Source organism: Canis lupus, chromosome 12 (genome assembly GCF_048164855.1).
Source record: "Canis lupus baileyi chromosome 12, mCanLup2.hap1, whole genome shotgun sequence".
NCBI classification, from domain to species: Eukaryota; Metazoa; Chordata; class Mammalia; order Carnivora; family Canidae; genus Canis; species Canis lupus.
Genome location: NC_132849.1, coordinates 48,203,459 through 48,275,547, shown reverse-complemented (window position 1 = coordinate 48,275,547; position 72,089 = coordinate 48,203,459). Strand labels below are relative to the sequence as shown.

Here is a 72,089-nt window from a genome sequence, read left to right as displayed (position 1 = left end):
AATCATTATTAATAAAGTTTACTTGTATGAATTATTCACAGCCTTAATGAAACATTAGAAACATAGATAGACATAATATTGTGGATTATACAACTGGCCTTGAAGCCAATTGAGTCAGCTTCATAGTAAACGCAAGCCCATAGGCTAGCGGAATAACCTCTACATGAACCTTCTTTTCTTCATTTGCAGAATGGGAATAATAATTCCTATTAAACTCTGTTTCAGTGTTGCTGTGGGAATCAAATGAAAACACATTAAAATGTGAATTGCAATGTAAAAAGCATAACCAAATGGCAATACAATACAATTAGATCCTGAAATTTGTCATGTTAAAAGGGGACTATGTAGTACCAGAAAAAAGCAGTTTTCCTTTAGGAAAATTAATTACTCTTCAATCAGATAAAAAACTTGCATGTTGTGGATGAACAATAAAGATACATCAAGTTGAAATCCTTGTCCGTGGAAAATAAATTCGGAAACTCATTTAATAGTTGTGTGACCATAAGAAAGTTGTTTAGCTAGTCTCTCCTATTTTTCATCCATAAAATTAAGATAATATAAAGTGTACATTTTATAAGATTGCTGTAAGAAATTAAGTGAACTAACACAAGCTTGATACAGTTTCTGGCACAATGGTGCTCAAATAATGATTTTATATATATATGCCAATTTGGCCACAGGGAAAAGACCATATAACTGAATGAATATGTATATAACCATGTAACATAAAACATAAAATATTACACATGAAAGAAAAACATATTAATCTTTGAAACATGGTTACATTGCTTTTTGGTTTAAGACACGGTCAAAACTATTAGGTCTATAACTGTTGAAATTAAATCTACTTTGTTCATATTTCTGGCCAGTGCAGTCACTCACCTAATCATTATTGCCTAAATACAAGTGTTTTTTTGTTTCCTTAAGGCACTGAGAATATGAAATTTAATGGACACTGTTTCCTCATCTTGGGTAATTAAGGAAGGTTTTGATAAGAATGTAAGACCTGAACTAGGCATTTGATATTTAAATGTTGTAGTCCTTACTATGTATTTTTTTAAATTGAGATATAATTTATATACTCTAGTGGTTGAATTGTATCCACCTAAATTCATGTCCACTCGAACCTCACTTTCCTTCTTTGGAAATATGGCAGATTTGAACTAGTATCTCAGAATAAAATAACTCTAGACTGAGGGTGGACCCTAAATCCAGTAACTGATACCTTTATAATAGGGAGAAGGAGAGAGTGGTCACACACACAAACACACAGGGGTTGGAACAATGCTGCCATAGACTATGAGGAAGAACCATGCCCACAGGAAGCTGCAAAAGGCTAAGAAAGATTCTTCCCCTGATACTTCAGAGAAAGTATGGCCCTGCCAGCACTTTGATTTTAGACTTCCAGCCTCCAGAACTAGGAAAAAAAAAAAAATCATCTCTGCTGTTTCAAGTTGTGGTAATTTGTTATGACGTCCCTAGAAAACAAATACACATAAACCCAAAATCCACCCTTTTAAAGTGTACAATTCAGAAGGTTTTGGTAAAGTTGCAAGCTTGTGTGCACATTCCAAAATATTTTCAAGACCCAAAAGAAACATTAGTAGCATCCATTAGTAGTCACTCCCATTCTCCCTTTCCCCCAGCCCCTGGCAACCACTAAACTACTTCCTATCTCTATGGATTGGTCTAGTCTGGACATTTCATGTAAATGGAATCATGTCTATATGGATATCCCATATTTTGTTTATCCATTCATCAACCTGATGAACATTTGGATTGTTTTCATATTTGGACTATTAGAATAATGCTGCTTATGAACATCTCTGTACAAAATTTATGTGGATATAGGTTTTCAATTTTGGAGGGAATTGCTGGGTCATACATTGACTCCATGTTTAAAATTTGGAAGAACGGGATCCCTGGGTGGCGCAGCGGTTTGGCGCCTGTCTTTGGCCCGGGGCGTGATCCTGGAGACCCGGGATCGAATCCCACGTCGGGCTCCCGGTGCATGGAGCCTGCTTCTCCCTCTGCCTGTGTCTCTGCGCCTCTCTCTCTCTCTGTGACTATCATAAAAAAAAAAAAAAAAAAAATTAAAATTTGGAAGAACTGCCAAACTTTCCAATGTGGCTGGACCATTTTAGGTTGCCACTAACATTACATAAGGCTTCCAATTTCACTATATCCTCACCAACACTTGATGTTATTCATCTATTGATTACAGCCATCCTATGGGTATGAAGTAGTGACTTACTGTGGTTTTGATTTGAGTTTTCCTGATGATTAATGTTGTTCTTTCCCTGTGCTTGCTTATTGGTTGTCTGTCTCCTTTGAAGAAAAATCTTTTCAAATCCTTTGCTCATTTTTTTTCCTTTGCTCATTTTTAAAATTGGATCATTTGTCTTTTATTGTTGAGCTATAAGAGTTCTTTTTATATTCTGAATACTGGACCTAAATCAGAAATGTGATTTGCAAATACCATATCTTATTTTTGTGGGTTGTCTTTTCCCTTCCTTGATAGTGTCTTCTAATATTAAAAAAATTTAATGTTGATGAAATCTAATTTCCCTAACATTTTTCTTTGGTGACTTACATTTTTGGTGTCAGATTTGAGAAACTATTCAATAATTCAATGTCACAGGCTTATGTTTACTTTTAAGACTTTAATAGTTATTTCTCTCACATTTAGGTTTGACCCATTTTGAGTTAATCTTTCAATGTAGCATGACATCTAGATTAAATATGGATTAAAGTTGCCTATATGCTTTATTGAAAAACTATTCTTTCTCCAATGAAGTGTCTTGTTGAGAATCAATTGATCATAGATGTATAGGTTTATTTTTGGACTCTCATTCTATTCCATTGATTTATTCACCATCTGCAGGGAAGTGAATTGATTTTTAAATTGCAAATTTGATCACTCTACCCACACACTTTAAATAATCCAGTAACTTCTAATATCCAAAATAACCTAATAACTTCTAATTTTCCATAGAATAAGTCCTGCATGCTGTGGTCTCTCTTTTGCTCTCCAAACTTGACTTGCAAAATTTTCTTCCTTCCAAATGACATGGTCCTTTGATTAATCTTATAATATACTTGTCTGATCCTGTACCAGGCTTTTCCATCTGCTATTTCATCTTTCTGAAATGTTCACATGACCACACTCTATTATCAGAGTCCCTTATCTTCTCCTCCTCCTAATTTTATTGTTTAAATATCACTTCTTTAAAAGATAATATTTGATTACTAATATTTCCTTTTAGAATCTTATAATTTTCCATCATATATTACATCTATAACTTACTGGTTATATATCTGTTTTATATCATCTTCATCTACCATGTAAAGAAACTCACTGTGTTTTGTTTACCACTGTAAAACCAGATTGCAGTGGCATGCTTGGTATATAGTAGAAATGGAGTAAACAATAGTTAAATAAATAAGTGATTAGACTTGGTGCTGTACTCTCAGATCTAGATAAATGTGTCTTTTCACATAATGTTCGTATCAGTGGGATTAGATACCCAAACATATTGATAAAATTTTTTGAACATGAAGCACACTAAAATAATATTGACTATGAAGTATAATTTCCTATTTTTATCTGATATTTTATGAGTTATAGCTACTCCAAACTAAAAATAATATTGACAGACGTGGATTTTGTATCTAAATGAGAGTTCTTTTTCCTCGAAAGGAATTTTTGTATATTGTACTATTGTACTTACAGTGATGATGTAATTGTCTAGTTGGAAATTCCTACATTTGTTAATACTAAAGAAAATCTGTAGGACAAAAAAGAAAAGTGTATTTTCATATTGGATTTCAGTTCAAAAACAGAAACCCTTCCAGTTTATGCAGAAGATGGACACCCACCATCATTGCATTTTTTCTTTGTAATCTCTGTCTAGCATAACTCTTTGTTCACAGATATTCAAAGATCTAGAAATTAATAAGCACCTGAGAAAAAAAGGAATAAATTTGAAAGAGAATGCCAACAAGAATAATAAGGACCCTTGTCTGAGGAAAATAGATAAGCCAGTAAACAGACATAGCAGTAAAACAGGACCAGACTGTTTTAAACAGATTAATTTGACACTAAAAATATATATGTTCTTTTACATCATTCTATATAAAATAATTATATGATGTGTTATATACTAATTGTAAAATACATACTTGATAAATTGCTTAAATTTTTAGAGTAGATTGTCTGACTTACAAAATGGACATGAATAAAAAAGCAAATGGCTATCTGCAAGTATAGTTGAAATGTTTAAAATATAGAGAAACAAGCAAAGCAATGGAAGAAGAATGCACAGTAAATATACTGAGAAATTAGTTATAAATTTTCAACTTATTCCAAATAAAAGTTCCAGAATGAAAAAGCAGAAATAATGGAAGGGAGGAAATAAAGAAACAATGGATCTAGGGGAAAACATTGTCAGATATTAAATGTCTGTGTTTTCTGAAATAGAATTAGTGTCAGAGACAGAGAGGGAGACAGAGACAGAGAGAAAGAAGGGGTGGGGGAGCAAACCAGAAAACAGACTCTTATCTGTAGAGAATAAACTGAAGGTTGCTGCAGGAAGTGGGTGGGGATGGGATAAATGGATGATGAGATTAAGGAGGGCACTTGTGATAAGCACTGGGTGTTGTATATAGGTGAGGAATCACTAAATTCTACACCTGAAACTAATATTACATTGTATATTAACTGGAATTGAAAAACTAAAAAAAAAAAAAAAAAGACAAAATATACCATTAGACCTGGACATTCATTCATGATTTTTCCAAAATTCCAAGGAAAAAGAGAACATTATAAAGTGTCTCAAAAGTAAAACAAGTTACTTATTCCAGACTATCAGACTTCATATCAGGAATATTGGAACTACAGAAAAATTGTATCTTCAAAATTTTGATGAAAAGTACTTTTCATAGATGTATAGATATAGTCAAATATTAATAGCTGTGAAATATTGAGGACAAATGCAAAATAAGTCTGTTTACATGATTAAAAGAAAGATTGGCAACTGAATCTGATCCAGAAATGAGAGTTCATCAATTATTGACAGTGGATAGATTCTTCTTTAAACAATAACTTTTAAAGACATTAGATTACATTTTCTTCTCTAAAGATACACTCATTCTATTTAGTTCTCTAGTGAATTGTGCTTGAAGTTTTATATTGATATCATGTTCTAAAAACAAACTACAGATGCAATAAAAAATTCAATTAGAGATACAAGAGATAATGTGATATTATAATCCTTGATGTAAAATAACAAAATGACCAAAAAGAAATAATAATAATGGAAAAGAATCAATGGGAATGTTAGTAAGGTACAGTAAGTGCCCTAATTCTACATCTTTCATTAAGTGAAGAGCAACAGATTCTTTCTAAAATTGATACATCAGGAAATAATAATTTAAAATTATTTCAACTGGTGACATCAGTCAAAAGAAATGAAATACTTTCTCATTCCATATATGTTCTAACAATTAGGCTATAAAGTTGGGCAGGGTAGTTTAATGGTATAAATGTTATGCATCTTCAATTTTCATGGTCATTTCAAAAATTCTATGTATTGACAATATGTCACTAAACAGATTTATAAGTTCACTGTTTAAAGACAAAAGATCGTAGGGCAGGTCTATTTTTAACTCTTTGAGGAATCTCCACACAGTTTTCCAGAGTGGCTGCACCAGTTCACATTCCCACCAACAGTGCAGGAGGGTTCCCTTTTCTCCACATCCTCTCCAACATTTGTGGTTTCCTGCCTTGTGAATTTTCCCCATTCTCACTGGTGTGAGGTGGTATCTCATTGTGGTTTTGATTTGTATTTCCCTGATGGCAAGTGATGGGGAGCATTTTCTCATGTGCATGTTGGCCATGTCTATGTCTTCCTCTGTGAGATTTCTCTTTATGTCTTTTGCCCATTTCATGATTGGATTGTTTGTTTCTTTGGTGTTGAGTTTAATAAGTTCTTTATAGATCTTGGAAACTAGTCTTTTATCTGATACGTCATTGGCAAATATCTTCTCCCATTCTGTAGGTTGTCTTTTAGTTTTGTTGACTGTATCCTTTGCTGTGCAAAAGCTTCTTATCTTGATGAAGTCCCAATAGTTCATTTTTGCTTTTGTTTCTTTTGCCTTCATGGATGTATCTTGCAAGAAGTTACTGTGGCCGAGTTCAAAAAGGGTGTTGCCTATGTTCTCCTCTAGGATTTTGATGGAATCTTGTCTCACATTTAGATCTTTCATCCATTTTGAGCTTATCTTTGTGTATGGTGAAAGAGAGTGGTCTAGTTTCATTCTTCTGCATGTGGATGTCCAATTTTCCCAGCACCATTTATTGAAGAGACTGTCTTTCTTCCAATGGATAGTCGTTCCTCCTTTATTGAATATTAGTTGACCATAAAGTTCAGGGTCCACTTCTGGGTTCTCTATTCTGTTCCATTGATCTATGTGTCTGTTTTTGTGCCAGTACCACACTGTCTTGATGACCACAGCTTTATAGTACAACCTGAAATCTGGCATTGTGATGCCCCCAGATATGGTTTTCTTTTTTAAAATTTCCCTGGGTATTTGGGGTCTTTTCTGATTCCATTGCACTGTTGGGGATTTACCCCAAAGATACAGATGCAATGAAACACCGGGACACCTGCACCCCGATGTTTATAGCAGCAATGGCCACAATAGCCAAACTGTGGAAGGAGCCTCGGTGTCCATCAAAAGATGAATGGATAAAGAAGATGTGGTTTATGTATACAATGGAATATTACTCAGCCATGAGAAATGACAAATACCCACCATTTGCTTCAATGTGGATGGAACTGGAGGGTATTATGCTGAGTGAAGTAAGTCAATCAGAGAAGGACAAACATTATATGTTCTCATTCATTTGGGGAATATAAATAATAGTGAAAGAATATAAGGGAAGGGAGAAGAAATGTGTGAGAAATATCAGAAAGGGAGACAGAACATAAAGACTCCTAACTCTGGGAAGCGAACTAGGGGTGGTAGAAGGGGAGGAGGATGGGGGGTAGGAGTGAATGGGTGATGGGCACTGGGGGTTATTCTGTATGTTGGTAAATTGAACACCAACAAAAAATAAATTTAAAAAATTAAAAATTAAAAAATAAAAAATTTAAAAAAAGAAAAAAAGAAAAAAACATAAAGAAAAAAGATCACCACATCAAAAGAAAAACAAAAAGCCGTTAATACCACTTGTTTCTCAGGCGTGAGACTTTTTTTGAGTGGGGGAAGGAAACTTTTAATTTATTTTTCTTTTTCTTTGATGAGTGGATTATTTTTTACCTAAAGGCATATATTAATTCTATAATTAATAAACTACTAGGTTAATGAAATACATTAAAATTTTATGTATGCTGACCTCATCGCCTCATTTATTTGCCACAATGAAACCTAAATGAGTCAGGGCTGGTCCTAATAAACCCTCAAAGGATAAAGATTCAGCAGTAGAGAATATTAAAACTTTGTCAATACCAGAACCTTTCCCAGTAGTGGCCTCTTCCAGTCCTGAGGGCAATGTACGGTTAGTTTACAAAATCTTAAACTATACTAATATCCCAGTGCTTGTGGCACCTAAATGAAGCACACATTTTTTAACTGACTAAAGAGACTTTAATGAAGACTGTTGGTTTCCATATTGCAATGTCTCCTTCCATTTCTGGTCTTCTCACAAATATGCCTTCTATAATCTTCAAGAAAACTCAAGTAACCATGGATTATAAAGGGTTTTGATGGTTATCTTTCTCAAAGCCTCCCTCACTTCCTCTTACATTTCATAAAATCATTGCATTCTGTACTCCTCTTTGCTACATTATTTTATGTACCAAATAGAAAGCTAGGATAGGTAAACCAACCAGAACACAAGCACAATCTGTGCCAAAGCTGAGTAGCATTTAGCCTTAGAGAAGAAATGATCCACCTCTGGCACCCACATAGAGAGAAGAATGGGTAGTACAATGTAAATGAAGACATAATTCTATTCCTCTGGGTTCCAAAATCTTCTACTTGAAAAAAATATACTTTAGTATGACTAATATTATGTCACTGGAGCATTTATATAGAATACAACTCCTTTAATACTCACAAAAAGGATCCATATGTTTCTTTAGAATATAGGTTTAGTATCCTCAGCACCTAAAAACAATGTGTGGTGTCTTTTTTACTCCAAAGAGAGTTCTCAGACTAAACCTGTTACAAGGCACCAGCTTCCCTAAGGATTAAGGACTACTTTTTTAGGTCACATCATGCATTAGATGGGTAAGCATTGGATTATTAACTATCAGACATACTGATGAACATGCAGAGGGATTTGTGTCATTTGAAGGATTAACCCATTTCGTTAATGTTACATGAACAACCAGTACTAAAAGTGCATCTCATTATGTATGTCACCAAATTAATTTTTCATTCTGTTTGTTAAGAACATCTGCATTCTGGCACCAGAGATGGAGAGGTTATAACCCTTGGGTATATCTTGCTTAATTGAAAATTTGTAATAACAGTTGAATGTGTCATATTTTGGATTTTAAGATGTGACACCTGCAAAAATGATAGTTTTATAGACTTCAGGAATGGATGCAGTATTCAAGTATTCAACATCAGGACCAAGTTTACTCAACTTTACCTGCTTATGCTGTGTGAGTGGCTTAAATCCAGTGTTGGTATATTACTAAGCTTAGTATATGGTACTGTGAATCTAATTATTCTCTTTCCAAATCAAGACCCAAGTCCTTCCCACCTTTCCTTCCTCAATTTTTCCTACATCATCAGATGCCCAGGACTTAAAATAGCCTAGAGCACTTCCTATTAGGAAATCAAATCAAGCTACCTAGCTGATACATACTAACAGCCTGTTAATTCTATTCACTATAGAATCCCAAATACCATACAGATTAGATTCCAAATATTTTGAAATTGAGAAGATGAGACATGAGACACAAAGACATGTGGTAAGGACCGCATAGAACACAAAACTTCAGCTGAGAGATCTGAGTTTTCAAGATCAGCCCAGGTTAAAGGGTGATCTTGGGTTAAAAAAAGATAACTTATAGTCCAGTGATCCACAGAGTGTGCTAAGCTGCCCTCCTATCCACGACTCCTAGTTTGGATGGCCTCCGCCTCCAAATTTGGCTTGCAATCTAGTAACATTGGGGTTTAGATGATTACATTGGGATTTAAAATATCTGGTCTCAAGGCATGTTCCATAATTATCATAAACATCTCCTTCTAAAAGGAGATGACCCTACCACGGCGTGGGGTCATGACCAACGTTTCCCTTCTCCTAGCCCTGATATTGTGTGATCCCCTTTTCAGTGTCTTTTAAATGCTAGCTATGTTGTAATCAAACTCTTTTTCTGGTTTTACTTGAGAATACTATTCTAGGAGAGAATATGAATGGTGAAGGCAGTCTGCTTTGGGAACAATGCCAAACATCATAAGCTTAAGGATACAGTGAATACCTTTCATTCTAAGTAGAAGCTTCAACTTATTACTCAATATCAACAGCACCCTACTTTTCATACTGCTACCAAAACTCCATTCCTTAATGCCTCATAACTAATTGGGCTGATCCTCAAATAAACCCCTGTTATTTGATCTTAGTACTTGCTTCTGAAGTTGTCAGAATTGGATCTGTAGACATTCTTGAAACTCCATATGAAAGGAAACCACAACAAAATGCAATAATCATGCATGTTTAAGACACTTAGTTTCCTTCTGTTTTCTCTAAAATGACCCACACTGAGAAAATTGCTTAACATGAGCAAGGTAAGCCCCATTTTATAAGCCACTAATGGAGAAGCTGCAGCAACTAATTAGCTCCAACCAGTACAAGTCAAACTGTTATTAACAAAATCTGAAAGTTAAATAGAGGTTCATTACTCCCCCAGTCATTGGTTCCCCCTCCCTGGGGAGTGTTTAACTTGCAGCAATGGTTTTGGCTTGCTTGATTAAATCTCATTATGACAAAGGAAAAAGCACTTGTGCCCAAGTCTGAAGGAACCCAGAGGTATGCCAAGCCATCCATTAGGCTGTGCAGAAAAGGAGTCAGTCAGAAATCCACATGGCAGACACTTCTCTTCCAATTCAATCTGGAGCATAGTGAGAAATACCATTCTAAGGCTTATGTTTTCCCTGATGAGTTCCTTTTAGACTTCATTGAAAAATGGTTTATCTGTATCTTTCATTTCAAGAGCATTGCTAAATAGTTTTGTGTTACCTTCTACTCTTCTAAGGATCCTGCAAGGGAACAAGAGAACACTGCATAGTGGACATGCATGTGGGACATGCAATGTTGGGCAGAGGTAGTATGTAAAGAAAGAACTGAAATAGTGTGTATAGTCAGTTCTCCAAAGAAAGCAAAGGCCAAGCAGGAATATAGCTTATTCTTTTTAAAAAGATTTTATTTATTTATTCATGAGACACACAGAAAGAGAGAGGCAGAGACACAGGCAAAGAGAGAAGCAGGCTCTATCCAGGGAGCCCAATGCAGGACTCGATCCAGGGAGTCCAGGATCATGCCCTGAGCTGAAGGCAGATGCACTTACCCATGGAACCATCCAGGCAGGCATCCCGGCATATAGCTTAATAATCAAAGACAAGACTGGCAAGCAGAAATAGCCTTGTAAGGTCAACCCATCACCTGCCATTAACCCCTGGCCTAACTAACTCTATTTGTTATACTCAGTGATGAAAGATAGGCTATTAGTGAATAGAACCTCTGTATAGGTGCATAGTCATCTATACAGTTCATCTTCTGCCTTCAAATCAGAGGAATGTGTTGATATAGTTAATAAAACCTTGTATACATATGAAGTTTATTTGATCTCTGTCAATTGGATGAAATAGGATTTATAATCTGTGGTTTATTATATTTTATTGGCCTATTTTTAATTTAAATATTCAAATCTTTAAGGGTAATGTATACTTTACAAGAGAACAAATATCTCAGCTTCTAAATTTGATGTCAAGAGAATAGCATTTTAATTTTGGCTCTTTCTTCCAAACTTTGGTGAAGTCACTCATGACTGGCATAAGCATCACCCCATCTGTAATCCAAACTATGCATCTCTCTATGGAGTAAAAGGTAAACAGGTGTCTTTGCTGGAGGCCTTTTCAGAATTTTAAATTATGTTAAAATAAGATTTAAAATACAATCTTCATAGAGATTATTCAAAAAGTAATATATAACATGTTGCAAGATTTATTTATTTTTTTTAATCCACAAGGCTGTTTTTCATAGTATACAGAAAGTCCATAGGACAATTTAGGAAATGTTTGATTAACTCAGGGTTTCTCAATCTTGACACTATTGACATTTTCAGTCAGGTAATTCTTTGTTGTGGGCAATATGCTTCACATTGTAGAATATATAGTACCAACTCTGGCCTCTAACTACTAAATGTCGGCTAGCACACCTCCTGTCCCCAATCATGACACTAAAAACTATCTCCAGACAATTTCCAATTTCCCCCATATGCAGAGAACTTTTGGAGAAATCAAACCTCAGGTACCATTCTAGCTGGCAAGTTCTTTAGTTACCTGTTCAGAAAATATGCCCTACAGATCACTGAGAGGCAACATAGGGTAATCATTAATGAGAGAGATCTAAAGGTAAGCCTTTGGGGTTCCAATCCAGGGTCTACCACCTGTATTAAATACTACAGTATCTAACACCTGGGAACTTTAGTTTCTGCATCTGCAAAATGGCAGTAATAATAGCATTTATATAGTTGTTATGAGGCTTAAATGAAATTATGCTTGAGAATCATTTAGTACAATGCCTGGTACACAGTAAAGGACTTGACAATTAGCTCTAATTTTCTCTCTAGAATTCATTCTCTATTAACTTTAATTCATGCAGTTGTTAATTATTTCTAAAAGTCACTTATATTTTTAGAAGCAGGTTACATCTCAGATAACTTCCTTTTCCTTCCTTCCTTCCTTTTTAATTCTCCATGGTAGGTATTTCTAATTTCCATCTTTCACATTACATTCCCAAATTCCTTTACCCTCACCTGGCACACCAATTGTTGAGGGTCTTAAATGTCTTGCACAGCTCAAACTGTCATGCCTGAAGAATGAGTCCTTGTATGGAGTTTCTGAAGTGTCCTAAGAAACCACTCCCCTGCCCCCAGGCTTTCTTGTTCAGATATACTTCTCCTGCCTCTCACTATACTGCAGCAAATCTATTTCCCCTTAATAATAAGAATCATTCAGTCCAGTTAATTTGGTAACTGCTTTCATATTTACTAGTCTACATGAATTGGTTCAATGAAATACCACAGATGCAATCTTTCTCTACATTGGCATGAAGTCTGCCCACTGTAGTTTGGAGTTCTTGATGTCTAATCCTGACAAGCACTTGCTTCCCCAAGGTGCAGCTGTTAATTTCCCAACATTGGTTCTTAAGGTTCAAGGGTACTGAAGATGAGTAATTCTGCAGCAGTAGCATTTTCTGGCCCCATAGAATCTTTTTTTGCCCTCCACTATTATCACTCCCAGGCAAGAGCCAATGTGTTTCAGCAATATAGGTGCAGGGGATGCCTGAGTTATTACTGCCAAAATTATATCCCAAATCCTGATTTTATCCATAAACATCTCCAATGTTTTGCGTGCATAGTGTTGTTCTGACATATTTATGCTTTCTTCTACTACATTCCTGTTCACTTTTTTCTATAATTATTCATTCTTATGTTTATGAAAGAAATGTGGTTTTTGTTACTAGTATTATAACTAATTCCATTTTGAACACTCATATAGCTACTAATACTAAGAAAACATTACCTCACTTAATCATTTTAATAATTCTGAAGATAATAATTGATATCTTTTATACATAAGGACACTAATGTAAAAAGTAAGTATCTAGCACAGCATCAAACAGGATTAGTAATGGAACCCAGAGCTCAGATTTAAACCCCATCTGTCTGGTTCCTGAGGGAGTTCCTGACCCCTTGGACAGAAAGTAGGAATGGAGATTCAAGTTTTTCTCAAACTTGTCAAAGCTTTTGATACAAATGCCCCATTCCTCAGTAACCTTACATATTTTCTTATCTTCATATGGATCACAGGGAAATTAGATTTCTCTATTCTTACATCTCTCCCTTTGCTTAGATGTCATGAAGTGGAAGCCTAAAAAATATAGTAGTGACCCAAAATAAGATGGTTTAAATCCTGTTTCCCTCAATAGAGAGAAATAATTTTTCTTGATTTTTACCTCCTTTAGTCAACAGCAACTTAAATTCCATATTTTCCCTCTCTCAGAAATTTGGCAAGACAAATACTTTAAATGGAGCTGTCTCTATGTATCCAAACAATGAAGAAATGATCGATTTCTGATTTGTCTCTGATAACACTACTTTTGGTCAATTATTGAACATCCCAGGAGTGCTCAGGGTTCTTTTAAGTATATGTCCTGACACTACCATGTGACTCGACCAATTAATTACTCCTGAGGTCTTCGGTGTGCTCTTTGTTTGGTGAATGGCTCAGTAGTTCTATGGCTGGTATTCATAACAGATCTCCTTCCACAGGCATATAGTCTGGCTTTCTGCATTTCATGGTCAATTTGCATACAGCTAAAGAAATGTTCCCCCAGCTATCACTGATCAGTTGGAGAACAGATATATCAAATACTATAGCTATCCTAGAGGAAAAACAGATGTAAATCAGTTAAAATGTTTGTCTAGAAGTCTACAGTTTATTACTAAGTGATGATCCCTTTACATTTTTACTTTGCACTGAGATGCATAAAATAATTCCAGATGACACAATGACAAAATAGAGTGTTCCCCCACTGGAACCTTTAACCTCTCTGAGACTGTGATTCAGATTTGTTTTGCATTTGAGATTAGCATTGAAGAACCCCCCAAATTTAGGAAGAAGCTATTCGTAAAACTACAGTTTTATTCAAGTGGCACAATCCGTATTGCCTAACAGAGATTGTCTCACCTAAAGCAAAATCAGAGATGACTAACTATCTCCATTAATTCTGACAGTTCATCATGAGGGCTGCTCCTACTAATAAGATCTCCTATTCATAATTTCTACCTGCCACAAACCTATTTTAGATTTTTATGAGAAAACACATGGTAAATTTGTTTTGGTTTGGAAACCACAGTCAAGCTAAATTGTTTATATAGAGTTTATTTTTTCATTTGTTCTTTTATTTGATCATTGATTGAAGAAATTGATTGAATGTTTCCTTTATGATTAATAAAGATGTATACTGCTAGACACCTGCATGTTGACTTTGAATGGTATCCTAATGAAAGATTAATCCTGATGTTAGGGGGGTTGGTCTGCCCCTCTCCAAACCATTTTCCACATCACAGAGTAATTTAAAAATATTAAACACATAAAAATTTTAAACCTCATTTTGTTATATTCTCTCCTTGCATCAATCTCCTGCCTTCCTATTGGCCCCCTACTTCTCCTTAAACACAAGATCTCCCTCATGTCCCTTGGGACCTTTGTGTTTGTTATCTGCTCACCCTGGAACCCCATTACCTTAGTGTTTTGTAGACCTGAGAGCTTCCTTCTCAGGCAGGACTATCCAGACCACCCAGTATAAGAAGGGTACCATCTGATAGTAGCTATCAAAATTCCATGTATAGATCATTATAGCACTTTTCATGAGTACCTATTTTATCGGTTATGAACCTACCTACTGGTCTATTGTTTATCCTAGCCACCATGCCCCATGCTTTCATGCATGCACAATTTCATGCATGCACAATAAAATTTAACTTTATTGGCCAGGGAACTCATTTTGCCTTGAGGAGACAAAGCAGGCTTATGTTTAACAACTCCAGAGGCTTCACCTGAGACAATGAATGTCTCTCCTGTCCTTATGAGCATTTTTTTCCACACAGCTAAGTGACTTGCTCAGTCTCTCCTCTCCCTTTTTTCCCTACTGGCTCTCTCTTCTCTATCCCTCTAAAAACAAAGAAAAGACAAAACCAAGCCAAAGTACTTTCATTTTTGTAAGCAAAGCTATTCAGTTCAGTTCTCTATAGCATCCACCTCAAACTTAGTTCAAGGCCTCCTGTTATATTCCCAAAGACTTCATTTAAACTTTGAAAGTATATTTTTGGAGTTCGCAGAGTGCAGTTTTCCTCCTCAGTCTCTGTCACAATGTGGGAGGAAGAGTTTCATACTTCCTGGTTTGCTACCATGAATGTCACATTTCTATTACAAGATTAGTCCTTTATTTCTAATCATTTTTACTCATTGGATATGCAATCTGTACTGGATTTGAGCAGTTTTAAATTTACTTTAAAATTACTTCCTTGAGGAAAAATAAGTATTATGGTTCTTATTGCTAGAATAGCATTACATGAAAGACAAGGAGAGAGAGGCAGAGACACAGGCAGAGAGAGAAGCAGGCTCCAACGCAGGGAGTCTGATATGGGACTCGATCCTGGAGCTCTGGGATCACCCCCTGAGCTGAAGGCAGATGCTCAACCACTGAGCCACCCAGGTGTCCCTGATGACTTGATTCTTAATCTGCTTAAAAAGATGAACACTTTGGGGTGGCTCAGTTAAGTGTCTCTGCCTCTTGATTTCAGCTCAGGTCTTGATCTCAGGGTCATGAGTTCAAGGCCCATGTGGAACCCACTTAAAAAAAAAAAAAGATGAGCACTTTCAAAGTGTTAGGTATTTCTACAGGTGAGACTAGGGAAATTTCCTAAATGTCCTAAGAATAGGAAGGAGGTAGGAAAGAGTTTGTATGTGTGAGTTACTGGTATTGGTAGATTTAGCTTCTACCCACCTCCCACCTCCAGCAAAGCCATCATTTCAGTGGTTTCATGTCTTCACTGAGCAACCAGCTATCACAGCTAAATTCATTTGGTCTCTTCCTCACCCCACTTGCCTAAGGTATTAATAAGCCAGTCATTTAACACGGTCACTAACCACTGATTATTTATCCTCATTCTTATGTCTATAAAGAGTTCAAGTTTCTGACTAATCAGGAATCTGCTGATTAATTAAAAGTTAAAATGGCAGCAGAGTGAGTAGGCAGGGAGAATCTTTGCTCCAAATGATCTTAAATGTCTCCAACCAATGGAGCATCACAGCCCTATGATGAGTGGCCTTTGTTAACAAGCCCACCTTTAGCATGTCCATGTCTCCCTGGACAGACCAACTTGTTTCTAATCAGGCAGTATTGATCTTCTCCACAATTATTTGTCAAACCAACATTTACAGCAAATGTTCAGACTCTGAAGATAACATACCTCATTTTGCTATATCATCTTAATTGAATGTCAGGTTTAAGGAATGCCATCTTCAGCAGGAAATAAAAGCCCATGATAACGGTTGATGAAAAATTTCTCCCTGTTAATTCTTCCTATTTCCTGGACATTCTGTACACCACTACTTCTGTCTAGTTTTGCTATTTAATTGCAAACCTTGGCAGAGACTACCATAGTTCTCCATTCATGTAAAGCACAAAGAAGTCACTGATAACATAAAACAAACTTATATTGGTCTACATAGAACCATGGCATGTATCTTGATCATTTGAAAACATCTGCCTAAAAACAGCTTAAAGTTCTAGAGAAATAAAGTCTATCTACCACTTGGAGCTTTATAATCTAAATCACTAATCATCTAATTAGATCTTCCTGAACTAATATAATTTGAGTCAACAGAGTAAATACTTAATTTCTTATATACTTCTGTGCTAAGCCCATGAAACTAATTCATTAAGAAATATTCAAAGCAAATGCTGATTTCTTTTTCCAATCTTTTGTAGCACAGTACCAATGATTCTTTTTTTGCTTATAATAGTTACTTTATAAATTGCTTTTAAAATTAAATGTATATTATGTCGGAGAATAAGATAATTTGAATGTGCTTATTAAACACATAGACTCTTACAGGGTAAACCAGATAAAATACAAATTATGTTTTCTCCCTTAAAGTAAGATTATGATGTATCATATAGATGAAAGCTTTAAAGGTATAAAAATTATGATTAATAAAGTGGAATTCTAAGATAATGCCCTTAAAAGAAATTAGAAGATGTTTACTTTTCCTCTCAGCACTGATGTGTTAATTGTGTTTATTGACGTATAGTTGACATATAATATTGTATTAGCTTTATATATACAACATAATGATTTGATACATGCATCTATTGTGAAGTGATTATCACATACAGTTACAATTTCTTTCTTGTGATGAGAATTTTTAAGATCTCTCAGCATCTTTCAAAAATACAATACAGTATTGCTAACTTTAGTCACCACGCTATATATTTCCTCTCCAGGACTTATTTATCTTATAACTGGAAGTTTGTACCTTTTCATCTTTTTTTACCCATTTCCCTTTTACTGTTTTTTAGTACTTAATTCAGCTATATATAAAATGTTCTGAATTTTGACATTTCTAGGATGTTTCTCCAGTTAATTATAGGCAATAATAAAAAGTGTTTTTTGTATTTGCAAATTGTTATCATTTATTTTTTCAACTGATATTCGAGTTATTATTCCTTACTGACTACAGTCTAGCTTGCAAGAGGCCAACCCCTAAAAAGATTGCAACAACACATCCCCATGCATAGCCTAGAGACACAAACCACCAAAGCCAGCAGTCTTCTGGCCACCTCTGGGCAACTCAGCTACTTTGGTTAATAATCCTTGAATAATAAATTGATTTTAAATGACATGAACACCAAACCCATTCACTTGGTTTCATTCTCCTACAGCAAATACTGACCATCTCATTAATAGTTAAAAACTACAGCTGCTAATGCTTGGGAACAAGATGGCTAATTTACATATCTTGGATTCTAGCAAGGGTTCTCTAGCACGTCTCACCAAATCCGTAGAGGGTTAGGTTTTCTCCCAGGCAGGTAAAGGGCAAAAAGACATCTACAGCTCCAACACGAATATTAATAAAGTTGTAAAGTAGCAGGTAATTGAACCATATCAATTATTTATCTAATTATGAGGTTAGTAGTCATCTAAAATTACTCAGCAAGCAACTCCAGAGACGATGAGGTACTAATATACAAAGTGCTACCCAAAATCATCAGGCCTGCAAAACTCCATCTGACAATGCTTCAACATTAATTAACTTTAAGATTTGAAGGATGAGTAGACAAATGAGGATACGGTAAAAAAATTTCTACATAGAAAACATTGGGTCTTTGAATGCTGGAGGTAAGAGCAAGCACAATGTTTTTGATGAAACGATTCCTTATCTTCTCAGGTTATCATTTGGGACAACTGTAGGTAACCTAATTCCATGTTCACACTCTATCCCTAGAATCTGTGACTATGTTGCCCTACAGGGCAAAAGTGCAAATGTGATTAAGTTAAGGATGTTGAGCTGTATAATACAGGATAATACAGGTGGGCATAATGTACTCAGGTGACATGAGAACAAGATGGGGAGGTCACAAAGAAGATGTGATGACAAAAGTAGAGGCCAGTGAAAGAGAGAGAGAAAAATAGAGACAGAGATTTCAAAATGCTAGGATACTGTCTTTGAAGATAGGAGGGACTACAAGCCAAGAAGATGCTGAAAACATTTAAAAACTGGAAAAGCGAAGGTAGTGGATTCTCCCCAAGAACCTGCAGAAGTTACACAGCCCTGTGGATCCATTAGATTTCTCACCTCCAGAACAGTAAGGCAATATTCTAATTTTGTAATAATTGTTACAGCAGCAATAGGAAACTAATACATTCACCAATCTCTTCCCAGAATAAATTCATCAGTACCTTAAATTCTCTCATTTCTATTCCAAGGCACTAGGGATGATAAGCTAATTCAATAGCACAATAGTTGTACTATTTCCTATTTACCTTTAAGAGAAAATTGTTTAAATACATAGAGTTTTGAAATTTCTCCCATGAAAACATGAAGTAAACTGATTAGATAAGCAACATAGTGGGTTATCCAGTTGCCCTCTTAGATTCACAAGAATGCAAAGCATAAAATAAAATCATGGCTATGGAAGAGTCCCATCCATAGAAAAGATAATTCTTTAAGACCTATAGTAACCTATAGCAGAGAAAAGTTTATGAAGAACATTGTAAAACTTAAATATCTGAATAAAAAGATCTATCTGGGGAGAGGGAATGGAGCCCTCAGAGGAATCATGCATATACTACCTAAATCAGGAAGCTGGGGCTGAAGGAAGCAGGAATTTGGGAATTATCAATTGAACTACAGCCTTCAGTCTTGAGTCCTAGGATTCAGTGGTTGAAGATTTAGTCCTAATGTACCCTTTGCCCTAACCACACCTTGGGTGAAGAGCATAATGATAGTTGTTTGGCATACTCAGGAAAGTTCAAGAGCTGATTCACTTCCACTTCTAAAAGTAAGCATAACAATAGCCAAACTGTGGAAGGAGCCTCGGTGTCCATCGAAAGATGAATGGATAAAGAAGATGTGGTCTATGTATACAATGGAATATTACTCAGCCATTAGAAACGACAAATACCCACCATTTGCTTCAACGTGGATGGAACTGGAGGGTATTATGCTGAGTGAAGTAAGTCAATCGGAGAAGGACAAACATTATATGTTCTCATTCATTTGGGGAATATAAATAACAGTGAAAGGGAATAGAAGGGAAGGGAGAAGAAATGTGTAGGAAATATCAGAAAGGGAGACAGAACATGAAGACTCCTAACTCTGGGAAACGAACTAGGGGTGGTGGAAGGGGAGGAGGGTGGGGAGTGGGGGTGAATGGGTGATGGGCACTGAGGGGGGCACTTGACAGGATGAGCACTGGGTGTTATTCTGTATGTTGGTAAATTGAACACCAATAAAAAATAAATTTATTAAAAAAATAATAAAAGTAAGCATAGTCTTTTGCCTCCAATTCCTCCAGAATGTTTTTTTTTTTTTAAGATTTTATTTGTTTATTCATGAGAGACACACACACACAGAGGCAGAGACATCGGTAGAGGGAGAAGCAGGCTCCATGCAGGAAGCCCAATGTGGAACTCAATCCCAGGACCCTGGGATCATGCCCTTAAATGCAGATGCTCAATCACTGAGCCACCTAAGTGCCCCAGAATGTGTTCTTTAATGGAAATAAAAATGACTCCAGTCTGCTTTTACTGTACCACAAAAAGTCCAGGATCTATCCCAATATTTCAGAAGATACTTAGAAATGGGGAAACATTTATTTCCTCAACTCTTACTCCACAGGCCCTCTGAAGGGCACTTCAACCCAACACAATCCTTCCATCTATATTCCTTAAAGCACTAGCGACACAAGCCCATTTTTTTTGTAATGTACTTTTCCAAAGATTTGGGTATGACTAAAGAGTTCTAAAGCACAGCAAGGAACAGTGAACAACTTACTATTAAATGTCAGGCATAAGTCTCTGGAATTTCCTAGTTATCCAGGCAGACTGAGGGCCCTTTTTTCCCAAGCCCTTTCTTTCTTTCCTGACCTTCTTTTTCAGTTTTCCAGAAAACAACTCCAGCTCCTGTTAATCTGCTACACAGACCGACTCACTTCCTTTTGTTGTCATTTCTCCTACCAAGAGAAACCTGGTTGCTTGGCAAAATGTCTGTGAAGGTGTTTTCCAAACAAAAGAGCAGTGTGCTCCTATGAATCCCAGCTCCTCTTGGGGCCACAGGTGCAGACCATAGGCAGCTTCTGAAATAGTGACTTAGTCTCCTGGCACACGGGGAGACAATCTCTGGCCCAGCAGTGATTCGCTGGTCAGGCAGCCTCCAGCTGTAGCTTATTTCCTCAACTCAGTGAGCACCTGGAACTCATATTTATAAAAAAAGAAAAGGAAAAAGAAAAAAAAAGCTTAGTTGGTGTGAGCATCTGTCTCTTCACTGGGGCCTAGGAGGCTGGATAGGAACTCACAAAACTTCTGATGGAAACATGCTTAATCCAAATTTTGGACAAATAGTCCCATCTGAGAAAAACTTCCAGACACATGAAAACACTTGACAATTTCAAAGAAATTGAAGGCAACCAATATGAAAGAAGGAGTCAAATGCCATTTCTTCACAGAGTTAAAATGGAAGCAAAGTTATTCTTTTTTTTTAAAGATTTATTTATTTATTTATTTATTTATTTATTTATTTATTTATTTATTCACGAGAGACACACAGAGAGAGGCAGAGACATAGGCAGAGATGGAAGCAGGCTCTCTGTGGGGAGCCTGATCTGGGACTCCATCCCAGAACCCCAGGATGATGTCCTGAGCCAAAGGCAGATGCTCAACGGCTGAGCCACCCAGGTATCCCAGGAAGCAAAGTTATTCTACCAAAAAAGTTTAGGAACACCTGGGTGGTTCAGTGGTTGAGTGTCTGCCTTTGGCTCAGATAGTAGATCCCGAGGTCCTAGGATGGAGTCCCACATCAGGTTCCCTGCAGGGAGTCAGCTTCTCCCTCTACGTCTCTGCCTCTCTCTGTGTGTCTCTTGTGAATAAATAAATAAAATCTTTTTTAAAAAATTTACAAATTATCTAATTCCTATTTGCAAAGATATTCAAGGGGATATTGTATGTATGCAGCTAAAGGAATTACATATGGAAATGTAGGAACTACTCTGATAATCAAATTTTTCCTTGATACCTGTAAATGCTAGAAGTTAATGGGACTTCCAATAATTGCTGAAGAGGAAAAATGTTTGTACCCAATAATTCTATATTTAACCAAATTTTCACTTGTACTCACTGAGAACTAAAAAAAATGATCAAACATAAAAAAATTAAAAAGAACAGTAAAAAATTCAAATAAATTGAGAAAAGAAACAAAATGATGAATATGGTACTGACGAAATACATAGTCATGAGCATGGAAACCAGTAAAAACAAATAGACTAGCCCAGCAATTCTCAATTCTGGCTACACATTTTAAATTGCCTTATAGCATTAAAACATTAACAAATGCATACATTCATAAAAGTATTCACAGGTTATCGCATTCCTGCTCTTCGTGGGTTTCAGACATGAGAACTTCATAGAGTGTTCTCATTGATTCTGATATATAGGATTGATTACCCTAGTTTAAGTAATTTGGTGAGGGGTGTTGGGGTAGAGACTGCTTATGGACATGGGGAATGGAGATAGGAGTGAGCTGGAGAACATATTTTTTTAAATGCTGTAGTATGTTTCATTCATTTTTTAGTTTAAAAGCATCTTTGGAAATCTACACTTTGCCAGGCTTTTTGATAAGTGATGGGGAGGGGGTTAAATAATCATTGAAATAGGCCCAATCCCAGAATTCAAGGAATATAGAGTCTAGGGACAGAGATTGATAAGAAAACACATGGACACAGTACACTCTGTTGAGGGATGTGAGAAAACCACATAGGAAGTGCTGAGTGGGCTCCCAGGAGTACCTCCAGGGAGGTCCCTCCCCAGAGAAGCTGATACCTAACCTAAAACCTAATCTGCTTTTTACTCAAAAACAATGCTTTCAGGCACAATTTATGATATCTTTTTCTCTTATTCTAGTTCACTATCCTTGCCTTCTGCTTCATACCTGATTCGAGCCAATAGATTAGATAGAAAGGAATAAATCTGTAGGGACAGGCCTGTTGTTTGGGAAAAAGTGAGTCTGAGGGTTGATACAACAGACAGAGCCAATAGGGAAAGTCAAAGTAGATCCCAAAAGCACTATAGTCTTGGGACATTTTAAGAAGGAAAAATCACCTTGCATATCTCAGTGTTTCTCAAAGGCTGTATGAGAGTTCATCATATCTATATTTAATAGAGGGCTAACTATTGTGTCAAATTTTTAAGTGTATAGGAAAATATAATCTTGGTTTTAAGGGTAAATTTCCTGTGAGGTGTTTGAGAAAGAGGAAATTGTTTCCTTCAGCCGCTGAATTGTGTCCCTGGGCTAATAATCATCTTGTTGTGTGCTTCTGAACTCTTGCTTTTCCCAGTTTCCTTGGGGTTACTAATATTGATACCACCTAAAGCTTCCATACTACACTCTTCCTCTACAAGATAGTGGTCTTTCCTCACTGACTTCAAAGTTAAGCAGGAAGAATATGGGGCCAGACTGTATGCTCTTTAAGTGCCCAGTGTTTAATTCCCCACAATAAAATTACAGCTTTCTTTTTTTTTTTTTTTTAAATAAAATTACAGCTTTCTAAGGAAATATAGGTTTTACTGAGGAGCTTGGGTAACAAAAGGAATTTGCAATGTATTAAGGAATATTTCAGAGTAAAAACTGCATTTTGCATATAACTAACCTTCTAGTCCAAAGAGGGCAAGAAGTCAGCACAAAAAGGGTACCTTTCATTGTGGACATACTCCAGTTCCCGGCTTACTCCCCCATCTGGAGTCCATTACCTGCCTAGAGAGTGTCTCCTGTTCCCACCTTAACAATGAGAATCCCTCCTCCTTTTAGAAAAACCCAAGTTGTTTATCTGAGTGGGCTTATCTGACTTTAAAATCCATTCAATTCTCCCCTCACAGAGAAAATCTATATACCGATTTGCTTCAGTATGTTTTCCAAAGCACAAGTAATTTATACTATAATAACACCACAGCACATGTAGGAAAGGGGAGGATGGCTTGAGAACAAGCTAGGACAAACCTTGTGTTCAGCTCCTTTCTGGCCCCTGTGTTATCTCCCTATTAGTGTGAAGTGCAGATATGATTGCTCACTCGTCTTGATCATCCAAATGGTTAACTATTGAGTCAAACACAGATTCTACTTCCAAAGTCAAACCTTTCATTTTCTGAGACAAAAAAGTAAAAATCCACCTAGGGGAAGATAAAAGTTTTCTTAACTGCCACCAAGTCTGTTCAGTTACTCTAAACCATGGCAGAGGTGATACTTTACACAGGTGTGCAATTTGTACAAAGTAGGGCAGCTGTCCTCTGTTTGACACTGCTTGTACAGGGCACTTCTGTGCCTATTGACCCGTGAGGAATAACCTGTTACAAAAGCATCCTTGTTCCCTTCACCACTCTTCTCCAACAAGAAATGCCCAGTAGGAGCTTTAAAATGGAAATATTTACATTTTTTTCCAATTTACCTTCTGAGACAATTCAAAGTTTTAATTATAGCTTTCTTAATGACTCTCCATTGACTTTGCCCTGGCATCCAAGGTGTAATCAATTTAATCTAAGAGAGTAAAGTATGTGAGCTTTCTTATTCTTCTGACTAGAAAGACAAATACATGCATATTGCCCATCCTAGGATGTCTTAGCAATTATAAAGAAAGGATGAGATTTCATGGGGAGGAGAAAATTTTCAGAATCTTGGGAGAGGCCAAAGGCCATGAATTTTTAAGAGCTGAATATACCCTCTCTGAGGGGAATTATTTACATTTTGCCAATAAAACGGGCTACTAATCTCAACTTCAAAATCATGAGTGGCTAAATAATGGTCCTGTAAACACTATTAACTAATGATGTATAATAAAACCCTCTTGGGAAATGAGTTATTCCAAGAAGAGAAAATGTTGGAAACCCATCTTCAGCAGGTCTGTTTGTCCTTTTATCAAAGACTTTAGTTACCTCAGGCCTCAAAGGAGCAGATAAGTGTTCCTCTCACTGAGTTCTTCTCAGAGATGATCCCAGTAGCAAGGAAAAAAAAGAGACCAAGACTTATTAATTGTACACTCTACTAAATTAGATCTGGCTTAATATTATACTCTTAAAAGGTTAGTTGCACTGTAGCTTTACTGGAAAGCTCTTGGTTATAATCCTAATTATCATAGAATTCTGTTTTTATTAACCCATTAGCAGTGCCTTATCAAATTAATTTGACACATATGTATTTTACTCTTTAAAGGAAAAGAACTATAAAATAATCATATGAACCTTGTAGGAGTAAATACCCCAAATACATGGTCCAGAATTGAAAAAGAGTATTATGTGGGATCCATATGAAAGGCTGTTTTGGAATTTGGCAAAGGAACCATTCAGCTATAGCCTGAAGATAAAGAGATACAGGGGAAAATCAAAAGCTAACTGGTAGGGGAGAAGTATGCAAATAGGGCTGTGAGTTGGAGACAGCCTTATTAATTTTCAGAGGAACCTTGTATACAATATCATGAACAAAGAACACTCACATTACAGATTCTGTACAGATTCACTGAGGAATAGAAAAGAAAAAAGGGGGAAAAAAGAAAACAAAACAAAACCAAATCCAAATCCAGTACAGTTAAAGGAGTGTGTGTGTGTGTGTGTGTGTGTGTGTGTGTGTGTGTGCATATCGCACTTAAAACTAGCACATGCATTAAAGCTTGATGCTGTCTGGAGCATATACAATACCTATCACTAGAAATCTGTTTACAGTTTTCATTTTCTAACACAACATCTTTTTGCAAAGAACAGGCCTCTTGCATTATTTATATTCAGAAGACTTGTATAATAAGGTACAGGTACATTTCCATTACATTGCATGCATTTCTATAAAGGTACTCAGTAGCAAAACTGATGCGGAGACTAATGAATCTTGTGTGAAGAGGGTGGCTTGGTGACTCAGTTAGGCTGCATGCCATTTTTACATATCTCTACGTTATTTTTTTGCCCACTGTTACTTCCTAACATTTATTTAAAAAAAATAAGCATCCATGCCCTTCTTTAAAATTTTCCATCTTCTGAATGATTCTCAGAATTATTCAGCTGCAAGACACTTCACAAACTATCAGAAAAAAAAAATTTATAGACCTGAATCTATTCCCTTAAGATTTCCCCAAGTTTTGTCTTACAAAGCATTTATTTGATGAAACAACTATGTATTTGGTGTGTGTGTGTGTGTGTGTGTGTGTGTGTGTGTGTTTCATTCTTTATGTTGTATATTCTATGAGTTTGGACAAATGTATAATGACATGTATCCATCATTATGACATAATATAGAGTACTGCCCTAAAAAGCCTCTGTGCTTTAACTATTTATCACTCTCTTCCTTATCACCTACCACTGATCTTTTTAATGGAGACATTGTTTTGCCTTTTGCAGAGCATTTTATAGATGGAATCATATATATAATATGTAGCCTTTTCAGACTGGCTTCTTTCTCTTGGTAAGATGCTTTTAGGTTTCCTCCATATCTTTTCATTCCTTCATCATTCATATCTTTTAGAGCTAAATAATATTCCAATGTGTGGATGTACCAGTTTTTGATCCATTCACTTACTGAAAGACATCTTGGTTGTTTCCAAGTTTTGGCAATTATGGATAAAGCTGCTATAAACATCCTTGTGCAGGATTTGTGTGTACATCGCTTTTCAACTCATTTGGGTCAATACCAAGGAGCATGATGGCTAGATCTTACAGTAAGATTATGTTTACTTTTATAAGAAACCACCGAACTGTCTTCCAATATGGCTGTACCAGTTTTGATTACATTAGGTATAAGGTATAGGTTATTCATCAATTTCCTTTATCAGTTTGGGAAAATGTCTTGCTATTCCTATTTTGCTGAGAATTTTATCACAAATAGATGTTGAATTTTATCAAATGCTTTTCTGCCTCTACTTAATATGATCACATATTTTCTTTCTTACTCTATCAATATATTAAATGCATCAGTGGACCTTGGGTGCTAAACTGACATTGTATTTCTGAGATAAACACCAGAGCTGATCATGATCTATTATCCTTTTTATATACTGTTGGATATGATTTAATAAAAAATTTAAATCAATATTTATGAGGGATATTATACTCAAGTGTTTGCTGTGGTTATTATTATGTCTTTGTCTTGCATTGGTATCAGAATAATTCTGGTCTCATACACAAATTTGGGAATATTCTCACCCTTTCAGTTTTCTAGATCACTTTGTGTATAACTGATTTCATTTCTTCCTTAATTACTTGGTAGAATTTACAAGTGAAAACATCTGGGCCTAGAGTTTTCTTTACAGAAAGGTTTTAAGCATAAATTCAGTTTATTTAATAGATGATAGGTCTATTCAGATCATCTATTTTGTCTTTGAGTGAACTTTGATAGTTTATGTCTTTCAAAGAAGTTGTTCATTTCATCTAAGTTGCCAAATTTATTACCAAATTTGTTCATAATGTTCTATTATCCTCTCAATAGCTCTTAGGATATATAGTGACATCGACTGTCATTCCTGATATTGGTAATTTGTATCTACTCTCTTTTTCTTTATTAGCCTGTCTAAAGTTTTATCAAGTTTATTGATCTTCTGAAAGAACCAGACTTTGATTTAATTGTCTCTATTTTTAAAACATTTTTCAGTGAATTTAACTCTGTCTTTATTATTTCCTTTATTCTGCTTACTTTGGGTTTAATTTGCTCTTCTTATTTTGCTTCATAAATTAGAAACTGAGGTCATTGATTTAAGACCATGCATCTTTTCTAATAAATGCTTTTGTGCTATAAATTTCCCACTAAATTCTCCTTTAATGACATCCCACGATTTTTGATGTTGTGTTTTTCTTTCTTTCAGTTCAAAACATTTGTAATTTCCCTCTTCTCCTTTGGTTCCTGGATTATTTAGAACTATTTTCAAATACCTAGGGATTTTCTGGAGAGCTTTCTGTTATTGATTTCTAATTGAAATCCATTGTGGCACAAGAACATACTTTGTATGACTTGAATCCTTTTAAATTTATTGAGGTATTTTTATGGCCTGGAATGTGGTCTATTTTGGTAAATATTTCATGTGCTCTTGAAAATAATGTGTAGTCTGTTGTTGGTTGGAGTGTTCTATAAATGTCCATAGGTAAGTTGGTAGATATTGTTGTTTAAGTCTTGTATGTCCTTTATGATTTTTTTAAAAATATTTTATTTATTTATTTATGAGACAGAGAGAGAGAGAGAGAGAGAGACAGAGAGAGAGAGAGAGAGGCAGAGACACAGGCAAAAGGAGAAGCAGGCTCCATGCAGGGAGCCTGACGTGAGACTCGACCCCAGGTCTCCAGGATCAGGCCCTGGGCTGTAGGCAGCACTAAACCGCTAAGCCACCCAGGCTGCCCATCCTTTATGATTTTGTATCTACTAGTTCTGTCAGTTATGGAGAGAGAAGGTTATCAAAATGTCCGGCTCTAATTTGGTTTTATATCTTTCTCCTTGCACTTACACTAATTTTTGCCTCATGTATTTTGAATATGTTACTAATACATAAACTTTTAGGAATGTTATATCCCTTGGATGAATTGACTCCTTTATCAATATGAAATAACATTCTACATCTAAGATAATATTATTTTCTCTGAATTATACCTTGTCTGATATTAATATAGCCACTGAAGCTTTTTCTGATTCATGTGAGCAAAATATATCTTTTCTTTTCTATCACTTTTTGCCTAGCAGTGACTATTTTTTTTAACATACTCTATTTGCAATGCAGCATATAGGTGAGTCATATTTTTTTTAATAAAAAATGAGAACTGCTGCACTTGGGGTGTTTAGACCACTTATATATAATGTGATAATTCATGTAGTTAGGTTTATCTTTATCATCTTGGCATTTGTTTTTCGGTTTTTCTAATTTTTTCCCCATTTTTCCTTTTTCTGCTTTATTTTATATTAATATATTTTATTTTATTTTTTTAATTTATTTTTTATTGGTGTTCAATTTACTAACATACAGAATAACCCCCAGTGAGCGTCACCCATTCACTCCCACCCCCAGCCCTCCTCCCCTTCCATCACCCCTAGTTCGTTTCCCAGAGTTAGCAGTCTTTACGTCTGTCGCCCTTTCTGATATTTCCTACACATTTCTTCTCCCTTCCCTTATATTCCCTTTCACTATTATTTATATTCCCCAAATGAATGAGAACATATAATGTTTGTCCTTCTCCGACTGACTTACTTCACTCAGCATAATACCCTCCAGTTCCATCCACGTTGAAGCAAATGGTGGGTATTTGTCGTTTCTAATAGCTGAGTAATATTCCATTGTATACATAAACCACATCTTCTTTATCCATTCATCTTTCGTTGGACACCGAGGCTCCTTCCACAGTTTGGCTATTGTGGACATTGCTGCTATAAACATCGGGGTGCAGGTGTCCCGGCGTTTCATTGCATCTGAATCTTTGGGGTAAATCCCCAACAGTGCAATTGCTGGGGTCATAGGGCCGGTCTATTTTTAACTCTTTGAGGAACCTCCACACAGTTTTCCAGAGTGGCTGCACCAGTTCACATTCCCACCAACAGTGTAAGAGGGTTCCCTTTTCTCCACATCCTCTCCAACATTTGTGGTTTCCTGCCTTGTTAATTTGCCCCATTCTCACTGGTGTGAGGTGGTATCTCATTGTGGTTTTGATTTGTATTTCCCTGATGGCAAGTGATGCAGAGCATTTTCTCATGTGCGTGTTGGCCATGTCTATGTCTTCCTCTGTGAGATTTCTGTTCATGTCTTTTGCCTATTTCATGATTGGATTGTTTGTTTCATTGGTGTTGAGTTGAATAAGTTCTTTATAGATCTTGGAAACTAGCCCTTTATCTGATACATCATTGGCAAATATCTTCTCCCATTCTGTAGGTTGTCTTTTAGTTTTGTTGACTGTATCCTTTGCTGTGCAAAAGCTTCTTATCTTGATGAAGTCCCAATAGTTCATTTTTGCTTTTATTTCTTTTGCCTTCGTGGATGCATCTTGCAAGAAGTTACTGTGGCCGAGTTCAAAAAGGGTGTTGCCTGTGTTCTTCTCTAGGATTTTGATGGAATCTTGTCTCACATTTAGATCTTTCATCCATTTTGAGTTTATCTTTGTGTATGGTGAAAGAGAGTGGTCTAGTTTCATTCTTCTGCATGTGGATGTCCAATCTTCCCAGCACCATTTATTGAAGAGACTGTCTTTCTTCCAATGGATAGTCTTTCCTCCTTTATCGAATATTAGTTGCCCATAAAGTTCAGGGTCCACTTCTGGATTCTCTATTCTGTTCCACTGATCTATGTGTCTGTTTTTGTGCCAGTACCACACTGTCTTGATGACCACAGCTTTGTAGTACAACCTGAAATCTGGCATTGTGATGCCCCCAGATATGGTTTTCTTTTTTAAAATTCCCCTGGCCATTCGGGATCTTTTCTGATTCCACACAAATCTTAAAATAATTTGTTCTAACGCTCTGAAGAAAGTCCATGGTATTTTGATAGGGATTGCATTAAACGTGTATATTGCCCTGGGTAACATTGACATTTTCACAATATTAATTCTGCCAATCCATGAGCATGGAATATTTTTCCATCTCTTTGTGTCTTCCACAATTTCTTTCAGAAGTGTTCTATAGTTTTTAGGGTATAGATCCTTTACATCTTTGGTTAGGTTTATTCCTAGGTATCTTATGCTTTTGGGTGCAATTGAAAATGGGATGGACTCCTTAATTTCTCTTTCTTCAGTCTCATTGTTAGTGTATAGAAATGCCACTGATTTCTGGGCATTGATGTTGTATCCTGCCACGCTACCGAATTGCTGTATGAGTTCTAGCAATCTTGGGGTGGAGACTTTTGGGTTTTCTATGTAGAGTATCATGTCATTGGCGAAGAGGGAGAGTTTGACTTCTTCTTTGCCAATTTGAATGCCTTTAATGTCTTTTTGTTGTCTGATTGCTGAGGCTAGGACTTCCAGTACTATGTTGAACAGCAGTGGTGAGAGTGGACATCCCTGTCTTGTTCCTGATCTTAGGGGAAAGGCTCCCAGTGCTTCGCCATTGAGAATGATATTTGCTGTGGGCTTTTCATAGATGGCTTTTAAGATGTCGAGGAATGTTCCCTCTATCCCTACACTCTGAAGAGTTTTGATCAAAAATGGATGCTGTATTTTGTCAAATGCTTTCTCTGCATCTAATGAGAGGATCATATGGTTCTCAGTTTTTCTCTTGTTGATATGATGAATCACATTGATTGTTTTACGGGTGTTGAACCAGCCTTGTGTCCCAGGGATAAATCCTACTTGGTCATGGTGAATAATTTTCTTAATGTATTGTTGGATCCTATTGGCCAGTATTTGTTGAGAATTTTTGCATCCATGTTCATCAGGGATATTGGTCTGTAATTCTCCTTTTTGGTGGGGTCTTTGTCTGGTTTTGGAATTAAGGTGATGCTGGCCTCATAGAACGAATTTGGAAGCACTCCATCTCTTTCTATCTTTCCAAACAGCTTTAGGAGAATAGGTATGGTTTCTTCTTTAAACGTTTGATAAAATTCCCCTGGGAAGCCATCTGGCCCTGGACTCTTGTGTCTTGGGAGGTTTTTGATGACTGCTTCAAATTCCTCCCTGGTTATTGGCCTGTTCAGGTTTTCTATTTCTTCCTGTTCCAGTTTTGGTAGTTTGTGGCTTTCCAGGAATGCGTCCATTTCTTCTAGATTGCCTAATTTATTGGCGTATAGCTGTTCATAATATGTTTTTAAAATCGTTTGTATTTCCTTGGTGTTGGTAGTGATCTCTCCTTTCTCATTCATGATTTTATTAATTTGAGTCTCCTCTCTCTTCTTTTTAATAAGGCTGGCTAACGGTTTATCTATCTTATTAATTCTTTCAAAGAACCAACTCCTGGTTCTGTTGATCTGTTCCACAGTTCTTCTGGTCTCAATTTCGTTGAGTTCTGCTCAAATTTTAATTAACTCTCTTCTTCTGCTGGGCGTGGGGTCAATCTGCTATTTATTCTCTAGCTCCTTTATGTGTAAGGTTAGCTTTTGTATTTGAATTCTTTCCAGTTTTTGAATGGTTGCTTGTATTGCAATGTATTTCCCCCTTAGGACTGCTTTTGCTGCATCCCAAAGATTTTGAACGGTTGTATCTTCATTCTCATTAGTTTCCATGAATCTTTTTAATTCTTCCTTAATTTCCTGGTTGACCCTTTCATCTTTTAGCAGGGTGGTCCTTAACCTCCACGTGTTTGAGGTCCTTCCAAACTTCTTGTTGTGATTTAGTTCTAATTTCAAGGCATTATGGTCTGAGAATATGCAGGGGACGATCCCAATCTTTTGGTATCGGTTCAGACCCGATTTGTGACCCAATATGTGGTCTATTCTGGAGAAAGTTCCATGTGCACTTGAGAAGAATGTGTATTCAGTTGAGTTTGGATGTAAAGTTCTGTAGATATCTGTGAAATCCATCTGGTCCAGTGTATCATTTAAAGCTCTCGTTTCTTTGGAGATGTTGTGCTTAGAAGACCTATCGAGGGTAGAAAGAGCTAGATTGAAGTCACCAAGTATAAGTGTATTATTATCTAAGTATTTCTTCACTTTGGTTATTAATTGGTTTAAATATTTGGCAGCTCCCACATTCGGGGCATATATATTCAGGATTGTCAAGTCCTCTTGTTGGATAGATCCTTTAAGTATGAGATAGTGTCTCTCTTCATCTCTCACTACAATCTTCTGGGTAAATTTTAGTTTATCTGATATAAGGATGGCTACCCCTGCTTTCTTTTGAGGACCATTTGAATGGTAAATGGTTCTCCAACCTTTTATTTTCAGGCTGTAGGTGTCCTTCTGTCTAAAATGAGTCTCTTGTAGACAGCAAATAGATGGCTCCTGCTTTTTTATCCAGTCTGAAACCCTGCGCCTTTTGATCGGGTCATTAAGCCTGTTCACGTTCCGAGTTACTATTGACAGATATGAGTTTAGTGTCATCATGATATCTATTCAGTCCTTGTTTTTGTGGATTGTTCCACTGAACTTCTTCTTAAAGGGGAATTTTAAGAGTCCCCCTTAAAATTTCTTGCAGAGCTGGTTTGGAGGTCACATATTCTTTCAGTTCCTGCCTGTCTTGGAAGCTCTTTATCTCTCCTTCCATTTTGAAGGAGAGCCTTGCTGGATAAAGTATTCTTGGTTGCATATTCTTCTCATTTAGGACCCTGAATATATCCTGCCAGCCCTTTCTGGCCTGCCAGGTCTCTGTGGAGAGGTCTGCTGTTACCCTAATATTCCTCCCCATAAAAGTCAGGGATTTCTTGTCTCTTGCTGCTTTAAGGATCTTCTCTTTATCTTTGGAATTTGCAAGCTTCACTATTAGATGTCGAGGTGTTGAACAGTTTTTATTGATTTTAGGGGGGGATCTCTCTATTTCCTGGATCTGAATGCCTGTTTCCCTTCCCAGATTAGGAAAGTTTTCAGCTAGGATTTGTTCAAATACATATTCTGGCCCTCTGTCCCTTTCGGCGCCCTCGGGAACCCCAATTAAACGTAGGTTTTTCTTCCTCAGGCTGTCATTTATTTCCCTTAATCTAACCTCATGGTCTTTTAATTGTCTGTCTCTTTTTTCCTCAGTTTCCCTCTTTGCCATCAACTTGTCTTCTATGTCACTCACTCGTTCTTCCACCTTGTTAACCCTTGTCGTTAGGACTTCTAGTTTGGATTGCATCTCATTCAATTGATTTTTAATTTCTGCCTGATTGGATCTAAATTCTGCAGTCATAAAGTCTCTTGAGTCCTTTATGCTTTTCTCTAGAGCCACCAGTAGCTGTATGATAGTGCTTCTGAATTGGCTTTCTGACATTGAATTGTAATCCAGATTTTGTAACTGTATGGGAGAGAGGACTGTTTCTGATTCTTTCTTTTGAGGTGAGGTTTTCCTTCTTGTCATTTTGCTCAGTGCAGAATGGCCAAAAACAAGTTGTATTGGGAAAAGGAGAAAAAGAGAAAGAAGGAAAGAAAAGAGAAAAAGAAAAAAGGAAGAAAAAAAGAAAAAAGAGAAGAAAAAGAGAAAGAGAAAGAAAAAGAATGAAAGGGAAAAAGGGTGGGGCAAGCAAACAGAAATCAAAAAGAAAAAAAAGAAAAAAAAAAAAAAAAAACCACGGGGGAGTATCTTCTGATTCTGTGTACTTTAAGTCCCTTTAAGTCCCTTGACTTCCCCTGGAGCTTGTCCGTCTAGCTGGTCTTCTGGGGGAGGGGCCTGTTGTGCTGAATTTCAGGTGTTAGCACTTGGGGGAGCTGCTCTGCCCCTGCCTGGTGCAGGGCTCAGTGGGGGTTGTTTACCCTGTGAGACCCCTGGAGGAACAACCACGGTGGCAGCTCTGGAGCCCTGGATTCAGCCCCCGCAGGAACTCCGGAGCTCTCCGTCTGCAGGGCCTGGAGGCTCCGGGGCGGGGCCGCTGATCTGCTCAGCTGGGGCAGGAGCGTCCTCGCTGTCCTGGGCCCTCCCGGCCTCTGCCTGTCCCCGGGGGAGGCCGGATCCTGGGCTGTGTCCGGGCGCCCTGGGCTCTGGGGCCTGCGCTGTTGGATTCGCGCTCCCGCCCTGCAGGCCCCTCGAGGAGCCGCCCCCGAGCCCCCCCCGAGCTGCTCCCGCCCCGCAGCCCCCCCCGCGGAGCCGCCCCCGAGCCCCCCCGAGCTGCTCCAGCCCCGCAGCCCCCCCCGCGGAGCCGCCCCCGAGCCCCCCCGAGCTGCTCTCGCCCCGCAGCCCCCTCCGCGGAGCCGCCGCCCGAGCCCCCCCGAGCTGCTCTGGGTCCCGCCGTGCGCGCTGCAGCCCTTAGGGAGCTCGGCGCACTCTCCCGGGGCGCAGGTGTCTGTTAGTGTCTCCGGGAACCCGAGGGCATCCTCGCCCTCCTGGGTCCTGCTCCACCTCCCCGCGAGCCCCTTTCCGCCCGGGAAGGTCGGTGCAGCTCCTGCTCCTCCGGGACGGGGCTCTCCTGTCCTGGGGACACTCGCCCCGGCCTCAGCCCGGCTCCTCGCGGGCCCCTCCCCCTTGGAGGCCTTTGTTTCTTTACTTCTTTTTCCCCGTCTTCCTACCTTGATAGAAGCGTGAACTCTTCTCACTGTAGCATTCCAGGTGTTCTCTCTTTAATTCTCAGGCCGAATTCATAGATTTTCAGGATAATTTGAAGGTTTTCTAGGTAATTTGGTGGAGACAGGTGATTTGGGGACCCTACTCTTCCACCATCTTGCCCCTCCTCCTCTATATTAATATATTTTAAAATTATTCCATTTAACACCCTTTGCTAGCTTATCAGCTATAATTCTTTGTTATTTTAGTGGTGATTTTCAGGTTTATAGTATATATATCTTTATTTATTTATTTTTTTTAAAGATTTTATTTATTTATTCATGATAGTCACACACAGAGAGAGAGAGGCAGAGACACAGGCAGAGGGAGAAGCAGGCTCCATGCATCGGGAGCCCGACGTGGGATTCGATCCCGGGTCTCCAGGATCGCGCCCTGGGCCAAAGGCAGGCGCCAAACCGCTGCGCCACCCAGGGATCCCTATATCTTTAATTTATAAAAGTCTACTTTCAACTGCTGTTATACTATTTCACATATAAGAATATTATGATATCCTACTTCCATTTTGTGCCTCCAAAACTTTGAGATAGTGTTGCCATAACTTTTCCATATAAATGTATGATAAATTCCAACTACATTGCTATTATTTTTAAGCAGTCAGTTATCTTTTAAAGATCTTTAAATAATGAAAAAAAGTCTTATATGGTTGTTCATATACTTACTATATTGAATATTTCTGTTCTTTGATATTATTGATGTCCATATATCCTTCTAGTGTAACTTTCCTCTGACTCAAAGACCTCCTTTAACATTTCTTATCATTCAGGTCTTGCTGCTAATGAATTTTTCCTCTTTGATTTGTGAAGAATTATTTCATTTCAATTTTTGAAAAAAAAATATTTTCAATGGGTATAAAATCTAGGATGGCAGGATTTTTTCTTTCAATACTTTAAATATTTTTTCCCACTCTCTTCCCACTTGTATTGTTTCTAATGAGATTGTACTGTCATCCACCTTTGTGTGTGTATGTGTGTGTGTGCATTTCCTTACATTATGACAATGGAAGATATCCCAGCTTATTTTGTGTATTTGGAGTCCTAGTCATAGAATCAATCATATCTCCAAGGAAATTTGGTTCCTTTTATTGCAGAAAAATATTAGAAACCAAGATCTGAGTCTCAGTTTCTATGGCTATTCCCTTTTGCCTTTGTAAATGGGAAATGTAAGATAATGAAGTTAATAATAGAGAACATAGAAGGATGCCAAAGGAGGCCCTTAGAATAGGGAATAATTTCTTTAACAAAAATAAAAAAGCAGAACACAAGAGAGAAATAATGAAATTCCCTGTATTAAAAAAAATTCTGTTCATTGGAAGATATTATATGGTATAAGCAGAGATGTGAGAGTTTATGATTAGCTCTTTTTTTAAAAAAAAGATTTTTATTTCTTTATGAGAGACACACACAGAGAGAGAGAGAGAGAGGAAGAGACACAGGCAGAGGGAGAAGCAGGCTCCATGCAGGGAGCCTGATGTGGGACTTGATCCCAGGACTTGATCCTGGGACTTCAGGATCACCCCCGAGCTGAAGGCAGGTGCTTAACTGCTGAGCCACCCAGGCATCCCATGATTGGCCATTTGAAATATTTCTTATGGGCAGAGAATTAACACCTAAAATATATATATATAAATAATCCCTGGGGTGCCTGGCTGGCTTAGTTGGTGGAGCGTTTGACTATTAATATCAGGGTTGTGAGTCCAAGCCCCATGTTGGGCATGGGACCTACTTAGAAAATAATTCCTGAAAGTTAATAAGAAACAGAAAGAATACTATATAAACATGGAAATTATAAGGATGCATAATAAATAGACTGTGATATCCAATTGACCATCAAGAATATAATCTGATGCATAAATTCACTAAGAACTGCAAGACATTGAGGAGGGCACTGCCTCTTCCAGGTAAGATGGTGGATGAGGGTGCATAGTTTGTGGCTAAATAATATGATAACCAGGACCAAATAGGAAAACAGATAAAATAGGAAAAGAAAGCTGTTTGAAGACATTATAGGTTGTGTGGAATCCAAGAATTATGAGAGCAGTACCTAATAGGAGAGGAAACTTAAAAGGAGTCAACATTCTGTAGCTGCTTTTCACCTTGAGGCTTTTGCAGATTCTGGGCAGTAGGCAAGAGGCTGAACACCTACAAAGGGCCCAAGCAAAGGATCTGATACTAAAAAGTAGAGAAAAATGAATTAAACTGGAACTTTCAAGGAATTCATGAGAAAAACCAAAAAGAACAAATGATGCAAATGAAAACCTAGAGATTTGTTTTTTTTTTTTAATATTTATTTATTTATTTATTTATGATAGTCACAGAGAGAGAGAGAGAGGCAGAGACACAGGCAGAGGGAGAAGCAGGCTCCATGCACCGGGAGCCTGATGTGGGATTCGATCCCGGGTCTCCAGGATCGCGCCCTGGGCCAAAGGCAGGCGCCAAACCGCTGCGCCACCCAGGGATCCCCAAACCTAGAGATTTGAATAGCTAAAAACTTCATAAATAAGGAAGGGACCATCATTGAGTCCTACAATGAAATATTTGCCAAATTTTTTTTTATTTGCCAAATTTTTAAGTTGCACACTGAAAGAGATTAATAAGCTAAGAAAAGAAGAAAAAAAAAAAAAAAGAAAAACAAACAAGCCAACAAAAATCTCCAAAAAGTGAAGAGTATCTGGCAGTCTTTGGTGCTGAGGGACCAAGGACTAGAGCTCAGGACCCAGAAGAGGAAGAGGTTCCAATGAACACCATAGGCTCTTATTTATAATTCCTATTGATATATGCCCTGAGAGAAGCAATGAGTCAGAAATAGAAAACTCACCTAAAACGTAAGCCTGTCTCAAGTCAGCTGAGTCCCTAAGAATTTATGTGAATAGGTTCTCACTCTGCCTGCATAATAAGAAAAATGGTGAACATTCTCTTGAGAAAGATAATATGATTTGGGTCACCTACAATTTCTTCATTATAAGAAAAAAAAAGTGTATAATTGGAATCACAGAAAGAGAGAGTGGAGAGAAGGGGAGGAAGGAATGTTTGAACAAATAAGAAATATTAGGTAGACAATTGATAAAGACATCAATACACATATCATGTTTCATGAAGTTGTGCATACCCCAAGCAGAATAAATACAAAGAAAATCCTGCCAGCACATGAATAAAGCAAAATCCACAGAAAAGAAAATAAGCCTAAGATGGCAAAATTTGGAGAGACAATTACCTTCAAAATCACAACACTAAGAATAATATCTCAACAGAAATTATAGAAGACAGAAGACAAATTATTTTTTTTTAATTCTGGAAAAAATGACTATCAATCTAGAATTGTATACATAGCAAAAGTATATTTTAAATTTAAGCAGAAACAAATAAATATTCAGAAACTTAAAGACTAAATAAACTATCTCAATTAAAATACCCCAATTAAAATAAATTCTGATCTTGTGTCAGAACTTAATAAAATAATCCCAGACAGAAACACAAAAGTAAAGGTTGTAAGAAAAAGCAGGAGAAAGGGGTTCTTAATGTCTCCATGTCTTCCCCAGGTATCAGTTTTGCAAACTACAGTTTCAAGGCAATAAAGATTCCTTTGGCTTCTTATGTCCAAGACAATGGTCATCTAAATATCTTGTATTATTCTTTTTATTAAGATTTTATTTATTTATTCATGAGAGACACAAAGAGAGAGAGAGGGGTGGGCAGAGACATCAACAGAGGGAGAAGCAGGCTCCATGCAGGGAGCCTGATGTGGGACTCAATCCGGGACTCCAGGATAATGCCCTGAGCTGAAGGCAGACGCCCAACCACTGAGCCACCCAGGCATCCCTGTTATTCTAACTAAAAGTGTTCATCAAGGGATTTCTGAATGGGCACCTGGGTGGCTCAGTTGGTTAAGCATCTGCTTTCAGCTCAGTTCATGATCCTGGGGTCCTGGGAATCCTGGAGTCCTGGAATTGAGCCTTGCATTGGTCTCCCTCCTAGGCCTGCTTCTCCTTCTCCCTCTGCTGCTCTTCCTGCTTGTGTTCTCTCCCTCTCTCTCTCAAATAAATAAATAAATAAATAAATAAATAAATAAAATCTTTAAGTGAAAAAAGAGAGAGATTTCTGAATAGAAAGATTCCTCCAACTGACCTGAGCTCTCTCTCCTTAGGTGTAGGACAAGCTGTCATTCTATTTACCCTCCTCAATGAAGTGCATTAAACATATACCTTGAGAAATCACATAAGTTCAACAACTTATTTAATATTAGGGAGTGAGAGAAGACTTTCTGAAAGAAGCAGTACCATAATCTGGCCCCTAAAAGTCAAACTTTGCAAAAGTTAATGTTAGAAAGGGCAGGATGCATTCATAAAACACCAGTGGTCCAGTATGACTGAAACTTAAACTAAGAAGGAATTCAGAGAAATGTCAAGAGATAGAGCTGGAAGGGGCAAATGGAAGGGAATCAGATCATAAATGGATTCCTGACCCTTTTTTGGTATAAGAGAAAAGGAATACATTACAGAGAATGGGTTGATAATATGCAAATGCAGGCAGGAAAGCCATTAGGGGGCTTGGCATAGTGTTTGTTTTTAACAGATAGAATCTGTAGGTTTTTATGAGAAGCAAGCTCAAGCCACTCCATCCTCTTCTCACTCTACAACCACAGAATGAGAATAACTGCCTGAATTGGTCATGTTCACAAGCCATTGATTAGACAATAATGTTCTAGAAATTTACCTGTCCTTCCTTTAGTGATAGTCTTAGAGATCTCTGTCTTCTTCCTAGGACTTATGGAAATAAAGACATGGCCCTGTGTCTGCTTCCTATCATCAGGAGACAATATCATTCTTTCTCTTTGAACCAGTGTTACCCTCTCTCTGACATTTTGCTGTCAATCTTACTCTTTCTCATTGCTTTTCCTTCTACACTGCTGACCCGGATAATTTATGCAACCTGCCACAACATATCACTCCTGGAATCTCAGTAGCTGAACACAACAAAAATTTATTCCTGGCTCACAGAGAATCTGGTAGAACAGGAAGTGTGCTTCATGGCAGGAGAGCAAAAAGATGGAGGAAGGACCCTGGTTCTAATGCCTCTGGCTGATAGTGACACACATCACTTCTTACAGGCCATCCTCCAGAACTAGTTAACAGTTACCAGGCCTCAAACTAACTTCAGAAGAGGCTGGGAAATATGGTGGAGCAAATAGATTATTGCTTTTCTCTCCTAAAGAGACTTGAATGGCTGCTCTGGAATCTATCTGTGTGTTGTCTGTCTGTCTGTCTGTCTGTCTGTCTCTTATAAACAGATATCTGTTTGGAGTTTGTTTTTTTGTTTTGTTTTATTTTTTACCTTTCAGTTGTTTAAGGAATGACACATGGGTTATACTTTTGACTCTCTCAACAACCCAAGATATAGGCTTTGGAGTATGTGAGAAATCTGCCCAAAGCCACAACGCTGGTAAAGGAGTGATCCAAGATATTCACTGAGAGAACTATCCTTAAACTCAATTACAGAGGTTCTCAACCTTCAGTCTCTTCATCCTGCACAAAATTTACATTACTGAACTCCACCCCTAAAATTTCTGATTCAGTTGGTCTGGTGGTGCCCATGAATTTGCAACAAGTTCACAGTGAAGCTGGTGTACCAGGGATTGAGACAGACTCCTGATGTAAGGCTATATAGCTTATCAAAACAGTATCCATGAGTGAAAACTATAAAGTGTTACCTATAATAAAGTATTGAAACAAATAAATCTTTCCAAATCAGGAATAATTCTTAAAGAATGGGACCTGCTATGTGTACTATTTGCAGACTCTTAATAGCTTTGCTTCCTGATAAGTTTTCCTTGCCAACATACAGAGCAAAGGCCAGACTGGTTTCTGAGGAACTGAGGCTCATGGGCTAGCCTCCTCTTCTTCTGAGGAAGACATTGGCAGACTTTTATTCCTCTAAGCATCCCATATGCCCCAACCCACAAGGAGCTCTGGTGTACACGTTCTCTGTTTAGAAGGGAAGGAAAGGAGAAATAATTTTTCATTTCTTTCTGCCCATGCCTCTGGCAGGCATAACCGTAGCCCATCTGTTCTCTTCTCAGATTCAGCCCACCCTTGCTCTTTCTTTTTCTTCTAGACTTCACATTTTCCAGAAGGACAGAGTTTTTAGCAGGTACTCCTCCTCAGCTCTCAACTTCTCAGACTGTCTGAAGTGCCCCCTCCCTCAACAATGCTAACCTGCAAACCTCAGTTTCTAAAAGTAAAAGTCCCTAGGGGTTGGCAGTAAAACTGATTTATAAATATTATACCTAACTCTTCTTATTGATTTATACGTTTCTAAGTAATAAAAAAAAGTAATAATGAATAAGCAACTGAATTTGTTTTCAGTACCCAAACTAGCCTATTCTAACATGCATAATGAGAGAAATTAACAGAAATTATTGTGGATATACTCAAAAATTATTTATTTCCTCCAAAGCCATGTGTCATCAAGAAATTCCAAGAAGGGATATTGCCTGACCAATCTGAGAATTTGTGTTCTATTTCCTAAGACTTATTTCCTCAGTATCTTGTTTTACTATTCTGCTCCTAAACAAAATCCTGGATTGTTGAATTGAGACGCTTTGTAGTAGGTGAGCTGACCTTGATTTAGTCCGAGAGACGACAAGGTGAGACTAAATAAATACCAAGCTTCCCCATGTGTGCATAGGTATTGTGCAGGTGGTTTGGGGGTTGAAGAAATAGAAACCATCATCCCCAGAAGACTCCAAGGCTCCCCACCACAATACAAAGTGACTGCTGTGTTCATTAGCTATGTTGTGGCAGCACTGCCAGACCAGTCTTCACCTATCCATTCACCCTTTGGGCAACAGTAAGAATTAATCAACAGGACTTTAGCTACCATGTCCTGGAAGTGAATGATACTGCATAGAGAGAAGTATCAAAAAAGACTCAGAAAGTCTTTTTAAAAAGCTCCACTGGTGGGGATCCCTGGGTGGCTCAGCGGTTTAATGCCTGCCTTTGGCCCAGGGCATGATCCTGGAGTCCTGGGATCAAGTCATGCATCAGGCTCTCTGCATGGAGCCTCCTTCTCCCTCTGCCTGTGTCTCTGCCTGCCTCTCTCTCTCTCTCTCTCTCTCATGAATAAATAAATAATTTTTTTTAAAGTTCCACTGGTTGTATCTTCCAGACCAGGAATAGAGGTAGGAAAGAACACAGGCTCTGGGTGGGTTTCTACAAATACAAACCTTCCCAAATCTTCAGATTTTCCAAAAGGCTAATTGGCCAGAGTGCCTGCTGGATTCAGAGAAGGATGCTGTAAAGCCACCACTTCAGCAAAGGGACTAATTCATTCAGACAACAGGATACTGATAGCAGGAGGTAGAGTTGACTTACCTGGGTGGTAGGGGATTGTAGGTAGGGATGAGTAGGAAAGGGAGGAGAGATTTTTGGCAAGACAGTCAGTACGTCTCACTTCAAATTTGACATTCTTCTCTTTCTTCAGTTAGGCAAAACATACTAAGGGATCAGAAGTAAAGACAACTCAGGGTGAACAGGCAAGGTTGCTGGCATTGTAATGTTCATTTTCAGATACAGAGAGTAGTATATGTACACCCCACAGTTTCAAATGGTGGAAAGTGATGTGTTCTTTAAGAGGGACTATGGAAGAAACTGTGAAGAAAATCTTTCAGTTGTAAAGTCCAGGGAAAACTCACAGAAGAGGTGATTCTGAGAGGCTTGACACACAGGTCTCACCTCAGCCATAGGCATTTATAAGATCTTGCAGGTGGAGGGAATCACCTAAGCAGAGATGAAAAAAAAAAAATAGGGAAAAGTTGGGTGGATTTGGGGAAAATGTTAACGGTACTATTATTAAACCAGGGCAGCTGAGAGAGGAGTGGGATTTTTGTTTCGTTTTGCTTTTAAGAGAGGGAGAGAAAGAGAAAGCAAGGGTGGGAAAGAAGGGTAGAGGTAGACAGAGAGTCTCAAACAGGCTCCCTGTCCAGTGCAGAGCCTGATGCGGGACTCGATCTCACAATACTGAGATCATGACCTAAGCTGAAACCAAGAGCCAGATGCTTAACCAACTGAGCCACCCAGGCACCCAAGGATTTATGTCTTCAAGGGAAAGTTGGAACTAGCCTTGAATATTAGAATAGAGCACAGGGTGGATGGACAATGGAATAAGGAGCCATCGCAGATAATACAGTAAGGAGACTCATACCAAAATTCTTTAGAAAGTAATACAAAAGTGGAGGGATGGGAGGGAAGAAAAATTCAGAGCTGAACTAACAAAAAACTACCCCAGCAGCACATTTGCATAATTACTCATAGATTCCAAACACTTCCTTATATATAATCTCAGTTGTATTTTGCAACTATCTTGGGTGTGATTCACTTCAAGTTATTCCCTTCACATATGAAAGACTGACACATAAAAGTACACACACGCGTGTACATACAGATGTATGTATAGGTATTTTTTGTGTGTATATATCCATATATATTATATATGATCACATATATAATTTTATAATTTTATATTATAAAAAGTATAAGATATATAATTTTATAATATATAATAATATACACTACTCAATATTTTAATATATATTTTACATGTACACATTTTATATATAAATGATATATATTATTAATATTATGTAATATCTATATAATATCTCTCTCCATGTGTTTCATGGAGAAACATATGTTTCTATGTGTTTCTATGCTAGACATTGGGAATAACAAAGAGCCTTTGGAGAGACTTGAATCTGTCCCCAAGAGTTCATTCTATGAAGATAAAGGAACATATAAACTGACAGCCCTGTACAATTCGATAAATGGTAAGAGTTTGTGGGGGGAAGTAAATGCTTGCACTTTCTAGGGGAAATAGGAAAGTAGATCTCACAGAGGGCCAAAATCCCTCCTACACAGAAGATTTCACTTGAAAACAGGCCAGAATGAAATAAAAAAAAAACAACAACTCACAAAACAGACCAGAATGAAAGAGATTGTGTGATTTTGATGTAAGATTCAGAGACCTTTCTACCCCAGCCCTCTCAGCCCACAGCTGCTAATAGTAAAAACTCCCAGCTGCCTTAGGCAAGAATGGTTTACATCTATATATGAAGCTGATTTGGGGTTCTTTCTCTGCTACCTTGTCGTGGTGTTTTCTCCCCCTCCAGAAAATTTTAATCTAAAATATTATAAGTTCTTTTTATTGGTAGCATTTCCAAAAGGTGTGAAAACTAAAGCGAAATATGTTTTAAATGTACAGCAACAGCTGTGAGTACCCTGTTTTAAAATGTCTTTTGAAAACACAAATAAAATATTTAGGGTATGTGGGAATATAGTTCAGATTCTCTAAAGCAGGAGTCAGCAAACTATAGCCCATAGGCCAAATCTGACCAGTAGCCTACTTTTGTAAATAAGGTTTTATTGGAACATAGCCATGCTCATTGGTTGACATACTGTCCATGGCTGCTTTCATGCCACAGTTGCAGAGTTGAGTAGCTGCAACACGGACCATATGGCCTACAAAGCCAGTGCTATTTACTATCTGGACCTTGTCAGAAAAAGTTTGCCAACCCCTGATCTATAGCATGGAAAGATGAGAATATTAAACTCAGTATGCCTTAGAGCACTGCTAATCAAATTATGGTCTATGCAAAGATGTCAGTTTCTGATTCGTAAATACAGAAATTGAGAGTAAACATTTAGAAACTTCTATAGTGATTTGACAAAGTAATGTTAATGTATGTTGAATATAATAATAACTACAATATTGGACTTGTATTTTGTACATGTTATATTTCTTAAGTAATCTTACCCTTGCAATTTGATTTTATTTTGTCTGTGCATAACGGACTGAAAATTAAAATAAAAAAAAAGTTTTTCACTACAGACAGTTTGAGCAACACTATCCTAGAGTATAGGTGGCTAAACCCAACCATCAAAGCAGCCAAAATTCACCAGTACAAAAGGCTCATAGTATGGTACCTTTGCTTACAAAATATATAATGTGGAACACTTCTGTCATTTGCTAAATGGAGAAGCATTTCTTTTTTTTTTTTTAAAGATTTATTTATTTATTTATTCACGATAGACAGAGAGAGAGAGATAGAGAGAGAGAGAGAGAGAGAGGCAGAGACACAGGAGGAGGGAGAAGCAGGCTCCATGCTGGGACCCCGATGTGGGACTCGATCCCAGGACTCCAGGATCGGGCCCTGGGCCAAAGGCAGGCGCTAAACCACTGAGCCACCCAAGGATCCCAGAAGCATTTATTTCTGCATTCAGTTACCTAGCCTATACCATAATATCAGTAAACTTTACAGTGACAGCGGTGCACTCTTTTTCAGCCAAGTTGCAAGGGGAGCAAAGAAAAATACATAAAATCTATCCTAATATTCATCTTGCATTTGCAACCAGAGTTTAGTATAAAACGTGTGTGTATGCATGCGTGCATGTGTGTGATATAACCTAAGGAGATAAGAATGGGGAAATAGAGTCTATGAATTTTGGAAATAATTTTAGATTTTCCAATCACTTTCTTCTTTATTAATGTATATTTAAGTTATATTAGAATTTGATTTCAGATCAGTAGATGTTAAGCAGGAAAAAGATTTCTACTCTCCTAGTTTAAAAAGAAAAACGAAATCTAAGTTGTTAAGTAAGAAATGTCAATTCTGTGCGCTTGAAAATTACTTATCTGTCACTCAAAATCTCTACAAGACCCTAATAATCAGAAAATTTTGTTGCTTGTTGCCATCAATGATTTTAAATGGTTTCATAAGTAGGACTGAATAAATTCAGAACATCTAGTTAGACAATAACCCCCAAAGTGACAGCAGACTGCAAAAGGAATTTGTCTTCCAGGACTCTTGCTCCATTTGTAATATGCACACCTCACAGCCTAATCTGCCAGATTCTCTAAAATGTGGTTGCCTGGATTCATCTCTGCACACCAAAGCCTTCTGTGAGGAGAAGGCCCTTGCTGGGCACCACTGGTAAACAAATTAGAGCAACTCCATTATGTTGTATAGAAGGCCTAGCATTTTTCTCTTGCCGATTGTAATTAAGTTCATCTAAAGGTCGGCTGCGGAGGGCCCTCTGCTATCACGGCTGCTGTATGCGGAGGAGCTTTGTCATATTTAATGCTGCAGCTTTGCTGTGGATAGTTCCTAAGAACTGGAACCCATCCAGCCCTAGGACTAGATTGCTTTGTGTCTGCGAACACTTACTGCGCATTATTCTCCTCAACTCCTATCACGGCAGCCAAGGAGGAGAAAGGAGGGGAGGAGGTATTCTGTAGCTGCAAACACAGCTGCTTTTGAGGAAGCAATTCCCAATTAATTCACTATTATGAATAGCTAGTTCCCTCTACTCCCATGTGGTAAAGTCCCTTGTAAGTTAAATATAATTTATATTATTAAAATAGTTTATAAGCACCAAGTTAGCATATGGCAAGTGCTTCTCATTCAGATGCTTCTGTGACATCACTGATTGGCAGGCTTCCCTGGTGACACAGATCACAGAAGAGTACCTTTAGTTTTGATCCAGAGGTGCTCTGGTTTCCTTGGTTGAGTGTTAAGCCAAAATGAACAGCTCATGTTTGGGTTTTCAAAAAACGTCCCCCTAAAAGCTGACACCTATCACCTATCCTCATTTACTATTAAGTGACCTAGCCAATTACAGACATGATTCGAAGACCTGGCTTCAGTGCTAAGATATCTGGGTGGCCTCATGTAAGTCTTTTAATCTTATTGAATCACTGTTTCATAATTGGCAAAATGAAGAAGTGCTATTATTCAATCTCATTAGGTGACAATCTGGTTAATCACCCGAAGTGGTGCGCTTTTGTAGATGAAAGAGGTCACTGGGATAACAAATGGAAATCAGGACTGTTGGAGCAAGTTGAAATCTATGGTCCACTTTCTAATGCCAATTGTTTCAGGAAACCAAGGAAATTAGGTATGCTTAAAAAGCCCTCCTGAGTCCAGAGTTACCTCAGCCTCATTAACATCCTCTTCCTTCTTCCAAAACTCTTTAACTAGTCCCTCTTTATTAAAAAAAAAAAAAATCTGTTTATATTTATTTGAGAGAGAGATGGAGAATGAGAGGGGGGAGAGAGAGAGAGAGAGAGCACCTGTGAGTAGGGAAGAGGGGCAGAGGAAGAGAGACTCTGGAGCAGACTCCCTGCTGAGTGCAGAGCCTGAAGCAAGTCTCCATCCAGGACCCATGAGATCATGACTTGAGCCAAACCCAAGAGGTGAATGCCTAACCCACTGAGCCAGTCAGACACCTCTAACTAGTTCCTTTCTTATTTTTTTTTTTATTTTTTATTGGTGTTCAATTTACTAACATACAGAATAACCCCCAGTGCCCGTCACCCATTCACTCCCACCCCCCGCCCTCCTCCCCTTCCAACACCCCTAGTTCATTTCCCAGAGTTAGCAGTCTTTACGTTCTGTCTCCCTAATTAAAAGCAGAGAGTCAAACTCAAGCAAATAATAACTCTAAATAATAATAAACTCTAGCAAATAGTAACTCTAACAAAGAAAAAGTCAATTATCTAGAAAGTAATATGCAGACTTAACTGTTAGAAAATTAGTATGAAACTATGAATGTTATCCCATTCAAGAAAGCCCAAGAACATTTTAGAATAAAAGTACATATACATATATTTCCTGACAATCACAGTCAGTAGTGCAATGCCCAAGGCCTAGATAGGCTCAGGAAGCTTCTGAGGCATCAGTACGTTGAACTTGGTGTTCTGTGCTCTGCTAGTGCAACGGTTTCTTTTTGCATGAGACCCTACAACAGGAAAAAAGTGGAAATGTGTGGAGACGTCCTGGGCAAATAGTGCATCCATTCTAGCCCAAGTGTTAGCTCTTCAGGTATAAAGAATTCATTTTCCAAACATGACCTCTGACCTCTATAATTAGAAAATCTTACAAAAGATAGACTCCATCTATCCAAATGACCTGAATTATGTTTTTTAAACAGTAACATCTTTCACAACCATGATACATTGTCAAAATGATGAAATGGACATCAGTACATTGTTTTCAGGTAAACTGTAGACTTTATTTAGATTCTCAATTAAAGGGGCACCTGGGTGGCTCCGAGGGTTAAGCATTGGCCTTTGGCTCAGATTATGATCCCAGGGTCCTGGGATTAAGTCCTGCATCAGGCTCCCTACTGAGCAGGAAGTCTGCTTCTCCCTTTCTCTTTGCTCCTTCCCCCTCTTACTTCTCCCTACTCTCTCTCTCTCTCTCAAATTTAAAAAAAAAATTAAATTCTCAATTATCATTTATTTATAATTCTTTTTTTTTGGCTCTCCAGTAACCATTTACTTTTAGAAGTATCTTGATCTCCCCAAAAGTCGTTTATGTATTTCTCAAAAACACACAGGGAGAAGCCCGTGGCAGTAACAAAATGGTTAATCTCAATATCAGGAGAATCACTTTTTCCTACGAAGATGGTTGGCATTGAGTATGTATGTGTGTGTGGGGGGGTGATATTTGTTTTCTCCCCTTTAACCAATTTCACAATTGAATGAGCCTCAAGCTTATCTCTTGCTTCAGCAATTCAGAGAGACGCCCACCACAGAGCTGTACCCAGCACTTACTGATAATCTAAGTACTGCATGTAATAACCCCCTCTGTGCTCCCAGGGGAATATCCTCACAGAGTCAGGAGGTAGTGAAGCAGAGCATTTATTTCCAGATACAGCCATGCTTGTCTTTGGTCAAATTGTGCTTTCTTTCTCCCACCCCCCAAGTACTGCCCATTTCATCTTCTAAATCACTGTCTTGAGGCTTCCTTCACAAAAAGAGCAGAGTAGTCTCGCAAGTGGCTAACACAAGGATCTGGAAACCAGAATTTGTGGCTGGAATCCTATTTTAGCTGTGGTATATTTGGCACAATAGCACTTGGCTTTCTGGAAGGTAGTAGCAATGGAAAGAACACAGAATCCAAAGCCTTCCAAACCCGTTTTAATCCAGGCTTGAACTCGTGTCTACTGTGTGACCTTGGGAAATGGCTGGCAGTCTCTGTGTCTACACTTCCTCCTTTACACAGCAGTAACAGCGCTCACTTGTGTTGTTGTGAGTAGTCAAATGGCACATGCTTGTGTCTGACAGGAAGCTCCACATGTACTACTTAACCAGGTCCGTTGTCAGGAAAAGAAGACTAGGGTGCTAAATTGACATTCACAGTGGCAACTGAAGTTATTGAATCTGTTGTTCTCGAACTCGGTTTCTTTCTGAGGAATTCTTGCTAGACTCTCGCGGCTGTTACAGGTCTTACGTTTATCCTTTAACCAGAAGTTTCCAGTTCTAACTGGGACCCAAAGCAGAAAATCATCAGTATCCAGTCATCAAAGGTTTTCAGTTTGGTACCCAGGACCCTTATGTGACTATCTTCACTCCCAGGCTTGGAGATTTCCAGGGTCCTTGATCTTCGACTGAACTCCAGTTTTAACCTGGCTGCCATGACCTTGGGTGACCAGAGCCAACTTTACGCAGACAAACTTGACCTTCACTGCTCTTCAGCATACATCCTGTCTCTCTTATCTGCTTGGTTTCTACTCTGGAACCTCCTTAATGTAATGGGCAGCTCTCTTGTCTGTGGAGAGCTCTGTCTTGCTTTGTCTCCAGATCAGTTTTTGAATCCTATCAGAGGTCCTGTCTATCTCCCACCCCTCCTGACTTTGAGGGCTCGACCGAGGATAGCACCAGGTGCTACTTGGTGCTCTAAATATTCCTAAGTCTCTGCTTTGGGTCCCTAAAAGAAGTGTAAACATCCCCACAATTTTTTTACTACCTCTAAATTACACACACACACACACACACACACACATCCAGGATGTCTTTAATCACCACTTTTAAATCGTTCTTTATAAGGCATTTCTTATACAAAGCATAATTTTGAAGCCTTTCTGCAAGCAAAATCATTTCAGTGGATCACTGTGTCTCATTATACTGGGTAGTCAGACAACACCTTTTTCACTTCCAGGAGGGAGTCAAATTTTAAAAGTATGGTAGAGGGGCACCTAGGTGGCTCAGTGGTTGAACATCTGCCTTTGGCTCAGGGTGTGATCCCAGGGTCCTGGGATGGAGTCCTGCATCAGGCTCTCCGCAGGAAGCCTGCTTCTCCCTCTGCCTATGTCTCTGCCTCTCTGTGTCTCTCATGAATAAATAAATAAAATCTTAAAAAAAAAAAAAAAGTATGGTGAAGTTTCCAGTAGGGAAAGCTAAAGAATATGGAAAAGATTTTGGAATGTCTTGGGCACACACACAAAAATCATAAGCTGAGTCTGTTCACATGTTGAAAGGTCTCTTCTGGGCATGGAGGCAGAAACTAGAATATGAGTGTTTGGAACTTTGAATAACTTGGTTCTAGAAAATTCGGTCTACCTCAATGTGTATAAATCTCACAGGACAGTGTCTCTAATTTTCATGTTAATCAAAGTGCTTTATAATTTTCCAAAATAGAATGTGGGAGCCTCTAACAATGGTTTTGTAATATTTAACAATTTTTTTTTCAGTGCTATTTTTAGAGGAACAAAGTCAGAAAACTAGAAATAATACTATAAAAAACACTCATGTTTCCAACACCCTAAATTGGTGGCTGTTTACATTTTGTCTTTCTTTTTTTAATTTTGTCATGTATTTAATTAAAAATAAATCTTTAGAGATAGTTGTGTTTTTCCTCTTCTGGCCAATTCCATTACCTATGCTCCTTCTCAGAGGTAACGGATACCATAGATTTAATATCTTTCTACTCTTCTTATACATATAATATGGCCTTTTGTATATGTGCTTTAAAATGTGTAATAAGTAGCACTACTTATTACTGTACCTGTTTATCCATATCAGCTTGCTTTTATCTCTCAGTTTCATGGTTTCACTATGTATGTATGTGTGTTTGGGTCTATTCCATACTATACATAGACCACATTGTAATATTTGTTTATGTCCAATTGGCATTTAAGTTATTTCCAGGGTTTTTTTTTTTACTACTATAAAGCATACAGTAGGGGATGTACTTATCCAAAAATGGAAATTACTGAGACATGGAACATGTACATTTTTAATGTTACTAGACAGTGCAAAATTGCTCTCCAAAGTGGTTGCAACAATTTATACTCCCCAAAACGATTTATGAAAGTACCAATTTCCCTTCCAAAAACTTGCTATTTTCAAAAATGTTATTGATTGAAAATTTGACTACTGGAAAACCATCACTGTTGTTTTAATTTACAATCCCAGTTATTAAGGATGTTGAATGACTTTTCATATGTTTAGTTGCTTTTCAGGGTTCCTTTCCTATGAGCTGCCTGTTTGTAATATTTGTACATTTTTCAACAGTAGGATATCTTTTTTCATCGATTTCAAGTGTTTTATATATTATAAATTTTATAGCTGATACTAATTTTTGCAGACTGGTTTTATTCTAGTCTGTGATGCATATTAATTAGGACACAGGGTGTGGTACTATAACACAGTGGTTCCAATATATAGTGGCTCAAACAAGACAGATGTTTCATTATCTCTAATATTAAAAAGCCCAGGTTCTCACAACAAGGCTGGTGCCATGGCTCTGTGTTGTAAGAGATTCAAGCTATTTCTACCTTGTTTTTCTGTGGACCTTAAAACATCTATCTCATAGTCCAGGATGACAGATCCAGGTCCCACCATAATGAAAACATGTTGCTGGCAAGAAGGGAAAAACTGTAAGAGGAGGGCATACTTTTCCTTCATAAGGACGTGACTGAATCAAAATGAAGCACTTGCTCTCATTTTGCATTGACCAGAATTTAATTATACGGCCACATTTATCTGCAATGGAGTTTGTGAAATATAGTCCTTGGCTGTATGGCATTGTGCACAGCTGAAATTCTCAGAAAGAAGAAAGAGGGCCCATGTTTCATTTTCCCTACTTTTTCCAACTACAGTTGCTATAGCTCATTGGAAAATTCAGTGTCCTTTGTCTTCGTCTTTCTGCAAAGAAGGCCAGCCTCCACCACTATGTTCCCAGGTTTGGGGCAACTTAGAAAGCAAGGTTCCTCTCCCTCTGTCTTTTAAGAATCTTGGAAATACAAGTATATTTCCAGAAAAGCAAGACTAGAATGAGTAGTATTTTCTCCTAGGGCTCCTGCTTCAACTGTAGTTGTGGTTACTACCTTTCTTAAACTCCTTTTCTTCACAGAAAAGGTGACAGCAATCCAGGGTTATGAATATTCTATGCAATAGCCATTTGAGATGAACTCTTTGCATCAATTTCTAAACTAAAAATAATAATAATAATAATTGCTTTTGCTTGTTGCCATAAATTTAAATAATGTTTGAGCATCATTCTTCCACTCAAGGTGACATTAGTGATAAACCTGGGATGGGTGCTCTGTAAATATTAATAACATATCAAAATGTGTAATTTGTCAGTCAATATTACTACAAAATTGGCCTGAATAATGGAATATGAGGCACCAGTGACCATCAGAACAAACTCAAGACGTGCCCAGATTGATTAAAAGAATGGAGGAAAATAGTTAATATACAATTGCTTTTTAAATGTCTTTGCATTATTTGGTTGAAAGATTACTGCTGGCATCATAGCACTACATTTTTATGCCATTCAAAGTATCTTATTTTTCTAGGAAGGATGTTAAGAAAATATAATTCACAATTTTTTATAACTAACACATTATATTTATAACTAGGAAATAATACACATTAATAATGGTTCAGGAATTTTGTCTTTTAAAATAAAAAAAGAAAATTGCAAAATGGAAATTGTAAGCAATATAAAATCTAACCCTCCATTCAAGACATATAGACATGATAGATAAAATATATTCTAAAATTGAGATAAAGAAATGTACTCAGTCATGAGCACAATTTCTGAGTAATACAGAGAAAAAAAAAAGAATCTATGGAAAATAAGGACCATGTAGAGATAGTCTGGTCTAATTTTCAGTGCCAACCAAGAAACAGAAGCCAAATGCATCTCATGCTTGGTAAGAAACAGAACCCAGTTCCCTAAATGTATATAGAGATTAGAACCCTTCACTTTTTCAGCACATTGAACTCATCCTCAATATCATCTCATCCTCTATGTGAGCTCTGGACAGTGGGGAATACCTAGAAGACGGGTTTGTATTTTTTCACAGTTACATGTCCTTCACCCATTCTGAGTGTGTGTTTTCTGAAAAATTTCTTGCTTGAGATTTCTATAACACATAGATATTTTGATTTGAGACCAACGAAACCTGAGATTTAGATCTCAACAGAGAATCAAAGACCGGTGGATGGATATATAGATATAGATTACATTATCTTTATAATATTAAGTATGATATAATATTTCCTCAATAATTTTCTCAAACATACTCAAGCAACAGTCTCTTTAAAACATATACATACATTTGGGGTGCCTTGGTGGCTCAGTCAGTTAAGTATCCTATTTGACTTCAGCTCAGGTCATGATCTCAGGGTTGTGAGATTGAGGCCTGCATTGGGTTCTGCACTGGGAGTGGAACCTGCTTGGGATTCTTTCTCTTTCTCCCTCTCTTCATCCCCGCCCTACCCCACTCATACATCCTCTTTCTCAAAAATTATATAAATTATATACACACACACACACACACACACACATTTAAAGCACATGTATATGTTTCTTTTTAGAAAAATCCTTCTGAATTCCAGAATTCTAATGAAGATGTTCCACACTATTCAATTTGCTGCTGCCATGAAAACACGCACAAGCAAACAGAACATTGGTGAAGGAGGCAATGAGGAGACTTTACATTATGTTTACGCCACGATGAAAATATACTGAATGAAATGCATCTGTTGTGTGACTGGTTACCGTGTTGCTCTGTTTAACTGATTATATACACTTGTGAAAGCTTTAAAGCATAGAGGTGTATTGTGTATATTTGATTAAATGTTGACTTTGTGGTCGTTGTTTTTTTTTTTTTTTTTCTCAATGCCAGTACCAGTAAGATGCTCAGTCCAGGCTGGAAGAAATGCAAACTAATACATCTGAGGTTGCTAATATATGCCAGACACTGGAGTATGTGCTTAAATCTCTTGACTCATTTTACATATATAGCAACTACTTGAGTAGATATAATTTTATTTTACTACTTGAGGTAGGTATAATTTTATTTTACAAATATCACAAATTAGGAAATTGAATCTCAGAGAAGTAGACCTTCCCAAGTCTTCTAGCTATGAATGCAAGAATAGTATTTGAATCTAAGGTTCTATTCCAAAATACACACTTTCTACAGAAAATCCTTTTTCCTAGAATTTAATGCTCTACTGGAATATGCCTTTAATAGCAATGTACAATTCAGCATGTATCCTTTTAGTCACATTTTTACAAATATAATCTTTCATCCAAATCTTTTTATTTTTTTTCAGCAGCTACTGGCAATAGTTACTCATTTTGAGTAACAAGAAAAGAGAAAATTGTGGAGCAGAAACTCCTTTGTTTTCAAACTGGGAAAGAAATGTGTAGGTGAAGTTCTGAGAGATGCTGCATCTTGGGATTATATTAACTCAAGTGATACAAGATAAAGCCAAATGCATTCTAAATGCAAGAGAAATTATCGCAAAATTTATCATATTTGATGTACTTAAAAATGGATCCTCTGCCTTAGATTCACAAGGAAAAATAGAAATACAAAGTCATCTAGTATATTAAGTTTGAAATCTGGCCTCAAACCTGCATTCACTCAGCCTACCATGTATTTCCATGACAAGAACGTCTCCCTCGGAAAAGTTTCCTTAAACCAGGCTGCGATTACATCTACTACAGACTAATAGCATTTTTAGTTTTGACTAGGTATTTCCAGTTGAAGAGGCAATATATTTCAAGCCAATAATGGACATGGGATTACATCGGCACATAGCTTCTTAATATCAAGAGGAAACTCAGACGACTAGTTGCAGTGACCACTCTCCTCAGAATTTTCAAAGTAGTTCCAATTTCAAAAGCTATGTCCCATTGTCACTTTATATGTTTAATCAAGCATATTTCTCATGATCATTGGTCTTTCTTAAATCAGACGAATGCAAGTATATCCTCTTAAAGAGTATTAATTAAAGAACTCAAGTAGGTGCCATTTAGAAGATCTATTCAAACTTTTAAGTCTCTTGTTCAATAAAAAATTCACCCACCAAGAAAAGCCATATCCCACTGAACCCTTTCAAATATATTACATAAAGCAGGGCAGGCATGTAGTTTTTCACATAGTAGGTACACACAAATAGCAATTTTAAGTATTATCATTTCCATTTCAAGGGATCCTCTGCTTTTTCAGGAAATATATAATGATATACATTGTAAAATATTAAGAACACAGAGCATGTAAAATTTTAATGTGCACACAAAAGTCTTTTACAACCTCCTCACTCACTAAGTGGTCCCACATTAAAGTAAAATAAATCTTCACCCAAAGAGAAAGCACTTAAAATGTGCAGCTTTTTCAGATTTTAGTTCCCCAAAGAATTCATTTTTCTTAATAGTGTCAGATATAATAAAACCATCCGTTTCAAGGAAAAAATAATTAAAGCACTTAGCATGATGTTTTACTTTCAGTATTTAAAAATCAGCCATTTCTTATGATCAGTAATTTGGGATTCCATTAGATTTTATGATACTAAATATAGATATACACAATAGATACTAATGACTCTGGACTCTCAGACACTTGTTACTTAAGTTATAAACCAGGAAATCTGCCAAGAACTTATGTTCTTAAAAATTATGCAGAGAATGCAAAATGATGATGAAATAGGACACAAAGGAAGAACACAGATCCTACAAAATGATGTTTTCCATGTGTTTCATATTCTTTGAAAGCCAGAGCCATGTTTATACAGATAATCCTAGATGATTAGTTGTTTTTATCCATTCATTTCAGTATGTACATTTAATATATACATATAAATATAGAGAGAGTGCATACTAGACAGTATCCTTTGTTCCAAGAATTAAAAAAAAAGAAAAAAAGTTCCAGTCCTTGACCTTAAAATGCTTACAAACTAGTTGAGAACAATATAAAATAAAATAATTATAGCTCTAAGTGCTAAGGCAAAAAGGGACAGGTAGTGAGCACTGGGAAGAAGTGTTTGCTTGTGAAGGCGATCTGCAAAGATTTCAGAGTGTAAAGATGAACATGTGGGATAAGGCGATAATTCAGTACCCTAAGAGAAAGATCTTACAGAGGCAACTCCGGTCTCTGCTAGTGGGGAGGGTATTTTAAATGTATGCTTCTCAATATGTTTTCCTTCAAGAACCAGACTGGAAGCCCATAAAATACTTGCATAAATTTCCAGATTTTACCTGGAACTGTTGGATCAGAATCCTTAAGGATGAGGCCAAAACACATGCATAATCTATAGCTGGGCAGAACTTGTATGTTGTATCAGATGCACAGAGGTGCAGTGACAAATCATTTAGAGCTAACAATGGTTTCTTATGACCTCTTCCTTAGAATCTACTACCTATAATATCTTCTGTTACAAGTAAAAATTTTTCTGAGTTGATGACTTTAAATATCTTTATTTTAAATAATAAAAATACAACAGATTCCTCAATCAAAGCATTGTTCACAATGACAGACATTTCCTATCCTTTCTTGAATAAAATCAGCTTCCTAAAATCCGTGTCATTTTCAGAACTGTGTTAATTGTTCTATTCATTGCCACTGGATGAAGAGCGACACTGTTCATGCTGGCTGGGGGCAGTTAGGTTTCTAATGAGCAGAAATATCTGTGAGGTCATTAAATAGCATGCATTTAAATTAGTCTGCACCAATATCTCTATTATGTTAATAGCAATAATAATAAATCCCTACCATTTGCATATCACCTTTAAGATGAAATCTAAAACAACTTTAAAAGTAGAAACACCTGGTCATAATTTGCAATACCTTACAGTAAATCTTAGCTGTTATCTATTACTCAATAATTTAAATCTGATTATATCTCCCTGATCTAAATAACAAATTTCTCCCAATTCCCTCCTTAAAGTTAGAAGCCTTCTCATCTTCCTTTGTTTCAGCGATAAGCATGAACAGAGAGAATAGTGTCCCATTATAGAAAAAGTAAAAAGCAAAATAACAACAACAAAAATACTATATGAGGAAGTGTAGTCCTTAAGTGGCAGCTTAACTTTTAACAGGAATTTGCCTTGTTGCTCTTTGCCTTGTTTCCTACTTGCCATGTAGCATCTTTAAAGATCACTAAATCATTGTTTAACTTCTTGATGTATATCTATAGTTAGTTAAAAACAGTTTCATTGTGGCTGTTATTTCTTCTTCCTATCTAAAGAGTCAAAATTTGGGATAATTTTGTTGAGTTTTCTTATCCCGAACTCTAACATAATTTATGAGGTTAATAACATAAGTAAAAGACACTCCTAAATTTTAGATTAGTTGGAAGTTTAATATCTTCTTAAAGCTTTATCATCAGAAATTTCTTGAGATACACCATTATCTGAAATTTATAATAACGTTTAAAAAACAGATCTATGTTTGCCTTTATGTATACTATATTTTTACCATACTGTCAATTCCTAAAACAAACAAATAGAAGTAGAAATTAACATATTTGCAATATAAATAAAAGTACATTTAGGGCAAGGAAAAGGTTTGTCAAATATATGCTCACTTTGGGACACCTGGGTGGCTCGGCAGTTGAGTGTCTGCCTTTGGCTCAGGGTGTGATCCCAGGATCTGAGATCAAGTCCCACATTGGGCTCCTAGCAGGAGGCCTGCTTCTCCCTCTGCCTGAGTCTCTGCCTCGGCGTGTGTGTGTGTGTGTGTGTGTGTGTGTGTGTGTGTCATGAATAAATAAATAAGATCTTTAAAAAAATATATACTCACTTCTTTAGAAAGAAGAAATTCTATAGAATTTCATATAGCCTCTTCCTAAAAGGACACAATCCAAAACCAAACAGCAGAAATGATAGCCATTATTATTCATGGTAAAAGTAGTGACTCTAAAATTTTATTATTTAACAAAAAAAAAGAAGGTTGGACAAATAATATTTCATTAATTTCAAAATTGCTACTGTTTGCCAAAAAGCTTTGCCATATATCTATGATGTAAATATGAATAAGCCATATTCCTTGAGCTTCTCATTATCTGGCAGTGGATTTAAAAAACTAGAATAAATAACTTAGTTCACAAACTTGGAACTTCCTGGTACAATGAACAACTTCAGATATTTATGTTTCTCAGCTATTGTATGTGCGTAATTAGCCCTAGGCATGAGCCTTTTACTTGTTTTATATCAATACATGGCTTGGCTAATAATGTCCTAGTTTGTTTCTTTGTAATGAATTCTTGTGATTCTTGTTTGGCAATTCTCCAAATTTGTGTTTACCCATGAAGATGGGAATGGCATCATGGAACCTTGGCCCATTCAGCCACTTAATTAGGTGAGTGTCATTGTAGTTAACAAAATAAGAATGCAAGTTTGGTAATTCAAGGAATGTTTTTCACCACCTTCCAACATTCTTTAAATTAGCTTGTAACTATACACATTTCTAGACCTGCTCCAGATGTAGACCTAAAATAACCTCAAAATCATAAACACTTTAATTTTCTCTTATCAGATCATCATGTTTTGTACTTTTGAAGTTCACTTTCTTGTTTGAGGAATTGGACTAAATTAAAAAGAAAAACGACACACAAATGTAAAAAGCTTAAATAAGAGCCAGATGTCAAGAAAATTGCAGCCAGACTCTGAAATATATTTGTAAAAATTTCTAAGGGAAATGTCGAAAGAATAGAAAAGTTCAGGAAGATAAACCTGGATGATTGTAGTTGTCAGTTAGCCTCTTGACTGGGGAATGCCAATATATGACCTCTGGCTTGGGGCACCTGGCACTGGGACCACCTTTGTAGCAGCTGGTTTCTAGAGAATCAAATGAGATTTGGCAGGTTACAGCAAGTATAAAAATTATTGGCAAGTAGGGATGCCTGGGTGGCTCAGCAGTAGAGTGCCTGCCTTTGGCTGAGGGCATGATGCTGGGGTCCCGGGATCAAGTCCCATATCAGGCTCCCTGCATGGAGCGTGCTTCTCCCTCTGCCTGTGTCTCTGCCTCTCTTTCTCTCTGTGTCTCTCATGAATAAATAAATAAAATCTTTAAAAAATTATTGTCAAGTAAAATTTTCCTTATTTGTTTACCTTTCTTACTTATCTACTTTTTGAGCCATACAATTTTGTCACTTAAACATTTTTGTTAGTATTTTAATTATGTAACTTAGTTCCTCCAAACTTTAACTTTATTGGCAAATTAGTCCAACCTCCTACAAAACAGAGACAAGCACCTTACAGCACTCCTTCAGGTTATGATCTATAGACTGGGTAAGCAGTATCAATGGAAAGAACCACAGCTTTGTGAAGAAATTCATGCCGATGTGAGACTGATAATTTCCACATATACATCTTTTTTTTTTAATTCTAGCAAATCATTGCTATTAATTCATTCAATAAATATTTCTTAAATGTCTACAATGAGCTAGGCAAATGTATGAATAATTCTAGACTTGTGGCAAGTGCTATCATTAATACAGGAAAGTCAGGTGATGGAAAAAAATCATATGTTCAGGTAAACGACTTGAGATGAAGCGGTTGTCGGTTTTGATGAAACCTGAAGGATGAGAAAGAGCTGGCCTTGTAAGAATGAAATATGGTACAATGGTACTAGAATCCAGGCAAAGCATCTGGAAAATCCAGTCTCTGAAGTCAGAAAGGACATGACCAAAAGAAGGAGAGACTATCATAAAGTAAGAATAGATAGAGATCAGGGCAAGATCAGGCAGGGCCAAGTAGGCCAAAGAAAGGAGTTTGAGCTTTGTTCTAAAATGAGTAGGGAATGACTGATAGTTTTCAAATTGGGAAATGATATAGTTTTACTCATGTTAGAAAAATATCAGTCTGGTTGTTTTGAAGAAAATGAAACAGAGTGGAGTAAATATGAAAGATCAAGAAGCTCTAGAAACTGTCTTGATGAGATATGATTATTTCTGAGAATATGATCATAAAAGTACTTGTCAAGAGGAAAGGAAAGTACAAGGCATATTTGGTGGAGATACTCATGACTTGTCAATAAGTTTGATTTTGTGAATGAGGTAAAGAGAAGACTCAAGGATGTGTTTTAGGTTTGTGATTTGATCAAGTGAGTAGTATCTGCACTCTTAAAAGAGATGAGGAAGAATAAGAGAAAAGGTGTTTTCTGGAAAAGTTTCAAAATGAGAAGCTTTGCTCATGTTAAATTTGAAATGTCCTTGAAACATCTAAATGTAGACATGCAGTAGACAAGTCTGTAACCTATACTTTCAGTGTAGCAATCTAGCTGGAGATAAGAATCTTGTGGTTGTCAAAAGTATAGTAAAGAATGGATCACCTTAGGGGTAAAAGTAAAGAAAAATAAGGCTCTATATTATTTTGTGATGCAGTTCTTCTAGTAGGCAAATAGTCAAAAAGGAGAAATGAGTCAAGGAAGATAGTCAAATGAAAGCCGGGAAGAGGGTATGGTGTCTTGTTGGTCAAGAGAGGAACATCCTGCATCAAGGAGAAACTGAAGAGTTTGGGTTGGACAAGGACAGAAAAGTGACCATGGACAAGAACACTTTCAGTGGAGTGATGAGGATTTGATTGACAGGGAAGGAACTGGGAACATCCTGCATAGAAAACTATTGTGAAAAGTATTGCTCCAAAGGGAGAGGAAAGGAGTAGGAATGTAGTCAGAGGGACACGAGGAGAAAGGGGACTTTGTTTTGTTTTGCTTGTTAGTTTTTGTTTTTTTCTTAATGAGAGATTCTAAAGCATGTTTCTTTGTTTATAGAAATAAGAAAACAATACAACAGAGACTGCTGGAACAGAAGAGGAGAAATAAATAAAGGAACAAAGCCCTTGACAAGGCGAGGAGGATTGAGACCCAGGGTCCAAGGGGAGAGACTGGCCCACTAGAGGGGTCTTTTGGTAGGCGATGTCTTTTTCATAGGATTTGAAGTCATTCTTTTCTAAATTAGGCCGGAAAAGTCAGTCATCCAATATTTGAAGGTTACCAATTCATCTTGAAGAAAACGTCCTTCAGAGCAGAAATGTGAAATGCATTTTTTTTTTTTTACCTCTCTGAATCCCTAAGGGAGAAGTTTGTTCTGGTTCACAAAGACCTACATTCAAGAGTTGCCTACATTCAAGGCAAGTAAGAAACATGCTTGGAAAAATAATGAAGAATCCTGAGGGATTGTGCAGAGAAAAATCACCAGATTTTGAAATAAGACAAATGAAAGTTAGTTGGGCTTTTATTTAACAACTGTATAGTAATTTGAACTTGGTGACATGAAGTAGTGTAAGTAAAATCCTAGCTAATAGATATCACTGTCCATTATAAACAATATATGTTGCAATTAAAAGAAAACCTAACCTGGGTGGGCATTAATAAAAATGGAATCTACTAGAATCTGTATATTTCAGGGACAATATTTAGGCATGCCTTGGCTCAGAGTTCAAACAAAGTGATCAGGGCCTGCTTCTTCTCTCCCTATATAAATCTATTTTGCTATCTCAATTCTGAAGCACTGTGCATCCTTGTGTCTCACAGAAGATGATTGCACAAAGTTCTTTTTCTAATGCCAATTGGAAACATATAAAGAAAAATGACAAGCAACAAACTGAGAGAAGAACTTGAAACATAATAAGCCAATTATATATGAAGTGCATTTTTCTAAAACTCAAAAATTCTGATAGATAAAAATGGCAAAGGGTACAATGGGGTAGTAGTGACTAGGATGAGAAACATAAATTGTTTGAAAACACTGATGCTGTTCAATACTAATCAAAATCAAGGAAATTCAAAATGAAATCACAATGACACACTATTGAATATGCACTAGACTAACCCAAATGAAAATGTAGTGATAGAACAATGAAACTTTCACTCTTGGTGGTGGGAGTGTCCATTGTCACAGTTACATTGGAAAAGGTTTGACATCACCTAGTAAAGCTGTTGAATGCACATACCTACACCTGGCCTTTTCATACCTACATATATATCTCAGGGAGATTGGCCACCAAGAGTCAGGTACAAAATGTTCAAAACAGTAATAATAATGCAAAAATTCAACAGAAGACAAGAAACACCAGTAAATAAATAAATGGTGCTATGTATTATATGCATATGGCACTATAAAGCAGTGAAAATAAATGAATTATAGCAAAGCAGTCACAACATGGATCTCAAGAATAAAATGTTTAACCAAAATAGCTGGTCAAAGGGAATGATTCTATGTATGCAAAGATTAAAATGAAAATTTCACAAATATTATTTAGCATTATATACATACATATTAGAACTCTATAGAAAGATAAAAAATTAGTGCATTTAAGGGAATTGTTATTCCTGTGGGGGAGCAGTAAAGAGGATGAGATAAGATGGTAGGACTTTTAATTCATTGGAAGACTTTTATTTATTAAGTTCAGAGTTGGATACATGTGTGCTCAATTCTTATTATTTTACTCTGCTATAGATAGTATGTACTTTTCAGTGTATACAATGCATTTCATAATAAAAAAGTTAACCATGTAACATTAACCAAATCATTATACAGTACACCTAAATTGTTAATTATATTTGTAACACCTATGATGTGCTAGTAAATCGTGTGTGTTAACGCACCTTTTCCAAAGTACTTAGCAATAATTTCTATACCTATAAAAATTGTACTTTCCTTTTGACCCCATAATATTACTACTTGTCTTTATTATAAGGAAAAAAATATGGAAGATCAAAATCTTTCCTCTTTTTCCACATGCATTATCTATCATTCTAATTACATGCATTATCTAACATTCTAAACTACCATGATATCAAACAACCTGCTTCTTCCAACTTAGCTTCTATTCCTTTCCATAAGCTTCCAAATTCCACAAAAGTCTTGTTTAATTTCTTCAGAATGGGTTCCCTCCCTACCTTGTCTTCCTACTAAACCGTTCTTTAACCTTTAGGCCTGAATGCAAGTGTTATTTCATCCTATCAACTGACCTTGGTCCATATATAATGATTATGTTTTCCTCCATTGTGTTTACATAGTTGTACATTCATCTGTTATGATATTATAATATGGTTCACATAATTTCCTATGAGATTGTCAGCTCCATGAAGCTAGACAGTAGTTTATTTAGATCTAAATCTCCCCAACTGTAAATACTATAAATTATTGTTTAATAAATATGTTAATTGAAAGGAAAATAGACTATATGTTCACATCAGCATTGTATATCAGTGAAAACAACAACCCAAATTTCTACTGGGGGAGAGAGGGACATGGTCTGTTAATTACAATGTATCCATTTGATGAAGTATTGCACACTCATTAAAATGCTATTGTAAAATCAAATGCTGAAAAATCCTAAGGATATAATGAAACTAATCTAGTTCATGAAAAAGAAGGAAATTTTATTGAAGATCTTACATAATAACTATGCAAAAATGTACATACATGAAAGGAATCAGGAGGCAAAATGAAATAACCTAAATATCACAGAAATATAAAAATGGTTGATTGTAGATTCTTTGTTGAATTTTTTTCTTCAGAATAAATAATTTTTTAGATTATATTTAAAATTTAATATTTTAGACACAATTGACTGAAATTCCATTCACATAGTATGATAGCTTTTTCAGAGTGCTCTCTGCTCACCTTCTTAGAACACTGAAATATATACACTGGAAACTAAAAAAACAGCTTTGGGTGGACACTTAGAAATGTTTTCTAGCTCCAGCCTATCAAATGATAGTGTGATTTTAAAATAATAACTCAAAAATAAGCACTTAGTAATGAATTTTCAATAGTAATGCTAGTCATCAACTAGTAAAGAAAGGAAAAAAGCTTCTCAAAATGCATAACCATAAACTCTTTTAAGGATTTCATAAAATTTTAAAATGTTCCATGAATCGCCCAACTTAAGTATCTGTGATTGCATTAATTACTGTCCCTTTCTGCAGACACAGGCAGCAGATAATATAAGACTGCCTTTCACATGGGAGGGTAAACTCACAAAGTGAGCACTATTGTCCAATTTTGCTAGGATACGTATCTGAATGGGCTCTGGAACACTGCAAATACAGATTCCTGGGCCCTATCCTAAACAAGTACGGAGTGGTTCCCCAGGCTTTCTCAGTTTTAAGAACATCTCAGGAGATTTAAATATATAGTCCAACTTGAAAAAATATTTGTTTAGAGCTTGAAAGTAATCCTTAAGATTACTGTATAGTAATTAGTGCTTAGTGAAATTAAGAAACGCACTTTTAAAAAAGTATCATTACATATAGTATCTTTGGTACAATGATGCATAAACAAAGGATCTGAAAATCAGGTCCTCTTCACTGAAGTACTAGGTTGTGGTACTTGAATTCAGCATGTCTGAAACCCCACCTGCTCTCTCATCTTTTCTCCACTACTGAGCCAATGCCTTGTGTACATTGTACTTCTCCTCTAGCATACTTTCAATGCTAATTCAGACTGCCTAACTCCAATCTCCCTAGTTGAATCCATCCTAAATACCATGATTGAAATTGATCTACCTTGGGCATAACTGAGTTCATCAATCCTCAGTAGGTCTCCATTGATCACTGAACAGAGCCTCAGATTCTCAAACTTCCACTTAATGCCCCTGATCATCTAAATCATGGACAATCTCTCCCACCTTATTCATTATTTTCCTTCACAGTCTGTACATAGTATAAAGTCACCTGATGCTCTGTGGATATATCCCTACTCTTCCCCACATAGTGCTTTCCTAAAAAAAAAAAAAAAAAAAAAAACAACTTCATATAGTACATTCAACTTATACAAACTTATAATTCAATTTATTCAAACCAACCATCCAATTTCAGGTTAAATTGTGTCTATTCCCCAGGGCTTTCCCTGATGTTTCCCCCTTTAAAAGTCTCTACTTAATCCAACTAATGATTAATTTGTACTTTTTCACCCTATGATGTTTTACTTTACAGAGTCAGTATCATCTTATTACCTGTAGGATATATAAGATTTTAAAGATAGGATTTCTGTCTAATTGATTGACTGTCCTATTTTCTTCAGCATCTTGCAACTATTTATTCTCCAGAAAATTTCACTAGATTAATGTATGCATTAGAAGTTCTTTTGACATTTCCAGGGAACTCAAAATATAAAACCAGATAAAATTCTCTATGCCCTTGCTTCCCCCAAACAAACAACAATAACAATGTCTTCTGATTGGCCCTAAATATTATTGAAGATTTAAGCTTGCATCAAATTCTATAGAAGCTTGCGTCACATTCTAGAGAAATAAAAATAGGGATCCCTGGGTGGCGCAGTGGTTTAGCACCTGCCTTTGGCCCAGGGCGCGATCCTGGAGACCTGGGATCAAATCCCACATTGGGCTCCTGGTGCATGGAGCCTGCTTCTCCCTCTGCCTGTGTCTCTGCCTCTCTCTCTCTCTCTGTCTCTGTGTGACTATCATAAATAAATAAAAAAATTAAAAAAAAAAGAGAAATAAAAATAAATAACACCTGTCACCTTGGAATAGACACAGTAGAATTAGCAGAGTGCATATGTTAGGGGTTGAGATAAACAAATAAGCTCATATTTCATAATATTTATAATTTCCATTATATTTAATACAAGATAACTATGCACAAATTTCTACATTTTCACAGAAGTACAAAATAAGTGACTTTAACTTTGATTTTTAGTAATGCTTAGTTGTACTCTATCAAGTCCTGCTCCACAATCTATTTAGTCTCACCTTGAGATTACCTGCCTATCCAGGACTCCAACTTGGGCTTCTTCCTGGAATTCATCTTCCTCTACTTTATTCTCTACACTCCCAAACATCTAGGCAACAAGAATCAATTCCATCCCATATATGATGGTCAGTCCATAAATCACCAGTTTAGATTTGAGGAGGAGGGTCAATGCACACTTATTTTTCTGCATTCTCCAGAAGAGAAAGCACTTGTTACCCCCTATAATTCCAGTGATGGATTTTCCATCATTAAATATATCTGCCCCATGCTTGAGGCATGTTCAAAAAGGTAAACCACATCCCATTCTGCTTTTGACACCAAGGCCCTTCAAAAACATGTCTCTTTACTATCATTTGCTTATCCCCAATCCTCTGAAGGTCTCAAAAAACCTGAAAAACTGTGCTGCAACTTTGCTCCACTCGGAAAGTACCAATTTTAAATCACTTAATTACCAATCAATCTCAAGTAAGTCAAGCAAAAGCAACATCTGACCCAATTTGTTTAGAAACTCATTCATTCAGAATGAGAAGCCTTGTGGCTTCTCTGCCATGCAGGGAAACTGTCAGACTTGAATCAAGAAAAAGGCTTATTGGATTTTAATGCTGAACTAATGTTGCTTCTGTAGTCTCCCACATTAGAGGGGTGATGGGGAGTCCAGGAAGAAAGTGAAAAATGGTCCTTCTCTCTCTCTCACTTGTTTTTTTCTTTTGCAACGAGTTCAAATGTTCAATCTGTCCTTTCTATGAACCTACTATTTATGGCAACCTCTTTTAACCTATATATAATGCATGAAGAATTCCAGGCAGAATAATATTGCATGTAGGCACTCATATGACTGATTGCATTGAACCCTGAAAGCTTTTGGATGTCAGGATCACAATATAGCAAGGTCCCCAGCTAACACTACCTGCTAAGGCAACTCTTACCAACCTTCAGGAAAATTATGCATAAATTTATACTATGAGACTTGTGTGGATTCTGTTTCGATCTAGAAGACTTACATGTCTTCCTCATTTCTTTGTGTCCTTTTTCACAATATAATGCCTTCAATAGGGTTTCATTAATGCTTTCCACTGAATGACAGACTCTATAAATTTGTGAAGTGATTCAAAAAGCATCTATGACATCTGCACAGGGGAAAATACTGTAAATGAATACCAATTGTCTCATCTCCTCTTTCCTGATTATTATAATAGCTAGGTCTTTTTCTTTGCCCCATATCTCACACTCTACTCAGGTCAAAGGAAAGTAAGATAAGGAGTAAGCAAGAATGGCAGATACTACTTCTAAATTAGTAATTATTCTAGCACTGCCTCAATACTCAGGGCACATAAACCTTCCTTCCTTATGCTTCAGTCAGATAGATGACTGACATCAATGAAACTGACCCACAGTAACCTGTTTAGTTTGACTATTTCATTTCACTATTATATTTCTAGTATATTAAATAGTGGATTTGGAATAGCTGAATTTTCATACTCCTGCCCCATTAATGCTGGGAACTATTAGTTTACTGCTTTTTAGTGGAAGATCCATTGTCTATGTTTGGGTTCATCAAAAAGCAGAACCAAGGCAGGGACCTGAATACAAGTAGTTTATCTGGGAGTGGGAATGACGGAGCAAGGGGAACAAGAATGGGAAGAAGAAAAATCCAATCAAGTGTACAGATTACCACTTGGGTCAACTGGGTCTCAATCCCACAAAGAAGCATCTGAATAACCGTGAAGAAGGAAGTAAAAAATTGCCTTTTGAACTATCTGGAAGCTCAGCCATTTATCCTCTAACTTCTGTCCCACATTGTGTAATGTTGTCCTGAAGGACCACTAATTTCCTCCCACTTCCAGTTTGCCCAGTACACATAATTTGGGCTACCCAAGTTCCCAAGTCTGTGGGAAATAAATTCCTGAGGTAAACAAACAAATAAATAAACAGAAGGTCAGAAGTATCATATGGGTTTAAAGTAGGGAACTGAAATCAAGAGTATCAAAAAGATGTGGTAAGGTCACACAAATTATGTGCTATATCCATGATTCAATCAGGTTTCTCAACCTCAGCACACTGACATTTGGGGCCAGATAATTCTTTGGAAGCTACCTTGTACATTGTAGAATCCTAAGTAACATCCCTGGCTTGTACCCACTAGATGCCAGTAATACTCCTCTGAATGTGATAACCAAAACTCTCCAGGCATTGCCAACGTCCCATGGGTGGCAAAACAGCCTGTGATTAAGACCACTGACCTAAGGCAATTTACTGAAAGCCATATGAGGTATTATTCTGGTTCTCTAGCATGTCAGAAAAATTACAGAGAACCCAGATTATAGATAATCCTCCAGGAACTTCTCTTTACCACAAAAAAATAACAGTATCAACTCATTCATTCATGTCTTTCAAAAACATCCATTTAGCATTGGTTATTTTCCAGGCCGAGTTATTTCAGGCCTTAAGGATGTAAATTTGAGTAAGCAGTATATTTTTGCCCTGCCTTTGGGGAGCTCACAAACTAGTGGGGGATATGACACTGGAGGAGATAGACTGGGTCAAGTATAATGGTATTGATGGCAAATTTGTTATCAGTTTTAGCAGGGTGTGCTGTGACCTTCTGAAGGAGCTGACCCCTAATGGACTCTCTGGGTGTTACACAGCAGCTAAAGTCAAGATTAGAATTTAGGATAAGCAAACCACTTAGAAATAATCGAAAATCATACATAGTGCTTACTTTATGGCAAATACCACTATAAATGTTTTGTGCATTTAATCCTTACAATAGTACCATGAGTATTATTACAGTCATTTCCCAAATGTGGGTAGAGAGGAATAGTAAGTTGCCCAACCTCATTTTATAAGGATCAATCCAATTTTGTTTTCAGAACTTCAGTCTCAGATGGCAGGGATTATAAAAAATAAAATAAAATGAGACACACCATTAATTATGTAATGCTTTTATGTTTCTTCAGTAAATAATGCCATTGTCTAAGGGTTATTGTATAATTTATAAGTGAAAACCAGATACTTTTGAGAGTGAAATTGGGTACTATTGATGATTATTCTAGGACAATGTTTATGAACATAAATGATTGTTGGGTAAATTGAGCCCTATAGATCACTCACCTCAGGTCTAATTGGCTCAAGGAAAAATAATGTGCAGTTTGGAAAGCTCAAAAAAGCTTTGATAAGTCTGTGTTTTCTAAATGGAATATAGTAATTAAAACTTTATTTTCTCTGATCCAGCCCTAAATACTTCTGCAGTCTCATCTCCTGCCGCTCCTTGTCTCACATCCCCACTCCAAATCATTAAATCTCTTAGAGCTCTTCAAAACTTACTTCTGAAATGTCTTGACTTTGCAGATGTCATCTGTCTTTGGATCATTTTCCTATTCTCTCCTGTTAGGTAACTAATCACTTGGTCAACTTCTCCCTTTGTAACAGCTCTCCTAGTTAGATCTCACTTCAATTCTTTAAGAATAAGACCAACTCATGGAAGCTTTTCTGAGTTTCCTCCTATCTTCTTTTCCAAATAGGCTGAGTCTATTCCTTGGATTCACTTCCCAATTCTACTTACCTCTGCTCCTGAGGAGCAAAGCCCATATTTTTTTTTTAAATCCTTGCACAGTGCATGTGTAGTTTTCAGCATGGAATATAGTGAACTCTCAATGAATGCTAATAAATGACAAGCAGACAAATTAACAAATATGCTTTTGTCACCTTTGAAGCAAGTATATATCAAGATCTCTGATTCCTGAGATCAAAGTACTAGTCAACTCTTTATGCCCATTTTGTAATAAATGAGTTTTTTTCCAGGTAATGTGGCAAACTAGTGATTTGAAGCATTTGCTAGAGCAAGAGTTCATAACATGCCAGGTAAATCTCAAGAAAGGGGTTGTGTACTGGATACATATAGCAAACTATTACATAACCAGCCCAAGACAGTCTTTTCTATGATGTTTGAGAAAAGAAAAAAGTCATTTTAATGGATTCTGCACAAAAACAAATCTTACAAATTAAAAAAAATAACTATCTCCAGGAAATGATGCATTTGATATTCCTTTAAGAAGACCTTAAGCCATTGGAATTAGCATAGTAAGTATTTTGCTAAATCTGTTTAAAAAAAAAAAAAAAACAAAAAAACCTTAAAATTTTTATTTAGAGTTATTTTGGAAAAGTCCCCAATTTATTTGATTCAAAATTCATTACATGTATTTATAGTTTAAAAGTGAGAGGAAAGAGCTCTTCCAAACAGAGCTTTCAGCAATAGACTGAAAGAGGACCTTTCAGAGAGGTCCATGTCCTAATTTCCAGAATCTGTGAATATGTTACCTTCTTATAGCAAAGGGATTTTATAGCTATGACTACTCATCTTGAGATGGGACTATTATTCTGGATTACCTAGGTGGGACCAATGTAATCAAAATGATTCCTCTAAGTGAAAGAGGGAGATAGGGGAGTAAGATTCAGAGAAGAAGATGCAACAATAGAAGCAGTGGTCAGAGTGCTATAATCGTTAGCTTTGAAAATGGAAGGGATAAAATAGGTGAAGGTAGTCAAAAGGTACAAACTGTGAACATCGTATATGCAACAAATATAAAAACAACCTGAAAAGGTAGGTTAAAGAAATGCAGACTACTTAGACACCTCAAGATGCAAAGAAGTGGTAAATTTCCTGGATTTTCCTTTCACTCATATAGCCCAGACATGGAACTGAAGAAACCAATAACTTGGAAACACCAGTGGGAGTCAACAAAAAGTTAGACTGCAATAAGTTATATATGTATAATGTAATACACAGAGCAACTACTAAAAAGGCTATAGAAAGAGATACAATAAAAAACAGTGTAGATAAATAAAGATGGAATTATTTTTAAAAAGTTCAAATAACCCATAGGAAGACAGAAAAACTGGACAAAAACAAAGAGGAAAAACAGAAAAAAAAAATTAAAACTACAAATTAAGTCCTTACAGATCAATAATCACATTAAATATAAGTTGTCTAAACATACCAATTAAAAGACAGAGATTAGCAAAGTAGATTGTAAAAAAAAAAAAAAAGAACCAATCCAATATATTACCTACAAAGAAACTTCAAATATAAGAAAATTGGCAAGTTGAAAGTAAAAAGACAACAAAAGATGTGTCATGCTAACATTACTCAAAGGAAAACAGGAGTGGCTAAATTAATATCAGATACAGTAGAATCCAGAGTAAAGTAAATTATCATGGACAAAGGGAGAAATTTTATAATGATAAGATGTCAATCCACAAAAAAGATACAGCGATCCTAAATGTGAATGCATGTAACAAAAAAGCTGCAAAATATGTAAAACAAAAACTGATAAAAGGAAAAATAGACAAATCTTCAATTAGAGTTGGAGACTTGAACACCCCTCTGTTAACAACTAGTAAAATAATGAGACAGAAAATCAGCAATGATACAGAAGAACTCAGCATACCATCAACCAACAGGATATAATCAACATTTATACAATACTCCACCTAACAATAGCAGAATACAAATTGTTTTCAAGTGCCTAGAGCATATACCAATATATGGCATCCTTTGGATGTGTTAGATTTTTCCAGAGAAACAAAACCAATGGGATATATAAGGAATTGTATTCAAGAAAATTTACTATAGGAAATACTTCACATAGTTATGGAGACCAAGAAATCTTAAAATCTGCCCTTCAAAACTTTTAAGCTGAAGAATGAAGAATATCAGTGGTATAAATAATCCTGACTCTAAAGGCCTGAGAACCTATACTTTTTGTAGTTTTTCAGTGTTAGTTATTCCTCTAGAGCACAGTTTTCTGGCCTGTTACAGACTATGGTCTTCTAATAAGTACACAATGAACTCATAAGTAGACAACATAATGACAGTATTTGTTGTCTGCAGGAAGAATTGGGGAAGGAATACTCTATAAAAGGCAAGGTAGGGGCAGCCCCGGTGGCTCAGTGGTTTAGCACTGCCTACAGCTCAGGGTGTGATCCTGGAGACTCAGGATCGAGTCCCACGTCAGGCTCCCTGCATGGAGCCTGCTTCTCCCTCTGCCTGTGTCTCTCCCTCTCTCTCTCTCTCCTCTCTGTGTATTCTCATGAATAAATAAATAAAATCTTTAAAAAAAAAAAAAAAGGCAAGGTAACTTCTTTCCTGGAAGACCTGCTGAGTGGTCTGGATGAAAGACTTGTACTTGGAGCCCTCCTTCCAGAGCCAAGTTCTCACGCCTTTTACGAATAAGCAATAGAGGAGGCACATGCCTTAGAAATGGTAGCAGATGCCATTAATCCTAAATATATAAAATATCCCCCTCTTGTTCTTATTTATTCTAAATAATTTTGGCCCTCTATTCTTCCATAAACTTAAGATTCAGCTTATCACACTCAACAAAATAATCACTTGGAATTTTTATTATAATTGTGCTGGATTATAGATCATTTATAGGGGAAGAATTGACATCATTTGGATATTGATTCATTTTATCCATAAAATGAGATATCTCACTATTTTAATTAGCTTTTAACAAATCTAATACAAATTTACATTTTTTGTAGATTTCTTAAAACTCTTTAATTACATTCGAGTATTTTTATTTTTC

General features: G+C 36.9%; 2 long non-coding RNA genes across 3 annotated transcripts; one reads left to right on the top strand and one right to left on the bottom strand.

The window, feature by feature from the left end:
• Positions 1–18,493: 18,493 nt before the first annotated feature.
• LOC140600729 (uncharacterized) lies at positions 18,494–56,248 on the top strand. 2 transcript variants are annotated; one of them, XR_012003890.1, is made up of 3 exons: positions 18,494–18,676; positions 43,407–43,517; positions 54,107–56,248. It is a non-coding gene; the product is annotated as an uncharacterized lncRNA (long non-coding RNA). The 2 variants fall into 2 exon arrangements; XR_012003889.1 differs by lacking the exon at positions 18,494–18,676 and adding an exon at positions 42,742–42,879.
• On the bottom strand, positions 24,093–42,429 carry LOC140600727 (uncharacterized). Its single transcript, XR_012003888.1, has 3 exons — positions 42,387–42,429; positions 42,067–42,189; positions 24,093–24,552 (listed from the first exon to the last, which is right to left on the bottom strand). It is a non-coding gene; the product is annotated as an uncharacterized lncRNA (long non-coding RNA).
• Positions 56,249–72,089: the final 15,841 nt, after the last annotated feature.